The following is a 71,745-nucleotide window of genomic DNA, read 5'->3' on the forward strand; positions in this document are numbered from 1 at the left end:
CACAGACTCGGCGTGTTTTGTGGCAGTGACATTTATTTTCAATAGGTGTTCGAGCCGTGATATAACATTTTCACACATCCTCATACCTTTTTTTGTACAATCCGTGGGCATTCGCTGACGCGATCATTAATATTTAACTTGAAAACATCATCATCAAACTAACAATCGCTTTCAGCTTTTTTACTTGAAGATCACTTCTCGACGTATTTATCATTACAGTACTCCAGAGATACATTGACACCGATGGATGTAACGAACGTGGTGTTGTGGTTTTCATGTGGTGTATCCTTGGCAGTGCCTCAGTGGGCAAAACTAACAAGCCCTGTGGGACGTCAGTCTGAAGGCTCTGAAAGGGCCTCTGGCTCACGTTAGACGCGAGTGTAAACTGTTTGGAGTCTCTCACAGCTCCTCCAGTGGGAAGCCCTGTGGTTTAAACAGTCCCTTGGCCCAGCCGCCTGTTTAAATACCTTTAAACGAGCCTCTGACGTCTTTCCTCCTTCACGTCGTTGCACTTACTGACCTCTGACCTCCCTTGCGTGGACGGCAGAATTACTGAAACATTTCAAACTGAGCCCATCAAAGTCAGGTGATCCTGGCGAGACAGTTGTCGTCCGTGGCGTCCAGCATGCTGCTGCTGCTGTGGACCGACAGGAAGTACTTCTCCTTTGTCATAACGCGGCCGATGATGCTGACCAGAACCTTCCTGTACTGCTGCCGCAGGAGGCAGTAGACAAACGGGTCGCTGGAAGCCTTGGCGTAGCACATGCATTTGGTGGCGATGCCCCAGTACCGGGGGATGTGCACGGACGGAAACAGCTCCACCAACCTGAGGGCGGAGGACAAAACGCATTCAGGTTTCACATTTCTAACACAGACGGCCATCAGACTGCACCAGAAAGATCTCTGCTTTTTGCTCTTTATCAAACACATTTGAGTTCAGGGGCCGAACACAACCCAGGACAGGTAAAATAGAACCAAAAGAACGTGTAAATTTAAACTTTTCAGAGCATACATGATGAAAGTACCATTTTTTATCTCAAACCAAACAATCGCTACAGAAATTTACTACAATCTCATTATGAAGTCAGTTTTAATTTTAAACCTTCTGTTGCAAAATACAGTGAAATTTCAAAGAAAATCCCTTTAGTATTGCATTATCCGTGTTTTTACAAACTCATACTGAGAGCATGACCTTGAGGATAATAGTTTGCTAGCTTTCGTTGGATCATCTGTAATATTTCAGCTCGGGCATCAGTGTTGTGTCTGCTACTCTTTATAAATTTGTTTAAATAATAAAAAAATCAATGTTTTCTTTGAAACTTTCACAGTTTGCTTTATCATTTCCTGGGCCAGATTGGAGCCTCTTGCGGGCTGGTTTTGGCTCACAGGCCTTATGTTTGACACACCTGCTTTATGAGGTTCTTCCATATGCAATAACTCTGATACGAAGCTCATACATAAATAGATTGAGGGAAGATTTTATCTATTTTTGTGTGTTTGTGTGCAGCTTGTTAAATGCCCCATAATATATTCTCAATACAATCCTCAGTTTAAACTGTTTTTCCTGCAGTTTTTTGGCAGTGATACAAACAAGTCAAGAATCTAATGCAATCCGCTGTAACTTTTCTGCTGTTAAAAAACTGTCTTACTGGTGATTACATACAGTGTGACGACAGTGCAGTATAGAATCGATGAGTCACTCCATCTCCGAGGGGAGATTTTAAAGAGTGAGACAATGTGCCTCCTCCATGCTTTATCTCACGCCAACGAGTCGTTTTTGATTGACTTTCAAATGTCGCTTTTGAAATACACGAAGAAAAAAGCATCTGCGGCTTTTGCATTAAAAATCACTTTATGACTTTAACTCATTAGAATTACACTTACAGTGAATTCACTGTTTGTTTTACTGCAATGATGATTTCTTTATCACAAAAAGAAAAACTACAATAGTTTTTTTTAGGCAGTCATGAGGAATGAAGTTCTAAAAATGTGTACATTCACGAAATAATCATTACCATGACTATTCTTAGTTGTAGTATTATGAAAAAACGCTGGGGAAGGCATGTCCCTGCATCTGCTTCATGTTTCTGCACGTCTTCATTATGAACTTTGAAAGTCCCTGATCTGAAGGTTTCAAGAGTGACGGTAGAATTACTGCTGGAAAAAATACTTTGACTGATTGATTGACTGACTGGCTGGCTGGCTAGTTGGTTGGTTGATTTTTTTTTTTTTTGTTGTTGTTGGTTGGTTCGTTGTTTTTGATTTGGTTGGTTGGTTGGTTTTTTTGGGGGGGTTTTGTGGGATGGTTGGTTAGTTGTTTTGAACTGGTTGGTTGGTTGATTTTGGCTGGTTGGTTGGTTGGGTTGGTGGTTTTTTTTTTGCTTGGTTTGTTGGTTGTTTTTTTAGTTGCTTAGTCAGTTGGTTGGTTGGTTGGTTGGTTGGTTGGTTGGTTGGTTGGTTGGTTGGTTAATTGGTTGGTTGGCTGGCTGGCTGGTTGGTTAGCTAGTTGGTTGGCTGGTTGGTTGGTTTTGGCTGGTTGTTTAGCTGGTTGGTTGGTTAGTTGGTTGGTTGGTTGGTTTTGGCTGGTTGGTTGATACCACACTATAGAGGTATATGATATACGTAAGTTTTAAAAATGCATATTTTAATGAAAAAATTGTTAGTTTTAGCCATCACTAATTCCTTTACTTTAAGAATGCTTATTAAAAACATTATGGAAAAAGACATTCCCCCGACCCAAAAGGATTTTATGCTTCTATCTGGCCTCCTATAGAGTTAAAAAATCCCTCATCTGCAAGTATATCTTGATTCAAGACTTTAACAAAAGCCATAGTAATATAGAGTAATCTGCAGCTTTGTGTTTCATAAACTAAAAAGTGTAAAAGTGGCAGCAGGGCTGATGAGTTACCTCGTCACAACATAAGGTGAGAAGCAGAGGATGAAGGAGCCGATGAAGATACAAATCTTTTTGCTGGCGCGCTGCCTCCTCTTCTTCTGCTGGGCCAGACACCTCTCCTTCACACTGACAGACAAACAGAGGGAATTATTAATGCTCAGCTCGCATTATTCATCAATGCTGCAGATTTCAATCTTTAATATGACAATGCTTTTTGCTCTGTAGCTGTCTCTAGTCAGACTGAAAGAATTAAACGTCTCAAAACGGTGATCTTTAAAATCAGTCCACACACACGCACGTGCACACAAGATGCTGAGAGGAAACTACAAGAACTGCAAGACATTTGTGAAGTCCTAAAATTATATGGATGAAGTTATAGAACTGCATGGATCAAATAGACAGATAGACAGATAGACAGATAGATAGATAGATTCAGTTCATACCTTGGGTGAATATCAACCAGCAGAATGAGAGTCTGCACTGTGATTACATCGATCCTCTTGCAGTGAGACCTGGCCACCCTCAAAACTTTCAGGTAGGCGAAGCAGAGGACAAAGAGGCAGAGCGCGAAGCTGCTGCCGTGGAAGAGCGCGGTGAAGGCGGAGTACGCGCGCAGCTGCTGCGCCTTCCCGGCGCCCAGGTGAACCGTGCAGGACGCGTACGCGTGGCTGTAGCCTCCCCAGTCCATCATCAGCTGAGTCAGGGCAAAGGTGAGCGAGTGCAGCCAGGAGTAAGCCACGATCAGGAGCGCGTCCCTGTAGCGCATCTTGCTGGAGTAGCTCAGAGGGAAGACCACCGCGATCCACCTGTCCATGCTCAGCGCCGCCATGCTCAGCATGGCGTTAGTGGTGATGAAGGTCTCCGCGAAGCTCACGGCGTGGCAGAACGAGTCCCCGAAGGGCTTGGAGCTCCGGGCCACCCCGAGGAACGTGGCCGGCATGTTGATGACAGTGAGGAGGATGTTAGAGAAGGAGAGATTCAGCACGAAGACCCCTGGCACGTGGGAGCGCAACTCTGCGCTCTGGGTGAAACATAGCAGCACCGACAAGTTTGTCAGCAGCGACACGACAGATATGACCACAATGGACACTTCCAGGAGGAACTCCGGTATGCTCATCTCTCGAGGCTCAGTGACACCTGTGGGGAGGATGCTGAGGAGAGACCGCCGTGCTCTCTGCACTCGCCCCCCTCCAGCTGCGACCGGCGCTCATGGTGCCAGGCGGAGAGCTGTCCGGTGCTGAAAAAACCCAAAACAAACCCCGCTGTCAGCTTGACACCCAGCTGACAACTTCCTCGAGATGTCCAAGAATCGAGATTATTTGTTTGTTTGTTTTTTTTTCCAGAGGAATCCAAATTGTTTTTGATCCAAAGTGAATCTCAGTGTAAATGCTGGCTCGCGGTTACCGGGCGGTCTGTGTTTACACTCGGTCATGCGCACTCTCTCCTCATGCGCCTCCTCTCTCGCTGGCAATGCCGTGCGCCCTGCACGTGCAGTCGGTAGCTGGCTCATGTGACGCTTGAACAATATTCATGCAAGCAGGAGTTAATATGGGAGATGATGGGGATGCTGTGGTGTTTGCACACAAGTTGCTGTTTTTATCTCCAAAACAAAAAAAAGAAAGAAAGAAGAGATGAGCTTTTTAAAGATAGCCTTTAATAACTGCAAAGAGAAAATCAGCTTGAAATATTCGATTTTAGTTTAATATGTGGGTTATTTTTACATGCATTTGTCCAAGAAATACAGTCATTTTTTTAATTACTGCTTCAAAAAATAATTTGAACTGTAATCACACTGCGTGCACATGGCGTGCTCATTCCTCCCCAAAACATCAGGTGGACACACACACACACACACACACACACACACACACACACACACACACACACACACACACACACACACACAGAATTACTCATCTCCATGGCAACACCAAATCTCTGGAGGCTTCATCACTCTTTGAACTTCTTCTTTAGCAGTGATTTGTGCTGATCTCCCCTCACATCCCTGTAAGGAGTCGTTTTGTCCGTTCAGACGCTCCGCTTAGAACAATCCTGAATAAAATAAGCCACAATGTATGGAGGGAGGCAGGATGGAGGGAGGACGGAGCAGGAAAAGTGTGAGAAGAAGACTGGAACCTGAGAGGCTGAAAATGGATTTGAGGGGAGGACGGACATGTGCAGAAAAACAGATGATGGCTAATCTGCACATTGTCGCTACTGAATGTCTTACGGGCAGCTACAGTCTGTTTCAGACTCTGAACCATTTTAATGAAGCTCTTGGAAGATACTGGTGATGTATTTTTATCATAAGACAACAAAACGGCATCGTTCTATAAATATAGTGGACAAGCTGTTGGAGCAGATCTATGCACGCTTGTGTCAGATCTATACGGAGGCTTTAAAATATAAATCATGCTTTATCTCACTGATTTCAAACAAGAAATTTTTGGATCAATGTCAGATTTCCTCCATGTTTTAACATCTATTTGGATAAAAATCAGACCTATTCTTGTGAAAAAGCAGAGGTGTGAAACTCATTTTACTCCAGAGGCCATAGACAGCCCATTTCCATTGTGAGAGGACACTAAAACAGAGATATAATATCCTTTCCATGAAAACTTTACAGATTGACTTTGTTGTGGTGCAGATTATACATAATGAAAATGTCTATATTTTCACAAAACCAAACATTTGTTACAGAAAGTTGCTACAATCTCAACATAAAACCAATTCTAATGATACTTTCTGGTACAAAATGTCCAAAAAAAAAAAACCTTTCCTCTGGCTGTTGCATTGAGCATGTTTTTGCAAACTCATGCTGTTTGCACAGCTTGAAAGATACATTTTGTTATTTTCATGGCAGCATCACTGATATCTCAGCTCAGGTATCAGTGTTGTGTTGTGTTGCTATTCTTTAGAAAAATGTTCCTGGTTATTATTGGTTAGAGTGGAGCCTCTTGCCGACCAGGCGTGGCCAACTGGTATTATGTTTGACAATTTACATCAGTTTTCCAATAACTATTTATTTATTTATTTACTTATTTACTTATTTTATTTTATTTAAATTTTATTTTTATTATCTATCTATCTATCTATCTATATACATATATATATGTATACATATATATATATATATATATATATATATATATATATATATATATATATATATATATATATATATATACATATATATATATATATATATATATATAATATATATATATATATATATATATATATATATATTTTTTTTTTTTTTTTTTTTTTTTTAACATGGTTATGGGAAGTAGCATTCCTCTGACCGTCATATTTTCCCTCCTGAATCTCTCTGGCACCTTCAAAGGAAGGATACCCCACACTGAATGCCTCCCATCCAAGTAGAAATAGCAAAACAAATTGTGTGAAATGTTTTAAAATATATAATCTTAAATGCTATATTTCCTCTGAGGAGGTTTGCTCAGGGTGCAGGACACCGCTTTCGGTTGAACAGAAGCTCATTTTACTGAAGCTAACCAAAAACCAACAATCACAGCCAAGATCACAGGAGATACTGGGAATTCCAAACACGGAAAACACAGCCTGAAACAGTGGAGAGCGACCCATACAGACAAACCTACAACCAGAGCACACAGAAGACACAGGAAAAACCACATCCACCAGAAGAATACAGTCCCAGCAATCACACACCAGGAGGGGAAGTCAAGGAGCCTCAAACCAAAGACAGAGTCAGACTTCAAAATAACACAGAAAACGAAACATGAAATACCAAGCTGCATATGCCTGCCTTCAACGACTTAATGTTAGGAAGAAAAATTCACTTTTAACCTTCTTTTGAATTATGGTGATCGTGATTTGTATTGGAAACTGCAAATAAAAGTATATTATGAGACAGACAGAGCAAATCTAGTGAACGTGAGCTAATTTTTAGAAGCCGGCATGAACAAACAAGCTGCACAGTTTTAAGTCTGTTATGCAGTTAAACCACCAAAGATGCAAAATGTTATATGTCACCTTACATTCAAGAGTTTAAGGATATGATTTGCTTTAATCTCATGAATGTGCTCAGAATCTTTGCGGATTTACATGCATTTTGGAATATTGACAATCCAATGAGGTTATTCTAGTTTGTGCCGCCGATCTGAGCAGACCGCCAGACCTCAGCTTCATCTGCATGGACAGCTGGTGTAGAGTGGTGCGTTACATGGTGTGAAAGGAGTTTAAGCAGCAAGTGTGAGGTGGGAAAAGGACACAAGATGCAGAAACGGATTCAAACAAACAAAAACAACTTTGACGATAAAATAAAAAGGCTTTTCAATGAGAGGACACAAAACCAAGTCCAGCCTGTTCTAAATGCGGAGATGGAACAGCCAGTCCAGCACACTATGGCCTGGGACTTCCTCCCTGTGAGGCTTGCTGAACCTTTCTGTGTGGAGTTTGCATGTTCTCCCTGTGCGTGCAGTGAGTTTTGCATGGTGGCCCAAAGTTATTTGTGACAGAGAATATATTAACAGACTAATGTACAGTGGCTTGCAAACCTATTCATGCCCCCCTGAAATGTTCATATTTTATTAATTGCAACAAATGTAAACATATTTTATTGGGGCTTTACGTGATCAACACAACATGATGTGGGAAGAAAATGAGACTTGTAATTTCTGTACAGAGGAAAAACTGAAAAGAAGAAATCCCGTTTGCACAAGGCTGAAAGGAAAAGCTGTTAGAGAGCGCAAAGGAGCTGAGACTGGAGTGGCGGTGAAACATTCGGCAAAGCATGTGGAGGAAGACTTTAACATGATACACTTTTTAGTGTTTTATAAAAAAAGAAAGAAAAAAAAAAGCATAATTTTCCTTCCTCTTCAAGTTGTGTTGGTTTGTCATAAAATCCCAGAAGAATGCATTTGTGGCTGTAATGTGGAAAACTTCAAGCAGTAGAAACACTTTTGCAGGCCGGTGGATGTGCATTAAAGAATTGTGTATTTTTCATGTAATTGTTGGGGGGCAAATATGGTGTAAACAAGAAAAGAAAAAAAAAGGCAAACAACAGATGATATAGCAAACAATGACACACGTTGTGCGTGTTTGTGTGTGTTAATGTGCGTCTGTAGGTGAGTGGGAGTATTTTTCTTCTAACTTGCCTTCCGAAGTTTTGTTTTCTTTGAATCCTTAGAATTTTTCCTCTAGAAATTTTATCTTAATGTTCACATTTATCGAACAAAATAGCGTTTTTGTGGAAACTGAGGTGCAGCATGGAAGCAAAACCCTGATTCTCATTTGTTTTGTTTGTGTGTGTGTGTGTGTGTGTGTGTTAGTGTGTCTGTGTGTGTGTTAATTGATGCATTAAACATCCTCCCTGCTTTTCACCTCTGTGAGCACAGGAACATGAGCGTGGCGGTGTAGGGGAGCGCGTGGGCGGCGTTTCCCTCTGTATGTACACATTATATACTGTATGTGAACGTGACGACGGGCTGCACTTGCTTTTGTTCCCCAGCTCCTCAGATGTTGTTTATCCCGGCTGTCCCCAAAGGCTAATTTATATTCAATCATTATCATATTCCTCGAAGATCACATTATAGGCAGTAACGCTGGCCCCCAAAAGCATTACCCTCTCTTTATACACTTCGTATTTGTGGCTATCCTCTGTGGAGCTGCTGTCCCTGAGCATGTTAAGTTAATGGTTCAATCGCTGTGAAGGAAAAACCCCTTTTGTTGGACTAGAGAGAGAGAGAGAGGAAGAGGAAGAGGGGAAGAGAGGGAATGAGAAATCACCCCTCAGCCAGAAGGAACCCTCTTAGTGATCACGTGTTTTCTCTGGGTTCTCGGCGCCGGAGAGGCTGTTATGCAAGAGGCAGAAATGCTGATGGCAGGAGCACTTAAGAAGTCCCGTTAGCAAGCGAGGGGTCCATCCGACTCAGCCCCTGAGCCACCGCCTCGGGCTCTGTGACTCTGTAGATATATATATATATATATATATATACATATACTTTGAGTATGTGTGAGGTTACATAACACCACAGTTCCCACGGTCGGCAACACAATACGGAGCTCTCTCGTCACCTTAAGTTTGCCTTTACTTGGCTCCCTTGGAGCAGGGGGATGGTTTCAGTCTCCTTCCACCAGTCTGTGCATCCATCTGTGCCTCCGTCCCTCCATCCTCACAGCAGCGTGCAGCTCAGCCTCCTGAGGTTTGCCTCCCTGCAGGTGGGATCTGTCTGTTTAAAGCAGCTAAACGGGAGCTGATTATAACAGCTTGCACCCTGGGTGTCAGCCCGTTCGACGAGCCAAAGCTCCTGCCGACCGAGGGCAGAGAAATGCCCCTTTTTTAGGCAGCCGTGACCGCGATCTGTCTGCTCCGTTGAGTTCAGACGCGCACGAGAGAAGGCCTGAGAGCCAGGCGTTTTGCGGAGGTGTTGGGAGCACGCCGCTGCATTGTGGTGACCGTCTGCTCTGGTTGTTGACGATCAGGAGAGGAGAACAAGTGACGTGACGGGAGGAAGAGGGGAGGATGTGGAGGAATGCCACGGGTCAGTGTTTCTGGGGAGGAGGGATTCTGGGTGTGTGAATACGTCGCGGCCCTTTGAGCTGCAGAGCAAACGCTGCGGACAGAAACGCTAACTCACACGGACACTCACATGTCCAGACATACACACAGACTCACTTTCATGCCTGCTCTCTGTCACTCTCTCGCTCTCTCTCGCTCTTTGTTTGGCTCCCAGTCACGTGCTAACAGTATGGGAGCCTGTGTGCGAGTGTATGCTGATAATGGCAGAGCACAATGTTCATCATCCATGAGCGAAGCCGCTTCTGACGGTATGTAGTATGAACACACAGCCGCAAAACTGAGCTTTTTCTGTAAATGGCTTCAAAAACACAAAGAAATTACAAGGATGTTTAAGTATATTCTTTCTAAATAAGACGCAATAATCGTCTTTTTCATCATTATCAAATATACATGACCTTGTGTGTTTGCGTGCTGATTCCTTCACTCACTCGTGAACGCCGTCAGGCATGTAGGACATCAACAAAGGGTCGACGCTCCGTCTCTTCTTCGCCAGCTTCTGGATGCTTCTCAGGGCGTGTTTGAGGGTTTGCAGCTCTCCATCCTCAGTGCGATGCCTGCCGCTCTCGGCTCCTCCCCGTTTGTGTTTCCTCTCTGGTGTCTAATGTGGAGCTGTGATGGTGAATCCGCCCTGCTCTCCTTAAAGCATGTCTGATCCGTCTCTATCTCCGTCTCCATCGGACGACGGCGGCCTTCATGTTGTCTTTGATGCGTCATCTTCTGATTGATCTTCCGGCTGATTTGTTGCCCAAAGTTGTTGAGACGAGAAGTCTTATTCTGCAAATGCTGATGGGTGTGTGAGTCTATGTCTCCACATATGTACCTGCATTTGTTGTCATAACTTATTCAGGCATTTTCTATCAGAAATTGTTGGAGTGACCACAGATGAGGCAAAAACATGGAACATTTGTACAAAGTTAAACTACTGAAATTACTTTAAAAATGAGATTGTTGGATTTTTGATATTTAGAATTAAATGCATTAAATCATCCACACAATATGAACAAAGAGAATTCTTGTTAGAGAACAAACAGACGACCAGGTTTGTACCAGCAGGAAGGATTCTGGCAGGGAGATCTCCAGCCGGTTCATAAATTACAGACAATTCGCATAAATAAACTTGAGTTCGACAATCATCATCATGTGCACATGAACCGTTTTATCTGAAAATCAGCTGTTAAGAATAATAACTGATCTTAATTATGTAACTTAATGTGAGCAAATACAAAAAAAAAAAAAAGAGCTGGCATCGAATCAGAATCAGTTTTCTCTGTTTTGAGGCAATAAAAAGTCGATCAGCCTTCTCCCTCCGGTGTGTCGTCCACTGGGCTCTCAGTTTGATGGCCATTAAAATCCACACGGGAGTTCATTGTTTAATATCTGAACTCTGTTTCTCAGTCCACTCTGGAACAAATGTTTCTCTTCTTTGCAGGAAGAGAAAATACAGACTCGGTGTTTCTTTTACTAACAACTGTGGTTGTTTAATTTGACTTAATTGAATTAATATCTGCTGACGATGCAGTGAGAAGGTTCCCTGGTTCCATTGCAGTCTGGACATTTCTGTTGCACGTTCACCCTGTACATGCATTTAGGAGGTAACCAGGTCCTCTGGTCCAAAAACATGAATTTGAGATTGAGTCAGGATGGATAGATGGACGGATCTCACAGAGTGAGACATGGGAAATCCAAGAAAGTGGTCAGGAAGAAGTAATGAAACCTCAAACTATCAGAAACTGGAACAAGACTCTGCTGCTGTGGCTGAAAAGAGAGACGTACTGACAAAAACACGAGAGAAGACATTTCGACACACTTCAGAGGAGACACTAACCACTCACAGCTGACAACCATCAAGGGAGCTATGCAGAAAAAAACTGGACCCACAGATCCCTAAAACCACGTGAACATATGTTAAAAACTGTATATAAATCTCCAGATATCCAGCAAACGCCTGTAAAATGTTGATTCCCAACTTTCCCCACTGAATTCAGTGCCTGGAGCTCGAGCACAGCAGGCATTATTCTCATTATGAGATTTAGCCAACTATACAGCGACAGCACGAGGCAATTACACAGTTTCTCCCAACAGCGAGACCAGTCGCACACACATAAACACACCCACATGAAAATTAAGCAACATGTACGACGACGGTAATACTGGCGACGTGAGCGCGCACACTCACGCCCACGCAGGGGTCACAAGGAGAGAAAACGCCACTGAATTATTCAAACTCCGGAGAATCGCTTGTGTAAGAAGGAAGAGGAGACGAAGGAAAAGGCCACAGACTGAGTTTATGGAGAGAAAGAGCGCGAGGGAGAAGCAGAATGCATGAGTCAGCAGTCTGCCAGAAACATGGAGCTGAGAGACAGAGGGAAGGCTCACAGGATTTATCCATCACTGGAGCCCTGACAAAAGAATTTCAGCGTGTGTGTGTCTTACTCATGTTGTGGGGACTGACGGCTGTTTACACAGCATAATGCATCATGAGCAGAGTTGACAAAGTACTAATTCTCTTTAAGTAGACGTACAGACACATTGGTGGTGTATTTATAAAGACAATCCCTCTTTTAAGACATCTTGGTCCTTAAATTTAATGGTCCATGCTACAGTAACACTTTTTATTCTAATGTGTAAATCTATGACAATGTGTCTAATACTAAACTTCTCATAATTTAAAAAAAATGTGTTTGTTTTCATAAATTGTTTTCCACTTCATGTTTGTGCAGCACCACATCTGATTGCTGTATTTCTTGAAGAAATGATCCGAGCATACAAATAGTGAATTTACAGTATGATTAATTTCAAACTTGTGCCAAAAGCATCTGGTGAGTCATTAACAAGGGAATCTACATTTTTGCAGAGAGAGAAAAAAAAAAAAAACATTTAAAAACGCGTCATGCTCAGTGATGTGTAGGATGTGGCAGAAAGATTGTATAATCTTTTACATAAATCCGGTGAGTGACAAATGCGATCTATTTAGAGATCATTTCAGACCAGACATGGTGATTGTCTGATTATGGTCAGTTTTGCACTTCCAGACATCTGATTGGTGGAAAGTTGTTTAAGGATCCCTAAAGTGGTGTTACAGTTGGCGTTCTCCAATCCGGGGAATTGACAGTTCATTCCCCCATCCGGTCATGTTTGTGTGCGTACAGTGTGAGTATGTGCTCAAGTCTTCAGCTTGTCCCTCCAGGTTCGCCTCATGAAGGGGTTAAATATCTGAGATTGATGTAAAGCAGTGCAGCGTTCTGCTCCGAAGTCATAAAAACAATTTGAGTGTTATTTTGTGTTTTGTTTATGTGCCTTGCTGCAGCATATAAGAGGCAATTTAGTTTTGTGGAATGTCGATAAAACCATTTCAGAGCACTCGCTTCATCCCGCGGTGCCGCATCCAGGCGGGGGCTCTGAAGCTGGTCCCAGCATCCCAGACGATGGGAAAAAAGCAGAAACACACTTTGGAGGACTCCCCCAGTCCCCGACACGCTCACAGTCAGTCCAAAGGCAGGAGGGAGGGAAGTGAAATACCCACGACGAAGAACCTGAAAAGGACCGAAAAGCTTTCATCTCGAAGGAGTTCTCCATCGCTTTGCAAGAGCCGCCTGGAAAAACTGCATGTTTGCATTAGTGTTGAGTGAAGGCCAGCAGGAATTGCACCCAGACTCAGTACCAAGCTCTCAGAGTTCTCTTTCTATTAAATAAAGCATCACTCATTAAAGCTATTCATTAATTTAATGTGAGCGCAGAGATGTATAAGTGAGGGAATGATATTTTACAGGAGGATGCTTGCTGTGCTTCATGGCAGCCGCAGGTCTCCGTCATTCTCCACATCTTGTGTGGGAACTTCATCATGACGGCTGCAGGAAGATCGATTCACTCAGTTCAAGCTCTCGTCACTTAGGCAACTTTTACACAACAACGTTTCAAGTGAAAAAGCATAATTTATGTGTTTTCATTTCAGGAAAATTTCACGTTTGCACAGCAATAGCAGAAACTCTGAATACGGTGCAGCTAGCATGTTGGACCACTGTTGCTGTAAAGACACAACACACACGTCCGTAGAGAACACTATACCAGACATCAATGGAAGTAGACAATGTTCGCATTTACAGATGACAAACTGGGTGTTATGAGGGGAGACACTCCACTAGAAAACACCTAATATGGACAAAAAAAAAAAAAAACAGTCTGGAATCTGGACTTGAAAGTCATGGCACATTGAAGGTGGCCTTGTTTGTTATTGTACACGTTCACTGGCATGACCAGAACAACTATTCACCACCGTGACACGAGTTGTATGCACCACTGTTGAACACCAAACCAACACCAGAAACATAAGGAAAGTTTGCATTTTCACTTGAAAACTCTGAACGGTGGTTTCATTCATCAAAATGCACACAACTTATTCACCTCCATAACTTGCATATAAGAGGAAGTTGGAGGAAACCATGCAAGGAGAGAACATGCAAACTCCACCCTGAAGTGAACCCACTTCTACTTGATAAATCTAAGTCAAGATTAGTTTTTCTTCCAGTTTTTTCTTTTTCACATACTGACTGCATGCATTCACAGCTGCTTTTTTTTTTATTTTTTTTAACTTTGTGTTGAAATGCAGCTGCCAGTTGAAGCTGGAAAGCATCGAGCTGTGGGGTTGTGAGAGGGAAGACAAACAGGAATGTTGTGGTCTGACAAAACCCAAACAAAGAGCTGGAAAGCCTGCAGAGTTAAGATGAGCTGCAGAAAACATGAACTTCTTCACGTGTGATGCATGGGTAATGTACAGATACCGATTAAAGCTGCTCAGGACACGGATAAATCAATGCGAGACTGCTGCTGGCCTGAGGGCTTCTTGTCGGAATAAATTAATAAACATATAAAGAACTGCTTGTGGATTGTGTCGGCCTGTGGATTATTTTCAACCCTGGACGAGAGTGGATTGCCAAAGTTAAGCCAGTATGTTGGATTTCTGATATTAAAAGAGCCTTTGTCATACAGCATGGGTGCTTGGAAAACATTCAGAAAAAAAAAAAAAAAAAATCAAAGAGCTTTCCCTGCACAAAATGGAATGTCAACCATACCCCGGGCTATAAATATTAAATGAGGAGTCTTAGAGGAAAGAGCTGAGCGTCTTCTACACGGTCACCAACTGCTTTTTGAAGGTTTGGATTTAGCACCCGAGGGCTGGAGATCATGAGGAGACTCGTTTTCTTGGGAGAAATAAATCAGGACAAGGCTTGTGACAGAGAAAAAGACAGGATGTGAACATAACGGGACAGAAAAACATGTGCGTTGGACAGGAGTTAGATGGAAACATGTGTGCATGTGCTCCTGGTTGTGTGGAGGAAATCCAAGCAGAGAATTATTCAAAATTCCTAATTTGTTATTAATAAAAATCCTGGGAAATAGAGAGAGTAAATTGAAGGACGTTTGCAGTTCAAATGGATGCACCGATACGCTTTTTTAAAGGCTGAGAACCAACCTTTACCTACAGATATCAGGACTTATTAAACACCATAAAGTCTAATAGCCCACATGCAAATGATTCTTGAAGGCTATGCTTTTCCATGAACCACCTGCACGGCCTCAGTGAGTACCACACCCCGTACCTGGTCCTGGTATCAGAATTGGTGCATCCCTGAAAAAAAAAAAAAACCCTTCATTGCATTTTCAACTAAAGGAAAACAGATTGGAAAAGCATTAAACTGAAAAATAAAATTGCACAATTCAACAAAACTGCTTAAATTAGATGCATTAATTCCTCTCTGGGTTTCTCTAAAAGATTGCAGGCATGACTGAGTGTCACTGCATCGGGCTGATGTCTGAAAATCAACAGGTTTTTTTTTTCTTTTTGTGACTTCATTTGCAGGAGCACATCTTGTTCTTTTTCTTTCGGATTTTGAAGCCATGAATCAAGAGAACTGACTGGAAGGAATTCATGATTCACCAGATGTTCAGCAGAACTATTTAATCTGTTTTTAATGATTGATTTGGACATGAAATAAGCAAACAAAGACCTTGCTTTAAATCCAGAGAGTTCAGAGACAGTGTCACGGGGACTACTTGAGAGTCTGTGGAGTATTTTCATACAAAAAAAAGAAAGAAAGAAAGAAAGAAAGACAGCAAAAACTCTGTGAAAACGGATCATACTTTGCCAGGAATTCCTGGAATTCGAGGCCTAATTCGATCTTCAAAAGCTGCGTGGCTTTTGGAGAACCTGAAGCACTCTGAAGTATCTAAAGAAACACAATCACTGACTATATGTTGCATGAATGCAGCTCCTTCATCACATTTGGGCGAGAAAGTGCAGATTTCAGGCAAATATTTCCCAACAAAACAACACATGGATCCACTCAGCTCTTTCCAGGACTAATTGTCCAGTTGTGGAGCCTGGCTGTGTGAGAAATGTGGCCTTTCGCTGTGTTGCAGTATGTGCTGCGGCTGCGTGTGTGAGCGTGTGTGGGAGGCAGGTCGAAAAACTTCCAGATTTTCTCTCCAAAAGTCTGCGAGCTTTGTCTCTTTTCTTCTCTGCTTACAGTAAGTGGCTCACAGTAGCCGGGATCAGCGAGGCAGTGAGTCATGCGTTGAGAGGAGGTTTCCAGACAGATGGAAGTAGTTAGAGCTGCAGTAATGCCAGTTTGGCAGAATTTCTTTTTCCTTTTTTTTAATGAAGTCCAAGCTGTCTCTCTCTCTCTCTCTCTCTCTTTCTCGCGCTCTGCAGCCGTATCAAATACTCCACTTTACTCCATACCATTAAAGTTCATCAAGCTTTAATGTAAAGCTGTGAGGATTCAGTTAAATACACACTCCGGTGTGAACTGTGCTGCACTTTTAGTTGCGTTTTATCAACATTATGTGACTCACATCCTTGAAATGACAGAAAATAATAATGGTTTTATTTTCAGAGACATTTGTAATGACACTGTACTGCGTTACACAGGATGACGCCGATTAGCATCCATTAGGCGCCTCTGACGGCGCTCGGAATGTCACGGTTGCAAGGTCACCGGTGACTCACAGTTTGACATTATATGGAGCACGGTGATCGCCTCCTTCCACAGATGCCTGCTGGGCTTTATCTCTCCCATGCCTCACGCAGAGCGTCGGCAGCGCTGTCGCGTGGCATCCTGAGCTGAAGGTCCATCATTCCTGGCGGCGGCCCCTCCCACATGTCTGAGGTCAATGGGACTTTCACCCCCGGATGCTGCTGTGCTGTTGCGTTTGTACAAAGGGTTTTGAAAGATGTGGCGCAGCGTCGCCGCTGTTTTGACACCTGAAAAATCTGCCATCAGCACGTTTGCCATCAGAACATCTGCACAGCTGCACTGTGTATTTCTAACACACACAAAAAGAAAAGTTCTGAATATATATATAATTTTGTGTAATTGAAGAAATTAGTTCTGCACACAGGTGGAGCAGCAGGAGGTCAAGGGTCATGCTCAGGGAGCCTTAATGTTAATGCAAAACCAGAGGTGGAGACGTTCCGCTGTTCCAGTTAGGTTTACTGTTTCACTTAACCCCTGTTTAAGATGTTTTACTGCAGCATTAGCATTAATCTGTATTTACATTTACCTCAGTGAAATGACACAGAATAAGAGCTACATTTAATGTCAGACGTATTTCATTTTTGAGGCACAACTAAGAAAATAAACAGATTTAAGCTTGATCGTGTTGGTTCATGTCAGATTATCCTATTATGTACTGTGACTGATGGCTTCTCACAGAAGGTTATCACAGAAGCTATCAAACAAAACTGGACAGCCCAAGTTACCCTGAATTAAAAACACAACAAATTTAGAGGGAGTAGCCCAACAGAACGCTGAGGCACAGTGAGCAGGAAAGTTTTATATATATATATATATATATATATATATATATATATATATATATATATATATATATATATATATATATATATATATATATATATATATTTTTTTTTTACAAATCAACAGACCCAATTGAAAACACATAGCACAATAACTGAGGTCAGATTTGATTTTCTTTCACTCAAACCAGACCGAAAAAACAAAATCGCTCCAGTTATGAAGCCAAAGTATTTTGGTTTTTGACTTTTACTCAAACAGACAAACCACATGTACAATACCAACAAGTCTCTGGAAAATGAAAGAAGAAAAATCATAATAAAAGCAGCTCTGAGCTAGTTTCCAGACCGGAGTGTCAAAAAAGAAAAAAAAAAATGGCAAAGCTGGAAGAAAAGTTCAAATACTGCAAGGCTTTTAAAGATGAAGGGAAATCTAACTAAGAATGACGGGGATTCTGAACACTTCAAAATCCCTAATCCATTTGATTTCAGGGTAAATACATAATGCTCCAAAGATATTATGAAACAAAAATAGATTGATTTTAAACCAGAGACTAATCCACTGACAGGTTCCAGTCACACAGAAACCTGAGTGAGGAAAGCTCGATCCCAGATGAGCTCCTACAGTTAATAAAATACTCTTTCATTTCATATCTCCAGAGACAGACTGGCGTGCAGCCAGAGTTTATCTGCTGGGAAGGAGAGGGGGAAAGAAAGCACGTGCAGTTTGAGATATCAGACTGCGCCTTTTGCTTCACCTTCAGTATAAATCAGTCAGAAACCACATCTATAATTAGAGTAGCTCAGCTGCTATACTGCTTTTGTGCTGCTGCACTTTCCTAATCTGAGCAATTGCCACGTCAGGGGCAAATTTCTATGTCTAACACGCCATCTAGTGGTTTTTCTGGGAATTAAAAACATATTCATCAGACTATTTGGCCTCCAGATCAGGTTTAACAAGCTGAAACCTTGTAGAATTAGTTTGAGAAACCACAATAATCTCAAAGACTTTTTTTTTTCTTTTTTTACTTCACGGATGTAAACCTGCAGGATTCTCAGTCCTGGTCCTCTAATCCTGGTCCTCCAGGTCTGGTGTCCTGCATGTCTCAGGTCTCTCTCAGTTGCAACAAGCCTGATTGCAAAGAGGGCTCGAGATTTTAAAAAAGCATGATTAAGATATTACATCAGATTGAAGCAGGGAGAAAACTAAAACATGCAGGATCCCTTGAAGACCAGACTAAAGCAACACGGAACAGAAGAGCAATTATAGTCAGAAATACCAAATAATTTAGATCTAGAGTACTCAAAAAAACTGAGGACTGAAATTCTTATAAGTAAAATTCTATGGCAATAAAATAAACATTTTAAAAATAGTAAAAGTCTCAAATAAAAAACATCAATAAAATTTCAATAAAGTGCAAATAAAAACATTGCTTTATAACCTGTTCATCAATGTGACAATTTAGAAGTTGTCTTTTTTGCTCAGCAACAACAACACCAAAAAGCCCTCTAAAATTCGCAACAAACTCCTCAAAACTGTATTAAATGAACATTACAAACAGTCACAACAGTCATTTTCTTCACTCGTGGTCTTAATGAGATACATGGCTCTACCTCCCAGACACGATCAGGTCCGGTCTGGAATGGGTCAAAAATACAAGAGGAGGATTTAATATTCTTTTCTTTACCTTTCATCCACTGGCTGATGCATGTAGTTCTTCAATTGTCCACCAGATGAAGCCCCAGTAAAAAGTTTTACTGGTCCTCCACAGTGCTCTAGACAAAGTGTGAAAGCATTTAGGGATTATTACAAATGAAGAGGCTGTGGGTTCAAAATAAAGTTCGAGAAAGTCTCATGCACGTATAGGAAGAACATGCAGTCCCTCCCCAAACACAACCAGGACTCCAACTTGATATTAAATGAAATCATTAACTGGTACACCCCAGCACCAAGGTCCTTTACTCTTAAAATCTGCAGTTTTAGACCTGAGAAACATCTTGGTCGTGCTTGCCTTCTCCGAGCCCCGGCTGGTACTTGAACCCTGGATCTTCTTGCTGTGAGGCAAGGGGGATAATCACTGCGCCACCGTGCAGCCCCTTCCTTTAAATACATTATATAGTCATAAAAAGATGCTTAAATCCCTGTATTATGTCTTGATGATGATTTACAGATCAACGTTCCTAAAACAAAGGAAGTCTGTCTTGACTGTAGACGTGCCACTCAGGTTCCACATCACAGTGTCGTTCACAATCAGGGAGTTGAACTGGTGAGCAGTTGCAAATATCTGGGCACTATAATAGATAACTCGCTCAAATTTTGATGTGAACTGTGACATGCTCTGTAAAAAGGGTCAGCAGCGCCTATTTTGTCTGAGGAAGCTCGCCAAATTCCAGGTAGACAGAAGCCTGATGAAAATGTTTTACTGTGCCTTTATCGAGTCTGTTCTTTCCTTCTGTATCCTGTGTTGGTACGGTAACCTTACTGTCAAGGATAAAAACTCCTTAGGGAAAATTGTGCGCGTTGCCTCCAAAGTAGCCGGGGTGAAGTTCAGTAGCCTGGAGGAAATTTATAACACTCAGCTGCTTAAGAAAGCCAAGAACATTCGCAGAGACGAAACCCACCCTCTGCATCAGGAGTATCAGCTCCTTCCCTCTGGCCTCCGCTTCACCGTCCCTCTAGCTACTAAAAACAGATATAAATTCTCCTTTGTGCCTCTCTCCAGCCGCGCTTTAAACACCAAGGAGAAGAGGAAGTAATAGCATGTTTACCGATTTCTGTGTGCTTTTACTATGAAACTACTGTATATTTGCTGACAGTCGTCTGTCATTTTTTACTTACCGGTCTGGAATGTTTCTCACAGCTTGGTTTCATGGGTCCACCTTGCTGATCTGTTACTTATTTGTACTGGAGCTAACTATGCACCCAGGTCTGTTATGCTTTTATGTTGTCTTATATATTTATGTTATGTACGAATGTGAAGGTACTGCAAACTGAATCGCCCTGCAAGGGACAAATGAATAAACTGAAATCTGAACCTGAAATCTGCCCAGAAAGCATTTGACCAGACTGAATGGCCTTTACAGAGTGGGTCAAAATAATTAATTCCAATCCAGTATCTTGTATTCTTACAAATTCAGACGAGTCTCAACCCTCTGACCTGCAACGTGGCGTGAGACGAGGTGACCCTCTCTACCCTCTTCTGGTTGATATTGCTTCAGAGCCACTGAGGTCTTCCAGGGAGCCATGGTGTAAAATCTGATCATCTCGAAACTCTTTTGAATTTGTGTGCCAGTGATTTCATCTGCATTCTTAAAATCTCTGCCATTTGAATTGGTTGCTACTCATCTCACTTGTGGCTCAATATGCATAGAAATCCTAAACTTCATTTTAAATGTAACTTTTTGGAAATTATGAATAAATTAAATATTATGAAATGAAAATCACTTCCACTCTCAATGATTGTTCACATCAACATTGTAAATATGATGCTTTTATACCTATTTCTTATTTCCTTTTATACCTATACCTATTTTTATACCTATTTCAAAACCTCCCCATTTATTTGCTTTTTTTTTGTTTTTCCAACAAATGGACTAAATGAATTGTGTTTCATTTGAGCAGACAGACCTCATATGAAAAAGCACAGACCAGGGTGGCCTCAGCCTTTCCTGTATTTAAACACGACTACTGGGCTGCTAAAGTTCATGCCTCTTGGCGATGGCGCTCCCCAGTGACGAATTAGCTGAGGCTTCTCCACTTTGGTTAAAATGTGAGCCATGTGAGTTTAAAGATCCTCCCTCCAAGCTTTACTCTTTTTTGGCACACAGTACTCATATAAACCCCTCATTGTGTAACTTCATTATCATCAACTCTTTGAAAATCCTGAATTGAATTTTAATAAAAGGTCTTGGACTGCCTAATGTTTCAATTCACTCCAATAACACACACTTGTTCAAACCAGCATCACTGGACAGAGTGTTTCTGGACTGGAGAGAGATCTTTACATAGACTCCCCAGCACCCCAAAACCCTGAAAAAGGATAAGCGGCTCAGAGAGTGAATGAATATGATCCTTTTCAGGTTTTGTAAATAAAATTGATGACTTTTAATCTTGCTTTGCTTATTTTTGATAATTTCTTAACACTTCACTGATCAGTCACTGCACATCAATGATATCCGACCACATTTTTTGATAATCACCGTTCTTGAAGGCAACACACTGTTTACAGTTTGAAGAAGGTTGGAAATCCTGCAGTGTTTATGGAATAAATATGAAAGTGAATTTTATCTGAGAGGCAGAAAATTACAGCTCATTCAGGCTTCAATGTAAATGGACTACCCTTACATATTGGATCAAGACAGACGCTTTTTAAGAAGGTTCAATAAGAGCAACCTGAAAGTCCTGTGGTATAAAGCTTGTTTTGAGAGCTTGATCTGGTTATGAAGTACTGACCTGGGGGAAATGTCTTAAAGTCTAGTCAGGATTGGATCCATCAGACATTAAAAGGAAGCCACAGTTGAGAACTCAGGTTTTCCAGTTACCACAGCTCTTTTTTAGGACACCATGTAGTCTAGAACAATTGCCTACACTGAGCTATAAATGTCACCACTGGTCAAATTGGGTGAGAGCCCATAGGAAGTTAGACTCCAGTTTTTTTGTGACCTCCTGAATTTACTCAAACCCAACAAATCATCACTTCAACACCAGTTTCATGAAAGGAGACAATCTCAAACATGTACAAGATGCATTCCTGCAAAACTGCAGCAGCAATTTCTGATTAAGCAATTCCAGTAACAAATACCATCACTCATCTTTACATGGACCAAATATGTCATGTAAAAACAAACTGGACTGCGCACAACGCTTACAAATGTGAGAATAAACCCATAAGAACAAGTGAGTTTGCATTAAAACAGCTTTATTGAACAGAGCATCACAGTGACTGACGGTACAGTTAGTATGATGGAGCTTCAGTTGTTGTGGGCAGATATGGCTTCTTATCAAAGTAATACTGGATGATTGGTTTGTGGACAATGTCAGGATAGTCAATTACTGGGACCGGGTGAACTGCTGGGGGAAGGAGGGGCTTAGAGGGATACTGAGGGTAGAAAGGAATTCCAGGAAAACCAGGATATGGGAGGGGGTATGAGGGGGTCGTATATGAGGGAGGGTATGAGGGGATTAGATACCATGGAGGGTAAGAGGGGGGGTATGAGGGGGTCGGCTGCGAGGGAGGGTATGAGGGGGTCGGCTGCGAGGGAGGGTATGAGGGGGTCGGCTGCGAGGGGATTGGATAGAGATAACCATTGAAAGGAACTGGCAAAACAGGAAGGCTGGGATTTGGCACTACCACTGGGTTGTAGTAGGGGTAATACGATTGTGCTTTATGAGTGTGGGGATGCATGTGGGCATAAGGATCGCTGGTCCGTCGGAGACGACGAGAGCTCACGGAACCAGAATCCAGAGGCTGTTGCTCTGGCACTGCGACAGTCGGTCCAGATGTCGAGTCAGGGCTCCTCAAATCCGGGCAGCTCAGTTCAACAAGAGTTTCCCGCCAGACCAATGGTAACACGTAATGTTGATCCTGAAAAACAAAAACTCAAAATGCATCATGCCAAAAACTACACTGCAGATTTGTTTGAAGTTACGGCCATCACAAAAGCAAACATCCACCCCACCTATCTAATCAACTTAATATGGATACACATACCTTCTGAGTCACACCACAGCCATCAAAAGGGACGACTAAAACCAGGTCCAGTGCATCCTGCTGAATCGAGTATCCACAAGTTCCAGGAAGCTGGTTCAGAGGTAGAGGTTGAGCATCACCTTGAAGGAGAAGAGAGAAACCAATAACTCATTGTTGAGTCAAATATTTTAAGATTACAGGTACAATCAGTTCATCATACCCAAGTCGACTTGTAACTCAGCTGCAGCAGGCCCAGAGGCTTTCAGTGTCATCTTGGTTTCTTCACAAATCAATGAGGCGTTCAAACCCGTCCATGCTGCTTCAGCCACATCAGTCTCCAGCTGCGACGCCTGCTGCAATGTTTCTTCAAGAAAGAGGATCACAGTCACATTAATATCATAGGTAAAGAGCAAGCAAGAGTAACCAGTAGATTCTTACCAGCGTCTTCAAATTGGTAGACATCATTAAATGACTTAACAAGCTCCTTTCCATTAAACAGAATGCTTCCCAGCACCGCAGCTTCACCAGCCGCCTCATCTGCTTCAGTTGTGCGGCTCAACTCACGCAGACTAAAACAAGTTGAAGTGAAAGCAAACGAGCACAAAAACAATAAAACTGCTGCACTGTGAGCTGTGGAACCTCTCCCTCCATGCGACGCCTCCATAACTGAACAGTACATCCAAACCAACACAGTGCTGTGAAGCACAACTGGCTCACAGCCTTTTAAGGCTGCACACCAGCTTGGTAGCAGGTCATCAACCACTCAGCTAATGGCTCACACCTGTGTGACGACAGGTCACCACAGGAGGACTCATTAGGAGGGTTCACTGTCTGATTATTGAGCTCAGCACTAGTTGTGTGATGTTCAATGAACGAGTCATTCATTTGAACGGCTCGTTTAAGTGAACGAGAACCAGTTCACAGCTCACTGAGAGCCATTCCTATGTGTAAATTATCCTTCCTTCACGTGTCTCCTGAGTGCCTTATGAATCTGAGCTGCCTGTCACTGCTGCCTTCATGTGAACGACTGATGACATCTCTGAATTTCAGTTTTCCACGGCACGCTCCAGTGACCTGAATGCAGCAAGGAGGAGGGGTTTCTACAATCTGAGTGGAGCTCGTGTTTTGGAATAACTGGTTTCCCTGTTAATTGGTGACTGGGTTTCTCTCACATCCTTGTTGCTGATCAATGTTAAAAACCAGACAAAAAGCCATGTCAGCCCTTTTATGAGCCTGATTTCAACATCTGCTGCTTCTAGCAGCAGCAGGAAATGCTGGAAATCAGTCACCAGTTAACAAGGAAATCAGTTAAACTGAAACACCATATTGAACACTTTGGCAGAGGTTTTAGAGTAGAGTGTTACTTTATTGATCCCAAACTGGGAAATTCAGAGTTACAGCAGCCTCAGAAAAAAACAAAAAACTAAAATTTTATATATATATATATATATATATGCACACACATATTTATATATATGTATATATGTAATTTACACAGGAAAAAAAATCTATACAATAATAAGACTACACACACACACACACACAAACACACACACAGACAGCATAAAATGCTCAAAAGACATATAGCAGTATTTTGAAGCTCCTCTCTGGGGTTGACGTGTAAGGTAAACCACAATGTAATGTGTAAAACATCTCTTTTAAATCCAGGTCATCAAATTAAACCGCCAGATATACATAACCAACAGTAACAGTGGGAAATGTCTGAAAATAACGGACTGACTCCACACTAATGAGGTTGGTGTCTCTAATAAAGATCACGTGTCGTTTCGTCAAAGAGCCAGTCTTTTGAACGGCTCTTTGAAATGAACAGCTCCTCACGGGCCGCCTCCCTTCAAAGAGTCAGAAATCCCGGCTCTATTCATCCCTCAGTATGTATGGACATGTGAAACCTCACATGAACACCACTTTGGATGTCTTGCAAAAACCATCTACTAAACAGTTATATCCTAAATTGTTTGTGCTGCAGCCTTTTAGGGTCAGTGAATTCACAGTTTGGATACACTCACAGCGTTGTCTGACTAAAATGTACAGTTTTAGAGTTTTAGAGCAAAAATCTCAAAACTTTGAACTCAGCTTTTTTCTGGGAAGATTTACATATGAATCACTTCTGTATTGTTCCAGATATAAGACAAAGTGTCATTTTCAAGAAAATTGGTCTATAAAGTTGAGGCTTTATCATTTTTGGAGTCTCTTGAAAAGTTAACTGTAGCACTGTTTGTGTTCAGTGGAGACCCAATACAATTAATTCCATCACACTCAATGACCAAAAGGCCATCAGGCCAGGGCAATTAGAGTCTTCAGACTGAAGCTAACTCAATGAGTGTTCAATCTGAGGATGCCGAAAGACTCAAATTTCCAAGATATTCTGAACACTTGTCTTAGTGCCATGTCTCACATTAAAGGTCTTGACATTCTAAGTGACTGAGGAGAACCAGAAGTCTTTTCACACTACCAGTCTAGACAGCTTTGCAACAGAACTGACAAGCCCTTTGTACATCATGTTTTAGGAGCGCCATCACTCAGTAGCAGGTGAAGACTCGTGTCCATCAATGACACTGGTGTGGGTATCACCAAAAGCCAAACCCATTGATGAGAAACTTGATGCTCATTACAACACACTACATTTATTGACGAAGGAGTAACACTGAACGTACGTTAAATTAAAGACAAGACTATAAGGTGGGGGGAATGAAGAAAACACATCCTGCCTTGAACACTCTTGAATATGGACGTCTTGATTGGGCATACATGAAAAATTTCAACACTAAGAATTTGTATTCAAGCACCAAATATCTATTGGTAGCCTTTCAAGAGTTGTCACAAAGGCCTCCTAAGAACTTGGACTAACAACTCCATTACATTGTGTGTAATAGAACCCCATTAAAGATGTACAGCAAGCCAGAATTCCCATTAAACGGCTTTATTGAACACAGCATCATTGACCGATGGTACAGTTAGTATGATGGCGGTGGAGTTGTTACAGGTAGATATGGTTTCTTTCCAAAGTAATACTGGATGACTGGGTTGTGAACAATGTCAGGATAGTCAATTACTGGGACCGGGTGAACTGCTGGGGGAAAGAGGGGTTTAGAGGGATACTGAAGGTAGGAATTCCAGGAAAACCAAGATGCGGGAGGGGGGTATGAGGGAGTCGGATACGAGGGAGGGTATGAGGGGATCGGATATGACGGAGGGTATGAGGGGATCGGATATGACGGGATCGGATAGAGATAACCATTGAAAGGAACTGGCTGAGGCAAAACAGGAAGGCCGGGATTTGGCACTACCACTGGGTTGTAGTAGGAGGAATACGATTGAGCTTTATGAGTGTGGGGATGCATGTGGGCATAAGGATCGCTGGTCCGTCGGAGACGAGAGCTCACGGAGCCAGAATCCAGAGGCTGTTGCTCTGGCACTGCGACAGTCGGACCAGATGTCGAGTCAGGGCTCCTCAAATCTGGGCAGCTCAGATCAACAGGAGTTTCCTGCCAGACCAATGGTAACACGTAATGTTGATCCTGAAAAAGACAAAATCCATCATGCCAAGAACTTTACACTACACATTACATTCAAATAGCTAACCTACACATCCACCATACCCATCTTGTCAAATTATGGATACACATACCTTCTGAGTCACACCACAGCCATCAAAAGGGACGACTAAAACCAGGTCCAGTGCATCCTGCTGAATCGAGTATCCACAAGTTTCAGGAAGCTGGTTCAGAGGTAGAGGTTGAGCATCACCTGGAAGGAGAAGAGAGAAACCAGTAACTCATTGTTGAGTGAACTATTTTAAGATTACAGGTACAATCAGTTCATCATACCCAAGTCGACTTGTAACTCAGCTGCAGCAGGCCCAGAGGCTTTCAGTGTCATCTTGGTTTCTTCACAAATCAATGAGGCGTTCAAACCCGTCCATGCTGCTTCAGCCACGTCAGTCTCCAGCTGCGACGCCTGCTGCAATGTTTCTTCAAGAAAGAGGATCACAGTCACATTAATATCATAGGTAAAGAGCAAGCAAGAGTAACCAGTAGATTCTTACCAGCGTCTTCAAATTGGTAGACATCACTAAATGACTTAACAAGCTCCTTTCCATTAAACAGAACGCTTCCCAGCACCGCAGCTTCACCAGCCGTCTCATCTGCTTCAGTTGTGCGGCTCAACTCACGCAGACTAAAACAAGTTGAAGTGAAAGCAAACGAGCACAGGAACAATAAAACTGCCACACTGTGAGCTGTGGAACCTCTCCCTCCATGAGATGCCTCCATAACTGAACAGTACATCCAAACCAACACAGTGCTGTGCAACACAACTGGCTCACAGCCTTTTAAGGCTGCACACCAGCTTGGTAGCAGGTCATCAACCACTCAGCTAATGGCTCACACCTGTGTGACTTCAGGTCACCACAGGAGGACTCATTAGGAGGGTTCACTGTCTGATTATTGACCTCAGCACACAGTATGTATGTAACAGTGTGAAATGCTAAAAACATTCTTTTGAGGCACAGAAAGTCTAAATTTAATCTTTTCTCTGACCTTCCGACAAAAAATAAACATGTATTCATCCTGTATGCATTTTTCTGGAGGAGTAGCATCCAGCTGTAAGTGTAATCTTATGATCACTCCCACAGCTAAAACTAAGTCCTGTGAAAGTCTCGCTGTGGACCTCATGCACGCCAACTAGGAAATACAGAAGCCAGTCTGATTCATTGGAGTGTGTCCTTCCAATAAGCAACACTATGAGGTGACTCTCTGTTAACTTCCACTGTTATGCAGATGACACACGTCTATTTTTATATGAAAGCAGATGATGTTGATGAACTTGTCAAATTAAAAGTTTGTCTTCAAGACCTAAAATATGGGATGCTGTACTGCTTGTTTGGCTACCTTGCGAAATCAAAAATGATTGGTTATGGAACCAGGAAGTAGTGGTGGGATAGCCCCGCGCATCAAAGACTGTATAAAAAAAGTCTTTACCAAAACATTTTGATGGAGAAGACAAAATTGTTTAAAGGGAATGTTCCCTCCATACTGGGTGACAAATGGAAACACTTGCTCACTGGAGGTTCCTAGGTTCTCTAAAAGTAGAATAGGAGGCAGAGCTTTCGGTTGTCAGGTTCCTCTCATGTGAAACCAGCTCCCAATGTCAGTTTGGACGCTGACACAGTCTCTACTTATTTAGTCTTTTTTATTTAGTAAAGCTAACAGAAAGAATTGGTTCAAGTTCTGGACCATTTTGTAGCTAAGCTGCTATTGATTTGAACTGCTGGCAGATCTTTACTGGACCGAGGTTCTTTCCTCTTACACTTCGCATGCAGTGATTTTTCACTATGATTTGTTACTGACATTCTGTCATTAACATTATATGAATCCAACTTGGGAATTCAATAACCCAAAAACCTATGTAATAAACCGTGTAACATTTTATATCAATAAAAACAAATAATACTATTTGCATGTCTTGCTAAAACCATAAAATAAAGTGGTGTTTATACAGTCCGTCAAGGAAGTTTTCACAGCAATTAATTCAACCAATCTCCATGGATTCTTAGTGATCTTGCCATTTTGCCATATTGGTTGAATTTGCAATTTATTGTTGCGTTCGCAATATTGCAACTTAATGGAAGGACTGACCTGAGGGGTCATACTCTCAATACTCAGGCAGTGAACCCTCCTAATGAGTCCTCCTGTGGTGACCTGTAGTCACACAGGTGTGAGCCATTAGCTGAGTGGTTGATGACCTGCTACCAAGCTGGTGTGCAGCCTTAAAAGGCTGTGAGCCAGTTGTGCTTCACAGTACTGTGTGAGTTCGGATGTACTGTTCAGTTATGGAGGCGTTGCATGGAGGGAGAGGTTTCACAGCTCACAGTGCAGCAGTTTTATTGTTTTTGTGCTCATTTGCCTTCACTTCAACTTGTTTTAGTCTGCGTGAGTTGAGCCGCACAACTGAAGCAGATGAGACGGCTGGTGAAGCTGCGGCGCTGGGAAGCATTCTGTTTAATGGAAAGGAGCTTGTTAAGTCATTTAGTGATGTCTACCAATTTGAAGACGCTGGTAAGAATCTACTGGTTACTCTTGCTTGCTCTTTAGCTATGATTTTATGTGACTGTGCTCCTATTTGTTGAAGAAACATTGCAGCAGGCGTCGCAGCTGGAGATTGACGTGGCTGAAGCAGCATGGATGGGTTTGAACGCCTCATTGATTTGTGAAGAAACCAAGATGACACTGAAAGCCTCTGGGCCTGCTGCAGCTGAGTTACAAGTCGACTTGGGTATGATGAACTGATTGTACCTGTAATCTTAAAATATTTCACTCAACAATGAGTTACTGGTTTCTCTCTTCTCCTTCCAGGTGATGCTCAACCTCTACCTCTGAACCAGCTTCCTGAAACTTGTGGATACTCGATTCAGCAGGATGCACTGGACCTGGTTTTAGTCGTCCCTTTTGATGGCTGTGGTGTGACTCAGAAGGTATGTGTATCCATAATTTGACAAGATGGGTAGGGTGGTGTGTAGGTTAGCTATTTGAATGTAATAATGTGTAGTGTAAAGCTCTTGGCATAATGGATTTTGTCTTTTTCAGGATCAACATTACATGTTACCATTGGTCTGGCGGGAAACTCCTGTTGAGCTGAGCTGCCCAGATTTGAGGAGCCCTGACTCGACATCTGGTCCGACTGTCGCAGTGCCAGAGCAACAGCCTCTGGATTCTGGCTCCGTGAGCTCTCGTCGTCTCCGACGGACCAGCGATCCTTATGCCCACATGCATCCCCACACTCATAAAGCACAATCATATTACCCCTACTACAACCCAGTGGTAGTGCCAAATCCCAGCCTTCCTGTTTTGCCTCAGCCAGTTCCTTTGAACAGTTATCTCTATCTGAACCCCACGTACCCTCCCTCGCAGCTGACCCCCTCATACCCTCCCTCGCAACCGACCCCCTCATACCCCCCCTCTTACACCCCCTCATACCCTCCCTCGCAGCCAACCCCCTCATACCCCCCCTCTTACACTCCATGGTATCTAATCCCCTCATACCCTCCCTCATATCCGACCCCCTCATACCCCCTCCCATATCCTGGTTTTCCTGGAATTCCTTTCTACCCTCAGTATCCCTCTAAGCCCCTCCTTCCCCCAGCAGTTCACCCGGTCCCAGTAATTGACTATCCTGACATTGTCCACAAACCAATCATCCAGTATTACTTTGATAAGAAGCCATATCTGCCCACAACAACTGAAGCTCCATCGTACTAACTGTACCATCAGTCACTGTGATGCTCTGTTCAATAAAGTGGTTTTAATGCAAGCTTTCCTGACTCATGGTTCTCTTTATTCATGGCTGTTAAGCAGTTTGTTCCAACACAGTTCTGAACACTTTGACAAGGTGACTTTTTTTGCATGGTCTGGTCAAAGCTGCTGCTGAAAATTTGAGTTCAGAAAATGCTTTGATTTCTGTTACTGAAAGTATATGGATGATGCTGAGCTTTCTGTGGAAATTACTGAAAATGGGCAACTTCCTTGCAGTCAGGCAGTGTGTAATTTGATTAAGCTGTGTTCAACACTGAGATGTTGATGTCGTCTGCTGTCGGTGTGATTTCACCAGCAGGCTGGAGCTGCCTCTTGAGGTTTACTTAAGTAGCATTTATAGCTGTTACGCTGATGAATGAATTGGAACCTTTGCCTCGATGCATGCCCTTTGTTCCCCAGCATTTGCTGATATTGCGTTGGTTAAATGTCACTTTCATGAGTTTTCATTAAGACCATTTGCTTTTCAATGGAGATTTAACAACCTTTTGTTGCAACTACGAGTGACTTCCATTTGTCATGTTTACACTAAGATCATCCTGTGGGGATGGCAGGGGGTTGGACAGTCTGCTGGTGCAACTGTCACTTCAATGAAACATTTTACAGAAATTCATTTAATTTCATAAAGTCATGGGAAGATAGTCGAGCTTTTTGTGCTTGTAGGGACAAACTGGCTCAGTGACATGTTTCACCCAGACTTGTTTAAATTTGACTCCTGTAATGTAGTTGCACTTTGGATACAATGTTCTTTTCCCTGGTTGTGGTTCCATGGTTCCTCTTCTGTTTCTGTTCTCTGGTTTGTTTTTGTTACAGTCATTGGTACGGCCAACAGCAACATGTTCAGTTTAAATAAGCAGGTCATCTGTCTGGGTGAGGCTAAAAACTGTCCACACAGGTACAAGTGAGGTTACAGGCAAACTCTGCATTTGTTGGACACTTTCCTGTTTAATTTTGTTTTCAAGGAAATGTCCCAGACCTCAGTTTTACCAATGGCATTCTGCTGCATTTCATTTTTCAAAAAAACAACCGTAACATTTCTGCACAGGATTTTCTGTTGAAGCCAGAATGTGTGACCTCAGGGTTCAGATAACACTGTGCATGAACATTTCCATTACCAAAACAGGAGAGGATAAAAGTGACTCCTCCAGTGTGTGTGTGTGCAAATGTGTTTACTACTTGTGTGAGGACCTAAATCTTTATACCCCCACATTCTGTGGACAGAAAATTAAAGTCTGTTTATGGTGAAGTTTTGAGGCTGGACTGAACTCAGAGTTGAGTTTAACTGGCTCCTGAGGACTCGGATGTACGTCAGTGCAATGTCCCCAGAATGACTGAAAACACTCTGCGTGTGTGTTTTATGTGTCTGAGTATTGGCTTGAGTTTGTTTAATCTTGGAGAAAATCTCTCCAGGAGAAAGAGAAAGGAATGAGGAGACATAAACAGAGGAGTGGAAGCTGCCTTCTGGTCACCAGCTGCTAAATGGAAGAGACAGATAAAAACACACTCCATCTTTCTTTGGAAACGTTTATTATGAGGCTCTGTGAAAATACAGTGACAGGTTTTACACTTATTCTTACTTCAAACGACTGAAATTAACCAAAAAAATATCTATGATATTTTCATACGTACATTAAATTTACTGAAAAGACTTTATTTACATGACAACTTTTCAAAAAACTCAAAATTACTTAGTTCTCCATTGGCCTGCAGCAGTCATACCTTTTACACTCAGAATAAGCTATCAAGAACTGCTATCAGTTTAATCATTTCTGTTTACGTTTAGGCTTCATTCTATTCCAACAATGTGCTTTAATGAAATAAATATTGGCTTTAAACCACTTTTTATTTTTAAATTAATTTGAAAAAAGGAAAAAAATGCAGGAAAATGGATACTACGTACATGCTGGGAGATATATACATTGCATGTTATATTTTATTTTTTGAAATCTACAAAACTAAAATCACATTTGTTAGAAACTGAATAACATTGTATCCAACAGTTAGGATTAAATCCAAAATACTGATATCTGTTTCATAATTTAGCCAAAGTATTTCTGATTTTTACACAAAGACAAAACACAATAACAACAACATGTTATTCTAAACAGAGCAGCAAACACAAAAACACAGACGATTCAAAGTAAACAGACTGGCACAGTTTTCTGGCAGAAATGTGCAGCGTTCTCAATTTAATCAGTAAACTATTCCACCTGCAGCTTATTGATGATTTATTGTCCCAGAGTGGTCAGTCAGTGCTGCAGAAGCTGAGGATGGATGTTGAACAGCAGGTCTTCGTTGCCTCTGCGGATCTGGATCAGAAGCGGCCTGTCGCTCTTCAGCACCTGGTGCACGTCTGCGGTGGTCCCGACCAGCCGTCCGTTCAGTTTCGTGATGATGTCTCCCTCCTTAATCCCTCCGCTGACACCGAAGAGGAGAAAAACTCAGGATTTTTCCACAATATGTAAAATATCAAGCAAAGCGGAAATGTGACTCATTTTTAGGATCTTTTACGTTGTCTTACATTTGCTTTTTTAATACAGTTTCTAAATTTTAACGTGTGGAATGCCCTCATGCTTAAACAAAGCCGTCGTGCCTCGTGTGAAGTGGATACAGAAGACAGACGGACGAGGTTTGACTGATTCCAGTCGCAGTGATGGTTCAAGTTCCAGTCAGTGTGCAGGAAATGAACATGAAGTCATTGAGTAACGGAGGCACGGCTCTGTGTGTGTGTGTGTGTGTGTGTGTGTGTGTGTGTGTGTGTGTGTGTGTGTGTGTGTGCATACTGAGGCATTTCTCTCGTGTGTGTGAGCATACCTTTCAGCTGGCGTGTCGGGTATGACCTGCTGCACCAGAACTCCGCTGCTGACGTCGGGGAAATCTGGTTTGTGGTGCTTTAACTCTGCAACAAGACTGCAACACAATAACACACACACACACACACACACACACACACACACACACACACACACACACACACACACACACACACACACACACACACACACAAAATAATGCAAAATCCAACATAGGTGATACTCATCATCACATCACATCACAGACTCCTTCTCATTCAAGCCTTTTACATCAGGGAAGTGATCATAACTGATCGTTTATGCTTCAGTTTCTTATAAACTCACGCCTTTGTGATTGTGCTCATCCAGAAGCCCAGAAAGTATCTCCTCACGTCTGACGCCTCTGAAACAAACACAAACGCGTGATGGAACCTTCCGTCTCAGTTCAGTCACAAACCTTCAGCAGACAGAGTTTCACCTGCGTCCGCCTGAGGCTCGTCTGTCACTTTTCTCTGCTTCTCCTTCTCTGTAAAAACAGTAAAGCATCAAATTATCACATTAAAGACTTCTCAGTCAGCATTTCGACGTTAGGATTATTAGAGGAACTCACCTTTGCTGTGTTTGATCTGAGACTCTGAGAGGAAGCGGCTGATCCGGTCCGATGGGATGGCGAAGGAGATCCCTGCCGTCACTTTGAGAGTATTGATCCCGATCACCTCCCCGTCCTGTGGAAACAAACACATCTCCAGATACACGCCACGCCAGATGATGTGTAGCTCAACATAAAAACACAGGGTGGGTTCCTGGAATAATTAAAACTGAGTGAATTTTTGTCCTTTTTTTTCTTCTCGTTTTAAATAATAATGCTTTAGCCACCGAAGAAGTTCCCATAATCAATACAATCAATAAAATCACTCACCAAGTTAACCAGAGGTCCTCCAGAGTTACCGTACTTCTCACAGGCATGAAACAAAAATAATCACAACGTTGATTCAGCATCCAGACATTAGAAAAACATTGATGGAATTATTGTGTATTTATGGATATGTATTTAATTTACGAAATCAGAAATAAATTTGAGTTCACAGACACACCGTTATAACCCATTTAAAGAACTACCGATAGTTTCAAATGTGTAAAGTTTTACTTTTATGTAAGAACGTTATAGTTTGAAGGCTTTTAGTTTGTTAGATGAACTTAAAATAAGATGTGTGCAAAAAAATACTTCAGATTCAAATATAAAGCTTTTTACAAAGAAAAAGTTTTTGTGGTTAAGTAACTTCAATCACTGAATTCATTCACTCGTAAGATTTTTAGTATGTACTCCTACTAAAGTATAATATACATATTGTAAACAGACAGTTCTTCTCTTTAATCTGTATTTTAGAATGCATTAAGTTCTTTCTTCTTATCTGAAGCTGTTTACCAATGTTTCATTTTTTTAAATATAAATTCTTGTGTCATGTTTTGATATGAGTCGATATATTTTTCATGTAAACTGAATCAAATGCCTCAATAGTGCAATTTAATGTGGTTACAAAGTAACAACTTTAAGTCATACAAGAGTAGTTTCTCTCTGATTACTTTTGTTGCATCTCAATTATTTGCATTAAAGAATAAAACATGAATTTTATGTTTACATTGATCTGCCCCTTTAACTCAATGTGTGTGTGTGTGTGTGTGTGCGTGCGCAGTCACGTTAATGATGGCGTCGGTCTGGATGTAGTCCATGTCCGAGTCCTTGATGCCCAGCTCTTTGCCGTCTCTCTGCGCCGTGCTGACGATGCCGGTGGTGACGGTGTTCTGCAGGGCGAACGGGCTGCCGATGGCCACCACGAACTCTCCGGGCCTCAGCTCGGCCGAGCGGCCCAGAGACAGAACGTGAAGCTTCTTCTGCTCCCAAAGCGTGAAAACACACAAATAGCAGTGAGGGAGAGGAGGCGGCGACACGGCAGACAGATACAATGTTTTTGGCAAGCCTGCCGTTTCAGACACTGGATCAATCTCATCAAGCAAATGAGCTTCCAAAATACTATTACCATGATGTGAACATGCTCTCTGCTTCACGCACGGCAAATTCAAAGTGACAGAATTCTAAACATGAACATAATCAACAGTAAGATCATTTTTAATAAATTCACAAAAAATCCTGCAATACACTAATTCAAATAATTTATAGGATGATATTCATTGGTCACAAGGCAGAAGCACAAAAAGCAGAAGCTTCAGCAGGCAGTCTACAGACTTTTATGATTGTTTTGTTTTCTAGATTATTTAAAGTGTGTTTATTCTGACACGGAAACACCAATGGGGCATTCTCCTCGATCAGTACTATTTCTAATGTAGATCCTTCAGCAGAGCTTTGCCACTGCTGTTTTTCTCTTTAGACCCACTGGTCTGATAGTAGGAAGCAATGTGATGCACTGTTCACATGGGATTTCAATCAGATTGGAGAAAATCAAATCAGAAAGAACAGTTTTCATGACACAATTTTAATCATTTAGCTTGATTCTTGCAGTTCATGAATGTCATGGTCCACGTTCAGTGTTCTTGTGTTATTCTGAGGTTTGGGCTTTTCTTCTGTGTTTTGTTTGCTGTTTTGTCTTTGTTTCAACGTCCCCTGTGCTCCAGATTTTTCTCCGTGTTTGGATTTTTAGACATTTGGGGATATTTGTCTTGATGTCAAGGATTTTTTTGCTGCTTGCTCCGCCTCACCTTTCCACAGTTTCATGCTCAGGGCCTTTTTTTTCTTTTCTATGGGCCTTTTTGATGAGATGACTTCATCGGAGGGGACATATTGGAATTCAATTTGCCAAAATAACACTGTTCTGTATGTCATCTTCTAACTAGAATATCTTCAGAAAGTGAATAAATGAAAGTTAAGAAGAGTAGAGCTGCTGTTAAGAGCAGCATCCAGTCAAAATTTGTTCAGTAGTTTGATAAAGTGAGAACAGAAGGACGGAAGGCTGAAGATTAAAGCTTACAAAACCGTCCAAATATTTGAGGTATGAGTGTGAGAATACACACATCAGCGCGGCGCCTGTGAGTCACAGAGCTCGTGTTTATGAAAGACGTCTGACAGGAAGCTGTCAAACCCCGTCAGGATGCGGCCGTCTCACCTGGGGGTTGATCTTCACGGTGGCGATGTCTGCCTTGCTGTCAACGTCTCTGACCGCCGCCTCGTACGCGTCTCCGTCGTGGAGCTGGACGCGCAGCTGAGGCCTCCCGCTCGCCGACTCGGCCGTGGTCACCACGTGAGCGTTGGTCACTATCACACCAGAGGGGGTCACCACGAATCCAGAACCACTGGAGAGACGCATGTGACGACCCAGGAGAGGGTGTCTGCACAGAAACAAAGACAATGTCGCTCTTATCATTACTCAGATGTCTAATAAACTCTCTTCACTGTAGATTTTCTCACAGCTGTGTGTGTTTGTCCTGGTAAGTGCTTCCGCACACACACCTCACAAACAGCTCGATGTGGACCACGGCTGGGGCGATCTTCTCCACCACGTCGGCGATGAAGTTGAACTTATAGCGAGGGCTGCTGGGATTATGGACCAGAGATCGCCCTGCACAAAGATCCCACATTTACACACCACATCCTCCACTGAAGCTGCATTAAATCACAGCTTTGATGATAACGGACTCCTTGAATACATCACAAAGTGTTTGACTCCATTTGATTAAAGATGAATTAATTCAGCAGTGATCAAGTTGAATACCAACACTTCCTGTTCTTCCAGAATTAGTTTTAAAAGGAATGAATAAGATTTGATACAGACTTTAAACTGTTCTATTTGAAATTTTTTGGAATATCTAAAACTGATTTCAAAATTACGGCACAAGTTGAGTCTGGATCTTTATCCGTCACGGTCCTGGAAGTTTTGGTTTTCTTCATCTTTCCCGATGCAATAGAATTTTATGTTTTACCTCAAGATTTAATTCAGGGGATGAAATTGTTTACAATAAACATCCAACTGCTGGCATATAGTCCAATAACTTTTCATATGCAGATGACACACGATTGTACAGCAAAGGAAATGTTTAACAAGTCGACCCTCTTTAAATATATTACTGTCATTTTATTGATGTGAACTAAAACTGTGATATATGGAAGCATACCCAAAAAAATCTTAGTGTGTGTGAGTGTGTGTGTGCGTGCCTGCACTGGACCCATCTCCCAAAAGGGTTCAAGATGTCTAAAAAACCCTTTTCTATAATTTTGCTTGTACTTTAATTACAGAAGTTTTAATTCAGTAGAGTCAATAAGTTGAATCAGTTTTTATTTTTTTCGTTTTCAGACATTTGATAAAACAAAGAATATTTTTGCCATAAAGAATATTATAAAGTTTGATAACAAAGAAAATAGTGCTTTTATCTTGTTTCCTGTAGAAAAAAATAATTTTCTTTAGACCAACAGCTTCCATTAAGTTCATTGTAATATTCAAACATCCCATCTTAACTGCATCATGAATCAAGCAAAATGACTCAGTCCTCTGTAGTTTTACAGCCAGCCTTTGTCTTACTGTGACTCTCCAGTAAACCTCGGGCTCCTACCTGCTCCCTGGGGCGCACAGGATCCTTTGTGCGCCTGGATAACTGCTTCTCTCCCCTTGTTCACAGCCTTTCGACTGGCTGCTCTCATCTTACACACATTGCTGTAGGTTTTCCCGTCGCTTCCGCACACTCGGTGCTGCGTCTTGCACCGGCAGGCCCCCGCGGAGCCGCGCCCCCGCCGTCCGGCCTGGAGCCGGAGCGGCCACCGGCACTCCAGGCCGTCCCCGCACGGCAGGTCGTTCTTCCGGCCGCAGGGGTCTCCGTCTCGGGGCGAGCACACCAGGCAGCAGTTGCATCTGTCCAGGACGTATCCCCCGAGGCAGCTGGGGCTCGGACACAAGCTCACATCGCACCGGGACGCGCACTTCTCCGCGCGCACCGGCTGCGTAAAGACAAAAACTACTGCGAGTAAAACCCTCTGCATCGTGGTAAATATTGACAAGCTTCAAAGTGGGTTAGTGGGGTTTTCTCCTCTCTTTTCATGAGGTCAAATTAAAGTCTGATGCAGGAAGCCTGCAGCATCTTGGTTTTTGCTTTGAAACGTGAGTTCAGCCTCCAGCAGGGGTGAAAAAATGGCTCATGTCTATATGAAGTCTGTTTAGATTGAACTCATACAGGAGTCATCTGTGTCTGCATATTTTGACAGTCTGGTCACTGTGCAGTACTCACCTCTGACAAACACTCAAGTCCCATTCAATGAAGCCCAGCAGGAGAAGAAACTTACACCATCTAGTGGGGATAATTACGCACAACAACCAGTTCTGGAGAAGGCACTTCAGAGAAAACCTTTGCCATTTCAGTAGGATATATTACAATTCTTGTGATCAACGCAACACCAATTGACATATTTATGAAACCAGCATTCCTGGTGATAAAAATTCTGTTCTCACAGCATAAAGATGACTGCAAGAAGATCTAAAAAAAATTATTAAATTATTAAAATATTCAATATGTTTTGTCTCTCATTTCAGAAAGTGAAATCCATATATTATATAGGCTCATGGTATACAGAAAGATGACAGCCTTTATTTCTTTGCATTTTGATGATGATGGCTTACAGATAGTGAAAAACCAGAATGCATTGTCTCAGAAAATTGGAGTATTGTGAAATTGTTCAGTTTTGGAAAGTCAATAGGTGGCAAATGGTGTTACCCCCCTGATCAGCTGATTAACTCAAAACACCTCCAGAGGTTTCCTGAGCCTTTAAATGTTCTTAGTCTGGGCCAGGAGGCTGCACAGTCACAGGAAAGACTGCTGACTTGACAGATGCCAGAAGACAGTCATTGACATCCTCCACAAGAAGGGGAAGCCGCAGGAGGTCATTGCTAGGAAAGCTGGTTGGTCACATAGTGCTGTATCCAAACATATTGATAGAAAGTCGATTGGAAGGAAAAATAGTGATAGGAAAAGGTGAACCAGCAAAAGAAATGACCGTGGCCTTGAGAGGATTGTCAACAAACTTCATACAAGAATTTGTTGGAGCTTCACAAAGAGCATACTGAGGCTGGAGTGCATCAAGAGCTGCTGCACAGGGACCAGTCCTCGACCTGGGATAGAAATGTGGCTTCTCTAGTGTCAAGCAGCTCCTTAACAAGAGACAGCATCAGAACCTACCTGGGCTGTGGACAAAAGAACTGGACTGGTGCTCAGTCGTCTAAAGCAAAGTCCTTTTTTCGATGAAAGTAAATTTTGCATATTATTTGGATGTAGAGGTCCCAGAGTCTGGAGGAAGAGCAGAGAGCTGTAGCGGAGCCAGAGTGGGGGCAAGGGGGGGTCGCCCCAGGGCCCACAAGGTCATAGGGCCTGTTTCATGTGATGTGTTCACATTTACTCGTAAATGAATTATTATAATAAAATGTGCAGTGTGTGCGAGAAGGTATAGGCATATGAGTGTGGGCTCCAATTTGTCAATTCTTACATTACGACTGTCCATGAATGCATCAGAGCTGTAAGCCAGCGCTGATTGGCTGTGCGGCATGAACCAGTTTTTTCTTTTGCTCTTGATCTGAACTCTTTGGAGGGAAGTTAAACAGTATGCTAAATACTATGCTAGCTGCTAGCGATACTACCCAAAACCTAACATCGGAGCCACTGGTGAGTCAGTGAAACCTTCAAAAATATTATCTTTATCAGAATGCTGTGGCCTTAAACACCTGACTATTTGAATGTGCCTTGTGTTGCTCTCAACTATAAGAGACCGCTGAGTCTATTTTATTTTTGTTAATATTCATGAATTCCAAAAATATAGCTGTGTCTATGTCTATCTGAATAGATCGTGCAATTTTAGACCAGCTGTGTTCATTTTACATTTAAGCTGTATCAAAGAAGATACAGATTTAGCCAGTGAGTTTTTATCTGAGTTTTCAGCACCATGGACAGCGGACGCTCTGAGATTGACACCTGTCAGGCTGCATATGTATGTGTGTGTGTGTGTGTGTGTGTGTGTGTGTGTGTGTGTGTGTGTGTGTGTGTGCGTGCATATGTGTATTTGTTCTTCAGAACAAGTTTGTGAACTGGTTTGTGACTTTATTCTGCTTTCTGAGGCATATAGGTTTGCTTGGCTCAATAAAAGTGAGCATTAGTGTGTTGTTTGATGGTAGCATGAGGGATTGTTTGAATGGTAAAATTACTATTATAAGGGCCCGTCGAAAATGCTCCCTCTGTACTGAGACCCAGGCTCTGCCTCTGGCAGAGAGGCTCAGAATCCAAATTGTTCGAACTCCAGTGTGAAGTTTCTGCAGTCTGGTATGATATGGGCTGTTGCTCCACTGTGTTTCCTGAAGTCCTCAGTCAGCACAGCCCGACTGAGCGCATAGAAATTTCAGAAGCCTTACATTTCTGTTTTAAATACCCTTTTTTATTGTTTTTATGTAATATTCAAATTTTCTGAGACACTGATATTTGGGGTTTCATTATTTGTAAACCATTATCATGAAAAATTAAAAAGAAATTAATTTTTAATACATTTTTCTTCATGCTCAGGATTATAGCAGAGATAAACCTATAATAAACAACAAAACCCTGAATTACACACCATATTGCAGCCCTTTAATACAATCTATCACTGTTTTCTATTTAGTTTCTCCTGAGAGGTTTCTATTGAATCAGAGGGGATTATTGTTGTCTTGGTAACATCCACAAGGAAATTCACATTAACATACAAAAAACAATCTCTGAAAAAACTTAACTCGCTCATACATGTGAAGTTGGGATGTCTGTTCTACATTTAGAGAAACTCATTCACACATCTTTGCTTTAGGATTTCTGTGCCAACTTGTTTTGAGTTTCTTTGATGGCAAAGCTAAGAAATATTTTTTTAGGTGGATTTTACTCAAATTTCCAAAAGTTTGAAGAAAATTACATGAAAGTATTATATAATTATATATCAAGAAAACATGTTTGTGGGGATTTTGCAAATCTTTAGATGGTCATTTTAAGCTTTGTCAATTAAGATTTGGGTTGAAGATGGAATCTTCAACCCAAATAGAGTTTTGTAATATTAGGGTTCAGTAGAGAAAACAGAGGGAATCTGATATAAAGTAGTTGTGTGATTACTCATGCTTTCAGATGACCTCAACCAGAGGAAATTACAGCATCCAGAGTTTGTGTCAATCTGAACCCATTGAACTCAGGTTCCGGGCGCATGTCTCCACAGGGGGGCGGTGTTGAGCTCTGAATCCACTGGCTTCACAATCACACTGCACTATTGCATCATTTCAGCTTCTCGGGGCTGAGCTCCTCAGCAGATGCGTGCCGTCTCACGGTGACCATGTGAGAAAGTGCCAGTGTGTGTCTGTGCATGTGTTTTCATGTGCACATGGATTATGGGCAGGTTTTTATTTTTTTTAATGAGGGCAGGTGATTGATGCACGTTTTCAACATCTGCTCATCAGAGGCTCCACTGGGAACTGATTTTCTCCAATTACAATATTTATAAAACAAACATAAGCAAATAAGTAAGGAGGGCTTATTTTTACTGTCTGAAAAATGTCACATACATGTATTTATGTAATATTTGTGCTGGCTTTGTATTACTTTCAATTTAAATCATGTACCTCACCCAATCTTTTATCGATTGCTGCGTGAACCATTGATTTTAACTGTGTGCATGAACAGTATATATGCACGCATGTATTACTATTAAACTTTGTGCAGAAAGAAAGACAAAACAAATACGTGAATGTGCCAAATTTTATTTTTTTTTATCTCTTAAATATACAATTTTTCTCGTACAATCACTGAGTTGGATTAAAAATTTCAAGATGCATACATAAGATAAGAAAACACAACGGCGTCGAGCAAAGTTAAACATTGTCCTCAATCAAGTTTTTTTTTTTTGTTTTTTTTTTATTCTTTCACATTGTGTAATATAAAGGGAAGTCACCGTCCCTCATGCCATGAGGTTCAAGAGCAATTAAATACAAACGACAAATACATTCATCGTGACGAGAAGTCTCTTTCCGACAGCAGTCTGTCGTAAATGAAATGTTTCGGAGTGAGAATCTGTGTAAAAACCGTAAACAGATTTACATTCAAGCAACGCTTTAAATTCCTGTTCCTCCTCTTCCAGATTCAAGTTTCGGTGGATCTCCCTCGAAGCAGATTTTGGCAGTACGCAGTTGAAGACACTGTTGTTGGATACACGTGGTTTGACCCAGTTGGATGGAAAAGAAGAAAAAAAAAAAAACACTTCCTGCAGTGAAAGTGCACATCTACATTTCAATAAGTAATCCTGCAAGGCAAAGCAAATATTTTTTGACTTCATCCCAGCTGAGGGATAATCTCATCCGAGAGCGAGAGAGAAACACTTTGTGTAGAGATTTCCACACCCTTCTGGTATCTGTGGCTCCTCTTTGGCCATGACTGCACTGACAGACCTCACAACCAGACCTGTGTGTGGAAAAAGAAGAAGAAAAAAAATCTGCTTCCTAACAATAAACAAAGCTCACCTCTGTGGAAAAGCCGATTATCCAATCGAGTCACCGTGGTGAGCACAAACCGCCGCGAGGTCTCAGTCAGAGACGGTGCTATGCTAATCTCTCCGGCTCCCACGCTTCCCCGCGCTCGCCACAAAAACCTCCGATCATCCGCAACGCCACAGAAACGGCTTCATCCACGTCGCCCTCTTTATTCCTTCCCCTGCGAGGGACAAAACGTCGACAGCTCCTCCTGATAATCTCATCTTCTCCCTCACTGCGGGGCTGAAGCCGAGCTTCCTACGCTCTCCGCCGAGCCTCCGTCGGCTACCAGGAGGAGAAAAAGGGCCGCTTGCAGTGGAAGGTCTGCGTGAAGGCGTTCCCCAGCGTGACCACGCGGCCCTGCCCGCCCGAGCGGCTGCGCTCCACCACCACCCGCGGCATCTGCACCAGCTGGATGGGGCTCTTCCCGTCCTTCAGCGCCTGGGTCAGGTTCAACACCTGAGGACGAGCAGGGAGCCAGGTCAGATTTAAAAACCCCACAAACATATTGAACATAAGAAAAAGAACAAGGGAAGTGCCGATATCACTTCTTTTAAAGAACAAGTATAAGCACCAACTTCTATACACAAGATCCTGACATTTTGAATAACGCCACAACTTTACGCTTCACTTACTTTACATCTTATTGATTACATTGACCCAGTGTTGATAAGATTCCAACCAAACAAAAACATTTAAAACTGTCTAATCTCATATAAAACCATGTTTTCCTTCTAAAATAAAGATTTAGAAGGTCAAACATCATAAGGAGCTTAACTGGGATGTTTAAGCAAAAATTTCAGAACTTTTCACTTTATATTTTGTCGTTCTGCAGGTTGACTTTTGTATCCTGTTGTGTTTTTTTAGGTTTATGTGACAAGTTCACTATTATTATGTGATCATCAAACTCGACTTTTCCTTGACAGACTAAAACTGATTTTTCATCAGTTTCTTCAAAAAACTCCAAGAAAAAATGTTGAGCATACCACAGAAAAGGAAAGTGAGAAAACTGGTTCGCAAGCAAGACAATGAGAGAAGAACTGGAAGGGCGGAGGGCAGCCGCACTCTCATAAAACTCGCTCAAGCAATGGAAAGAGCTCAATCACAATTACATAACCGCCGAGTGCCACTGCAAAATAAACCGATCCGTGTTTGTATGTGGCGCTGTTTTTAAAGTTACACGTTGAAGCTGCTATTCTTTCGCAGAAAAAGCCGTAACAACACGATGAATTCACGAGACAGAAAAACAGGTGAGACCAGAAGACAAACACTGGAGAGGCGAGGCTGTGAAAACAGAGGAAGCTGATGGAGCGTGAGGTGAACGAACACGTGGACAGGACTGAACAGAGACACACACACACACACACTTCATCAGGCAGTGAACTGGACGGCAACACTCACCTGTCCTCTCATAACTGACATCTGTCTCTCAAACATTGTTTTGTCGAAGCCTTTATCTGTCTGGAGGCACAAAAAAAACTGAAGTTAGCCGTAAAAACTCAAAGAGCGGCTGCTTCTGTTTGTAGAGCTGCAACAAGCCAAACAGAGCAGAGCTGTTTGCACTCCCACATGCACGCACAAGTGTGTGTGTGTATGTGTGTGTGTGTGTTTTCTATGTGCGTCGTGACATCTGAGTGTACTTACACCAAGTTTATGCGACAACTTTTCGCATCGTTTTGCATTTTAGCAGAAAGTCTGGCATTTAGGGAAAAGGGAAAGCCGTGAGGAGCACCTTGAACATCTCGTAGAGGTCCTCGCAGAGGTCCTGGACGAAGTTCATGTCCGAGAGGCGGGACAGCACCAGGTCTCTGGTCTCCTGGGAGAAGGCCACCTTGGCCTGAGGGAGCCAGGCCCAGTGGAACGGGTCTGACGGAGGAGAAAGGTTCGTTTGCTCAGACAGAACATTTGATCAGGAATGAACTGCCTCTTAAATTCAGCAATACTAAACTGAAATCATAGACCTGTTCTGAAGGCAATTAATCTCAGAATCTGCAACTATATTTGAGTCTCAAAACAAAAAGAAAGTAAATATTAAGTTGCTCTTATTGATGTGAATAACAGGATGCAGATTAAAAGCTAAAAAGGAAAATGAGATGTTGTGAAGGCGTAACCCGGGTAACCGGAGAGCTGAACTCACAGGCTCTCCATTCGTCCGGGTGTTTGAAGGGGAAGGCCAGGCCGTTGTCGATGGCTGCGATCTTGATGCAGGAGTCGGGGCAGCTCTCTGGCCACTCTGCATCCTGCGGCGGCATTAAGGAGCTGAATTACTAATGACTGCCCATCATTGATCATCATTCTAAACACCGATCGATCACACGGACGTGATCCGTCGACGCTCCGCAAACAATGATTTATGGTCATAGCTGAGCTGCTCTCGCCCGTCAGGCCACCAGAGTACCGGCGTGTTCCACAGCTGCAAACTCAAACTATTGTCTGGCTGCGCGTGTCCTGCGTACGAACGAGCAACGGAGCATGGAGTGTGTGTTTGTGGAGGTGTGTACGAGACACAGACGAGCAAAAACAATCAGATTAAAAATAACCAGCTGCGACCCGTGACGCAGTTAATAACGGATGTTCACATCCACAGTGCAGCAGGATGATTTTGTTTTGACAACGGAGTGATCACGCCTTAGATATATAAAGATTTAACTACATGCGGCCACACCTTTTCTCCACCTCCTCCTCCTCCTCCATCTCCTGGCTTCTCGTACTTGATCAACCAGTTGTCGTTCCCTCGGTCTGCAAAGGAAGGCAAAGGCAAATAAGAAAAAAAGGTCCGGCCATTTTCACCCGCGCTGCTGGGACCTGAAGCGACCCCGTCTGAATGCAGATGAGAGACGGTGCGCGGCCTCGACCGGGGGTCTGCAACCTGCGGCTCCGCAAGCATTCAGAGCATGGAATGGAAATAAACTCTCTCTCTACAGATTTGTTTTATCTGCATTCTGTCCAATCTCCGGCTGAAGAAGGCAAAATAGCTAAAGCAGAAAGAAGAGCTGGAATTCCCACAAAGAGATAAAAATGGAGACAAATGATTAAAAAAAAAAATGCAAAAATTGTCCAACTAAAAGATTAAAATGGCTTCAGGTTGTTTCACCTGGAAAAGAAAAAAAGAATAAAAACGGCAAACATTAATAAACAAGGAAAAAAATGAAGAAAAAATGGCACGTATCGCTAAAACTGCTCTATTAGAAATGCACAGCTACTATAAATAAAGCGGCTAATCTACAAAAAAAAAAAAAAAAATCTCTAAAAATGGCCATAAAAGTGAAAAACATCATATTATATGTCTAAAGTGAAGACACTTCATGAATGCAACCTGCAAATGTTTTCTCAAAAATACTAAATAAATCACATCAGCAGGTTTCCATACAGGAACAGACCAGATCGTCACTGATCACCAGACCGATCTCATTACTCTAGAAATCTGGTCTTTTTCTGCAGGTAAACGTGCTCATTAGCAGGTCTGTGAGGCCTCTGGTGGGTTGCCGTGGAATCTGGCACCGAGACGTGCGCGGCACGGCGCGACGCCGCTGACGACGGATCACCTGTGTTTCGGATCACGTAGTCCAGCACCACCAGCCGCTCGAACTGCGACTGCAGCTGCTTCCTGATGTTCTCCGGCAGCGGCTCGGCTTCAAAGCGCCGCAGCCAGTAGTCGGCTTCGCGGTAGCCCTCCACAAACAGCTGGAAGGAGCCCACCTGGAAGAGGACACATCGGTCCCGTGACAAACTGTGTGTTTGCTTAAAGACTAGAATTACGACGTGATTACAGCTCTCAAAGCAAGGCGTGAACATACACTCGGGCCTCTGATAGAGACGGGGCCATAAAAACACTTCCACCGACTCTGACCTATTTATCTGAAGCAAAGCGTCTTCCAGGAAAACACACAAAAAAACGCCTGGCACCATTCTTTTCACTGCCGTCCACCGAGGCTGCAGCTATTCTGAGAGAACGCCACACGCATGTCCTGGTGATGAAACAGCAGCTGCTCTGTGTGTGTGTGTGTGTGTGTGTGTGTGTGTGTGTGTTGTAGGATAGTAAAATCACAATGCATGTTGTTTGAACAGGTCTATAAACACTTTATTGTTCTTTTTAAATTCAGTTTTACTGACAGAGAATGGAGCTTTTTATATTACTATAAAGGAGAAAAACCTTAACGTTCTACATATAAAAGCATCAGTTAGAGAAAAAAATGTCTTTTTACCAGGAAGAAAAAGAGAGACAGGAAAGGAAAGGATGGCATTTCTAACAGAAACAGAGAGAAGAAGGATCAAAGCTTTTCCTTTTTATGAAAAGCTAAAACGTCATAGCTCAGGGTGATATAAAACATTTAAAGTAATTTTTTTATTGTTTTATATTGTCTTGTTATCTTCAATCATCCAACTTTTTGAATTAATGCTTGCAATTTATCACGTTGGCACGACCAATAAAATAATAATTTTAGCTATTTTAAATGGAAGAAAGACAACAAAGTTAGATTTTTGGCTAATTTAAATGTATTAAAGACAATTAAGTAATAAGTTCCCAATTGTATAACAGGATAACTGAGCTATTATTGTACAAAGCAAAATGTTTCATATAGTAACTGCAGTCAATAATACATAGCAAGACTGGATTTCTTCCAGCAAAACCTTTTTTCCAGGCACAGTTATAATATTAATTTATTAAAGATCCCCTCTGCAGCCCTCTCGCTCAGCCATGATTGATTGGTGGAATCATTGGCTCGATTATATTCAAAATGACCACAATCATAATATTACTATCAGTTATTGGACCATTATTAAATTTTTGGTTGGTACAGGTGTTAATAAAATTAACGATCAATTCAACAAAACGCCTCTGACATTTCCACTTCCTGTGACTAATATTAAGAAATGAATGGAGTTATTAGTGGCTCTGCAGAGCTGAATTTGACTACGACCCAGCTGATTGATCATTAACTGAGGTAACTTCACAGTATCGACCCGGAGGTGAGCCGCTGTCCAAAACATGGCGAGTCAGAAATTCAACTTATTTAACTTTCTAAATAAATTCACCCCATGAAAACATACGCATTTCCCTTTTCCTTTTTACTTTAATCTTTGTTCACTTCTGCTCGTGCGTTCATCTGATCGTGTTGCTGCACTGAGCTGCACGTCAGGAGCTTCGCATTCAACTTCGTGATTGATGGACTGATATGAGAAATCAGTGAAGCGTAAAGATCTCCGTTACCTTGGGGGGCAGGCCCACTCTGTGGAAACGTCGGCCCACTTTGGGGACTTTCTCTAAGGCGTACTTCTTCCCCCTGGACTTTGCTCTGTCGATGGCGTTGTAGTGGAACGTCTCGCTGGCCAAGAACACCACCTGAGGAACGAATGTTCAGAAGAGCTGTGTGAGCAGTCACATCCACATCCGCATTCAGTTGAGAGAACGACAAATTATATAATCAAGCCTGCACACAAACACGCAGCGCCCATGCAAATGAGAGCCACACCTTGGTTTTGGGAACCACTCCAAGGCCGAGCTTGGTGTCGACCAGGGAGGCGGCGGCCTCCGACAGGTAGCCCTGGTTCGGTAGCAAGCAGCCTCGGCCGAAACAACACGGGCAGCACAGCTGAGGAGGAGAGAAAGGATTCAGAGTGTCGACATACTGAAAAAAAGTGTGCTGAAAAGCTTCCGTGACGGTTTACAGACTGATACCTTGTGAAAGTATTTGGTCCACTTCGGGTTCAGGTGACCGTACGGCTCCTCTGACTTTGGTTTGAAAACTCCAATAATTTTCTGCAGCAGGGTAAAACATGTCAGACGACAAGGACTGGAGTGTTGATGTTTCAGATAAACACAGGAAACGCGTTGTCGCAGTGAGGGATCGATATTCCCTCCCGGCTGCTGCTTGTTGTTGTGATCATGCTGGGTGGCTGTCAGTCATCATCAGACCATCTTTCACTGCATTGTTTAGTCAATCTCCACTTCCTGTTCGTCCCACACTATCACTTCATCGCTGAGGCTGACTGACTCATCTCGGGACGCACAAACATCCACAAAACCACGTTTTTATTTACCCAGAAACCTGAACTAATGCTGTGTAAATGTTCTAATCAGAGTTAAACGTTTTCCCGGTTTTCTCCTCTTCAGGCTTGAGACTGTTGGGTTTTCTTCAGCTCACCCCTTTCGTGTCTTTGACGAAGTAGCTCCCGCTGGATCCCTGGGAGATCCTCTCTGGAAAGACGCCGCTCTCGATGGCGTGCTCCGCCCTTTGGATGATGTCTGCGAACTCGGGGTCTTCGGGGAAATGGTTGAAGTCCCCACTGTTGGTACCTGGCGGGAAAACATGATTCATGATGACATGATGTGGATTTTGTTCAGACTGTTTGATATACAGGACACTGGCCTGATGTTTTACCTGCTCTTTATTAATTAGATTTAAAAATGTCAAAGAAAACTATAAAATATTTTCCACAACAGTAACCGGACCACAGAAAATACCAAGACTGCTACAGATGGCTGAAGGATAAATTTCCTCCACATTCTGCTCATTATTGATACAATTCTTATTAAAAACATGGTTCTAATCAGCTTCTCTTCCTCTACGTCAATCACGTTCTTGTATTTTTCACACAACCTTCGCTTGACTTTAAAAACCGTTTGTCTGAACGGTGCTATGAACGCCTTACAGGGCAGCTGCACTGTTAGTTAAGCATTCAAGAGGTGATAATGTTATCAAGGATTGCCGCAGAGATATGATTTGATATGCCTGTGCCTTTCTCCTCTTGGACCAATCATGTAATCTTGTATTGATCACATCTGCAGCCCCTGCAAACAGGGTTTCAGACGTGGAGTGGTTGCTGACTTTAGTTTTCCTTAAATGTAATATTCTGATTTCTGTCTAGTTTCATCATGTTGAAATAATGAAGTGAAACGATGTAAGACTTCATCCGACTGTCCAAATATGGTGAAACGCATGAACACATTGCAGTTCGGTCTTTTGCAATATCATGGTGGAATTGTGCAGCACTACTTCAGGACACGGTACCTCTAAATTTAAAGTCAATGAAACTTTCAATATTCAGACTGTGGCATCAAACCCAAACAAAGAAAAAAAAACAAACCAACTCCCTTTAAATCCAAAGACTCATTTGCTGTGAATTAATCACTCAAATTAGACATTTTTCTATTTCCTTGCAGATGAAACGTATTCCTCTGAGAGTGACTGATCTCTGGTGGATATGATGAGCTAATTACTCCTTTGATGAAGGTTCGGTCACGTGACGTGTTGGAGCGTCTTCTCCAGAGCCGTCACCTGACGGAGACGCTCCAGACGCTCTATCGGTCAGGGAGGGATGGAGGGATGGAGGGATGGAGGGAGAGATGAGACGCAGAGCGGCCGGACAAAAGGCAACGGCAACACAATTAACGCAGCATTTGTCACAGAGAGATAAGGAGAAACAAAGATATCGCTGAAGCTAATTGACTTGAAGGAGCAAACAGAGAAGCAAATTAAAAAGAGGACAGAGGGAATGAGTATAAAGAGAAGCAGATACCACAAAAGAGGGATGAATTAATGCCCGTCGGTTGTATCCCAGTCATGTAGCCAACCTAGACGTGACCATCTAATAAAACTTCTCTAGATTATCTCCTGAGGCTACAAGTCAAACAGCGAGGCCCTGTTTACATGACAACCATGGACTGGAAGCTGCTTTTCCAACTTCGGAAAACTTTCAAGTTCACGAAATGATGGCAGTAACTGGAAATGTCAAACTCTGCAGCTGAAAGCTACACTGTTTTTAGCGTAAACAGACTTCGATTTAAAAACATGCAACTTTTCTACAACAAAATCACAAAAAGATGCATTTTCATTTGAAACATTGTCGTGTAAATGAAAAAAAAAAAAGCGTGTCAGCAGCAAACTTAAAAAAAATCCTGCATGTGCAGTGTTGCAGTTTTGAAAAAAAAAAAAGAAAAGAAAAAAACAAATTTTCAATATTTACCCATGAACCAAGGGCACTGTGCTGGATTTTGAAGCAGTCTTGAAAAAGAGCCATTTCATTTGCTCCCAGCTCTGTTGCCATGTAAACAAACAAAGCCGTCTTCCTGAAAATGTTGTCTTACAAACAAGGACTGAGTTTCACTGGGAGCTAAAGCCTTTCATCTGCCACAGGGTGAAATTCAGTAAACAGATGACCTGGTTCAAAACAACCACCTCAACTCATACACATCTGGATTAAAGATTCTCAACTTCAGTGGTAACTATAAGAAATAACTCCAATTCCTTCTGGTATCAATGTGTGCGTCTACTGTCCACACTGAGATCCAATCACTTCATCCAGTTTACAGGATGTCAGACTCTGAGTTTTGGAAACAAAAGTAAAAACAGCAAAAAACAAGTGTGTTTTTTCATCTATTTCCTTAATTATTATGTGCATAATTACCAGCATGCCACTGAGTCTCCACTCCTGCAAAGCTCTGATAAAGAGCTGGAACAAACTGAGAAGTCTTCTTAAGTTAAGGATTTTTTTTTTTTTTTTTTTTTGTGATTGCTGGTAGGAATGAGTTAAAATGTCGGTCTCTGGGGTTTTGTGAAGAAATTTATATCAAGTTTGTATATCAACAGAATCAAACAGGACAGAATAACTCATTTTCAAAAAAAAATGTACAACATTCTCACTTCAGCAGTACAAAACACAGATATTTCCTCTTAGAAGCTACGATAAACAGTTGATTTGGTGTGAAACCTGCACAAGAACTGAAAATCCTTTGTTTATAACGCAGATCATGATGATGTAAAGGAAACTCCTTTTCTCATATTCCCAGACGGAGCGGATACAGATACTGCCTTTATGAGTACGACATTTCACACAAGTGTCTGGAACGTGTGGATTAAATCTATTCTGTTTCAGTAATGTAATATAGGTCCCCATTATCCAGTTGTTTATCTTTAATGTCAGTCTTTAAGGACATTTGACTCCATTCACAGTCCAGCAATTAATAATTTTACTAATTTGTTATGGGTTCTCCACCACATTTAGGCCCTGTTTTCATCAATGCATTAAAATGCGTATCGAGTGATCCGAATCCAAGTGTCGAGCCCTAAAGACAAGTGAGAACAGGGACCAATACGTATTCATGCGTGTTCATTCAGACCACTTCCCGAGGTGGTCTGAAACGCAATCGATTGCATATGTTCGGTAGTGAGAACAATATGCATCTTTAACATGCTCGTGACAGTGGAGTAGCAGGAAAACACGTCATACGCCGTGACAGCTGGTGGTAATTTTCCTTAGGTGGGCCACTTCATCATTCTTCAGTTTCAGCCAATAATCTGAATGTTAACTTACAGTGTGTTTATAAACAAGAATGAAATTCTCTCCAGGTGGCTGCCATGAAAAGGCGCTGGTTAGTTTGTTTTTACAGCATTTATTTACATTGTTAATCAGAGATTGGTGGAATCAACAGCTCCAAGCCGTTTATCTGCTCTTTCATTGCAAATTATCTATAGAAAATAAAGCACATACATTGTTAGTTCAACATGATTTAGTATTAGAGTTTATTTAGTGTTTTTGGTTTGTTTCTGAGCTTCCTTCGCTCACCGCTTCAGGCCGGGAAGAGACGAAAAGGGATTATTACGGTCGTACGCCTGGAATTGCCACATCTGCTCAGTGCTCAGATCACCCGAGATAAATCTCAGTGCCAGGTGAAAACAGGGCCTTCGACAGCAGGTGTAAAACAATTTCATTTTCATGTTGGTCCTCTTTTGATCGGAGAGCTTTCACTTCATAACTAGACTCTATGAACTTTATTTTAAGCTATATTCAAATCAAGAGCTTGAGTTACATGAGAAAGAGTTACTTTGAGATTATGACTGTGTGTAAATGGATCTCCGTTACATAAACGGAATTGAAAACGAGCCAATGGAACTCTAAAGTAAACATAAAAAATGTCAACACAGACCAAGCGATAAGCTATGGCGACATTCTGCAGTTGCAATATCACTTAATCTCTTCCAGTGAATTGGACTGTTATTTCACTGCAGTGCACTTGAGATAAACTGGTATCATTGTGCATAAGTGCAGGCCACAGCAGTGACTCTTCCAAGTCCCTCTTTCCATTAGTCTCAACGTGTAAAAAGAAGCTGTAGGAGTAAATACACATGGAGTATTTCCTCTTCCCCAAACGCCCCTCCCATCGCACGCTGCGCCGGACTACAGAGTGCTTGTGTGTCTGCGCGCCCGGTGGCCTTATGCATATTTAATATCAGTCTCTCAGACGTCCGGTCAGTTAATGGGACCTGCAGAGCTCTTTCACAGCGGGAATGTGGCTCGCTCCAAGCTCCAGAGACGCGCAGACCTGCAGTGCGCAGTGTGTGACATGTCACAACACTGGGCACTTAAGAAGGGCACAGCTAAGATGAATGAACCGTAAACTGGATAGTAAGGTCTTTGCATGCATATTAGGGTCAATAAAATATCAAGTTTCAGGCTATAAAAATTGTTTTAAATGTGCTTAGATCTATTAAAATGAAGCAGCTGTAAATCATAAATAACCTTGATCATTGCCTTGAGCCTGAGGTTGATCAGACTGATGCCAGTGACTTCCATATGTGTTTTAATTGTTTTTCCAGCAAGAGTGCACTGAAACATTTACCTGAAATAACATCTATTGGCGCCTGGGTTGGCATTTTTAATCACACAAAGTGCCAGCTCTTCAGCTTGTCCAAGTACGTGTTTGGGGAGCACTTTCCTAAATTCAGGCCTGAGCACTATCATTCTAAAAGGCCAGAGAAAATGGGACGCGAACGCCGGTGAATCCAGGTTAGGTGTTTCTACCGGCGGCCTGGATTTTCCAGCTCTAACAGAACACGGTTGAACAACAAGACGAACTGGAATAAATAACCACGTTAACAAATGCTGAAAAATGATGTTGCAGAGGGAATAAAGGTGGGCGGTGTGAGTGGGAGTGCTGTTGAATCCAGTTAGCTGTGAAGTCAGACTGTGCTGCTTCCATGGCGACTAGATCACCTTTCCTTTGTTTTCCTCCACACCGGCCACTTTCTCTCCAAAAGTCAAATACAAACGTATCGGTGGAAAGACACGGGAGAGACAACAGAAGAGCAAAACAATACGGCATTGCTGGAGGAGCATCGAGTTCACAAAAAACACGTGAACCTACAGAAAGTATCATGGCAGGAATACAGGAAGCTTTAAATACACAATTACTGGATGTCTCGATCAAGAAAAAGTGTTTTGATCTAGTGTCAGCGTGGAGTTTTTGTTAATCTGGATTATCCGGTTTCTTTCCACTTTTTCAAAGGCACGGTCGCCGAGTTAATGTGTAACAATCTGACTGCAGGTGTGGAGCTTTGTCTCTTTGCTTTAGCACTAAGATAGATGGTGATGGTGACCAGTCCAGGGACAATCATGCCTTTATTTACCTCCCGCCATCCTGAAAACCAACTGTATTAAGTTCTACTAGTTCTACTAGTTTTACTAGTCGGAAAAGCAAGAGCAATATATCATGACAATGATAATACTTTAAACTTTCATTCCTGTTTGGCTGCATTGATTGGGTCAAAGTACCAGCTGATCTCACACATGAGTGATATAATGAGCTGTCTGAAAAGAGTACAAACTCTAAATCTATGCAGGCACAACCATTCGAAGTGTCCACATTACAAATTAGGGACTTTTTCACACATTTTACAGTAACCACATCGTCTCCTCAACCAGACTCTTTTCTTTGCTTTGTTTGGAGTCTCGCCACCCTCACTGTCCACATCCAATAGAAATGTCATCGCTTTTACCGCCCTACGAGCAAAGAGACTCACTTTATTTTTGGAAATCCAAAGTCATCTAAACATGAGACCACCACTGAATTCTGGAAATGTGGAATCCATTTTAAACGCTGGTTGAAACACTGAATCCCCTGCTGATTTCTCACTGATGATTGTTTGGAATATTAATGCTGTGTGGGTCAAAGAGTGGCGGCAATGACAGCAGATTTATACAATGAAGATCTAATGTCTGGCTGTGAGCTTTATTTATTCATTTGATAATTTTTATTTCACGTAACTATACTGAGCTTCAGGTTTTTCATGTTTTCCCCTTTTTTAGATTTAATATGGCTAATATGCTTGTTATTATTTAATTATACTATTAATATTTTTGTTTTATCTGCTGAACTCATTTATTTATTCACTTATGAATACTATATTCATATTTATATTCGTCCAGTTTTTAATTATTAGTATTGTTAAATAATTAATGTGAATGTTGTAGCTCTAGATTACTTCTTTTTTGATTTACAAAAAAAATTAAGTTTGAAGGGTCTTCTTGGTCTTCTTTTTTGGTCAGTTTGCTACTCAAGTTCATTGTAATCATCTTGGTCAGTTACCTTCTCTTTTTTTTAATTTGTGAGAATGTTTAGATTAAAAAGTAAAATAAACCAAGTTCAAAAAAAAAAAAAAAAAAAAAAAAAAACAAAGGAGGGGCTTTCCTGCTGCTTTGAAGCAACAAGTTAATGCCCTGGTCATGAGAAATAATGACCCCGGCGATCCAAACTCCCAGCCAGGCAGCACCTTCACAGGGACTCGGGTAGATTTCTGCAGTAACCAGCCCCTCAGACGTCAAAAGACGTACAGGTGCCCTGACCTGCCTGCCTATTTCTCAGTACCTGTGACGGTAAGCTCCCGGAAGCCCTGATCCGAAATAATTACCTGGGGAGGCCAGGTTGTCCTTATCCGAGGAGGAGCTGTGCCGGTTCCGCCGGCTGCGCTTCTCTCGGGATCCCCGGGGAGACGCCGAGCTTCCCGCTAAGCACGGCAGCAGCAGCGCCTCTTCCCCGGAGCCGTCCGTCTCCAGCTCGGTCAGGACGCTCTCACAAGAGCCCGAGATACGAACGGCGAGTCCGGGGCTTATCCCCAAGCCTGTCCGGTTCCTGTCGAACAGCGCCATGGGAGGGTCCGCGGAGGGGAGGCTGGGCTCCGGGACGGGTCCCGGTGTCGCCGCGGTGTCCGGTGCGGGCTCGGAGCTGCTCTCCGTCGGGTCGCATTCTGACATCATCGTCGCTCACTTTTCAGTACATACAGTTCATTAAATATCAATGACGTCCCTGCCAGGTGTTAGCCTTCCATTGTAAAGCTTATCCTTGATATTCCGGAGTTTAAACCCTCAAATATGATATGATACATATATTTTAAAGCCCCCGATCTTGACGATGTGTCCACATAATCCTCACCGCTTCCTGCTTCTCCTCAGGCGCATGCGCAAAACAACACAACGCGGCGAGATTATGGTGCGTTCAAGGACACTCGGAGAACTGCGATCTATTCTTTTAAAACTTTCTAACGACGAACTTCAGGGTAATATTGTTATTATTATTTCAAATATTTAAAGCATTTACACATTTATACAGTATTATGTACATTTCGATAACAGATGCAGGTCCACCTTTAAATTCAATATATATTTTCTGTTCTTTAAAAATTGTAACACTAAAGTCTTTATTCTGAGAATAAAGTTGCACTTTTTGGGGAAGCTGCGATGTGTCGATTGATGGCGCAGATAATGGTATTTTAATTAGGGTTAGGGTCATGGTCAGCGTTTAGTGTTATAAAAAATATTGAGACATAGAACTGTCTTCATTTACATATAATCTATGACTGAGCAAGAATAAACCTGTGTCAGAGCCAGACTGTTCTCTTCCTTTTAATCCAGTTCAGGAGCTCTACAGCCAATCCCAGGTGACTCCCAGGGCAGAGAGAGCAACTAGAAGATCGCCTCACACACTGAAACTCACACTTTGGAGCAACTGCAGAGTCACCAATTAACCTAAAATGCATTTTTGGAAGTGTTTATGAAAACATGTGCTTGTTGTAAAACAGAAAGGCCCCAAACCCAGAATCCACTAGGGGAATGCGACCCTCTCGTTCAGAGTCCCTGGAGTGAACTCCAACACATGGCGGCTGAGCTGTGGGGCTATAAGCAAACCCACGCCGGCCCGCCGCCTCTCACCATGGGCAACGCCAGAGAAGCGTAGAGTCCAGCCCTTCTCGAGAGGTTGGCTTCCCGAGCCCTGGCTGTGTGTGGAGGTGAGCCCAACTATATCTAGACGGTACCTCTCAACCTCCCTCACAAGCCCCCCCCCCCCCCCCCCCCCCCCCCCCCCCCAACAAGGTGACATTCCATGTCCCTAGAGCCAGTCTCTGTGTCTGAGGATCGGGTCGCTGGGCACCCTGCCGTCAGCTGCCACCCAATCCACATTGCACCCGGCCCCTACGGTTCCCTCGCCGGGTGGTGGGTCCACCGGAGGGCTTTTTTTTTTAACCATTCCCCTCTTGAAAAACATCTTTTTACTTTTTCTCACAAATCATTACTTGGATACTAAAACAGGTTCATTGCCAAATATAGTTTAATTGCACAAATGTGCATATTTACAGTCATTACATTTACAAATATACAGGTTCTCCAGAAATACAACAGCTTTCTCTTGGATTCAGGAATCTTTTAGATCTCTGCTGTCTTTCACTTTGCTGCCACGGTTAAGGGAAGCATGACGCTGGTCAGCGTGAGCTGCTGCCAGCTTGGTTTCTCCAGGAGCTGGACTGAGCTGCACTGCTCGCCTGTAATTTAATGAAGAGTAAATGAAGTCAAATTTAGCAAAAACAGAGCTCAAAGTTGTCTTACAATTCAAAATGAATGAATTCTGAAAAATTAGCCTTGGTATTAGTTACTATTGTCAGGTTCTCCAGAAACAGAGTTTTTTGACTGCTGTGATATATTCTGTTCTACCTGGGTCTTTCTCTTCTGACTGTCAAAGCCTTTTGGGACCTTCCCTTTGTCTTTTCCAGGTGAGGTTTAGGGTGGCTAGAATTGCTTGTGGATGGTGGAGCTGCTGCCAGCCTGGCTGCTCCAAGACGTGGACTGAGCTGCACTGTGATTCCTGTAATGTTATGAAGAGAAAATTACATGAAATGTTGCAAAATCAGAGCTCAAAGTGATCCAACAATTTAAAATGAATTTATTCTGAAAAAAATAACGTTGGTATTAGTTACGATTGGTAGGTTCTGTGGAAGTAACAAGTTTTTTTGTCTGCTGTCATATGTTCTGTCACACCTGGGTCGTTTCTCTTTCCTGCCCTGACCGTCAAAGCCTTCCGGTGTCTTCCTCTTTCCAGGCGAGGTTAAGGTGGGATGTAATCCCCGGTGGACGGTGGAGCTGTTGCCAGCCTGGCAGCTCCAGGACGTGGACCGAGCTGCACTGTGGTTTCTGCAATTTGATGAAGAGTAAATGAAGAAAAATGTTACAAAAACAGAGCTCAAAGTGATCCGACAATTTAAAATGAATGAACTCTGAAAAATGAACATTGACATTAGTTGTCTCTCTCCAGAAGCAGTTTTCTGATTGCTGCCATATGTTCTGTCCTACCTGGGTCTTTTCGGTTCCCTCTCCAGATCGTCAGAGCCTTCCGGTCTCTTCCTCTTTCCAGGCGAGGTGAAGGTGGGATGTAATCCCCTGTGGACTGTGGAGCTGCTGCCAGCCCGGCTGCTCCGGGACGTGAACTGAGCTGCTTTGTTGTCACCTTTTTTCATGGTCTGATTGCAGACCTCCATTCTCTCCAGGCAGGACCTGGCACTGAAAGAGACACAAATCCTTCTATTAGCCACATTCATCTTCCATGCAATATGAAAATTAATATTCACATCATTTTTTTCAAGGTAGTAAAAACGCTCACTGCTTTAAAGTGACAGAATTGACTTACTAGGAACTGGGAACTTGCAGTGAAAAGTGGCTCATGCTGACGAACTGATGTTCCATCACCTGACACGGAGTCCACCGCTGCTTAGCATCCAGCTGAAGCATTCCTTGGAGCATCTCCGCGAACATGCCAACATCATTGAACATGTCAGAGGCTCCCAGGTCGTCGATGGAGTTGTCAAAGTAAATGGGTTTGAGCTGGAATATGAAGCAAAAAACAATTAAGGTCAGGTTGTCAGGTAATATCTTCAGTGACACGTCACTGCCTGCTGCAGCGATAAGTTCACCTTCAAGGTTTTTATTGTGATACAAAAAGGACCCTTACCCACAGGAAGCTGTCCAGGGAGGTTAGCACTATCCACCTTTTGTCCTGAAAAAGATGTGCTTGATCCTGGAAGTACTCCGTGAGGTTCTGAACAGACAGCAAGACAAGAAAAAAGTGATTAATGTGATGTAAGAAATAACTGGAGAGGATATCGCACACCATATGAGTCATGGCGATGGAAATGTGACATACCTTCAGCCTCCAGGAGCTTTTGCCTGAGCTGCAATCCTTCACAAAATAATGATGGGTTTTGAGTCCCCTGTCCAGCATTGAGTCCGGTGGCTGTCCCTGTGTCGCCACGATGTATCTCAGCTGGAAATACAGCATAGCATTGCATGTCTCCCTTTTCTTCACAAGGTTAAAGACACCATGAAGATTGTGCTTAAAAACATAAACGGTCAAAATTACCATTTCGTACGGACTCTGGCCGGGGTAAAGAAACGCTCCCATGTAGAGAAAAGCAGCAATGCACCCCAGGGACCACACATCCACAGCAGGGGTGTAAGGGAGTGCCAGCATGACCTCAGGAGCCCTGATGGAAATCAGACAAACAAGAACAGATTAGCTCTTCGCACTGTCTCTCAACACGAATTCCACATGTTTGACAGACAGTCCATCCAAGTGACTCAATATCAGAATCACAGCTTCAACGACTCTATGAACACATCTCACAGAGATGCTGAAGGTTCACGTTCGTACAGATGTGATTAGTTCACCACTAACAGAGCAGCACCTCACCTGTATTGAAGTGTCTGAATACATGTGCCCGGCCTGGCAACTGATAGTGGGTGTGCCAGTCCAAAGTCTATGACTTTGATTCTGTAGGGCTGCAGTCTCTGGTCCACCAGCATCAGGTTTTCAGGCTTGAGGTCAGCATGGATGATACTCAGACTCTTGAGATGATGAAGTGCTGTAGCGACCTGTGAAGAGACGGTATCATGAGACATTATTGTTGACAATATCCCATTAGCATTCTGTTTCACCCAGCTTATTAAAGTGAAGAAGAATTAATCTGAGCATACCTGCTGGATGATCGGTCTGATGACCTCCAGACTGAGAGGTTGGAACCTTCTTTCAGCCATAAAGTCAAAGAGACTTTTGTTCAAGCACTCGAACACCAGACAAGTATGGGCTCTGTCTTCGAACGCCTGGTGCCACCGAACCAAGTTGCACTTGTCAGGGTCAAGTGCTCGCAGCTTTTCCAGCATACGAATCTGAGGGCACAGGATTAATGCACATTAACTCCAACATACGATTCTTATTTCCAGCAGCAACTTTGAATTGAATCAGTTAATCAAACTCTGGAATGTCTTACTTCTAGTTCAGCTGTCTTGAAATACTGTCTCGGTATCATTTTGATAGCGGCAGGTGTTGAATCGAGGATCCTCTGGCATTTTATGACTTTCCCAGAGACTCCCTGCCCGAGAAAGGACTCCACGGAGTAGATGTCAGTGCCTGAGGAAAGGTAGTCTCCACAGGTCAACTGAGGGACCTTCTGAGGTGGGGTGGACGATGCTGGTGCAGCCATTATTCAAGAAGTCAGAGACTGGTGGATGTTGAAACCTGAGAACACTGAAGGAGGAGGTGTGAGAAATACATTCAAGCTAACGACATCTTAAACACTGACTTTTATAAATTATCTTGAACTAAAGTGAAACCTTCACTAACTAACTAAGATTTCACTTGTAGTTATCATAAAAGAAAGAAAATCCCGACTCCTATGAGCTATCTTGAGACACAGTATACTGATAACTCTGGAGTCATTTCCCACTGCGTTCCCATCATGTACCTGCACTTCCTGAGGTGGTTTCTCTGAGATGTCTGGAGTATTCGCTGTGAGAAACGCATGCAAGGAGGAACGATGTCTGCGAGCAAACAGTAAGTGATTTAAATTTTTCAGATCCAGCAGGAGATACAGAAGCGAATCGTGATGTCATGAGTCATTTTCCATGATGTTACGAGTCCGTTTCCATGACAACTCTGTGGGCAGGGTGGAATCACGACTCCTTAACGTTGATTCACAGAACCGCTCAAAAGTTATGATTCAATTTCAAGACTCATATTCACCAAATTGATTAAACCTGACCATAATCTTAAATCTTCAACAATGATCCAGTCTGTGTCCAAATGATCCATTAAATTATCAAATTTTTCTCACAATCCATGCATGAAAAGTTCAAGACTATCAAATAGTTGACATATTTGGTATTCTTAGATTAGAACAACGATGGCTCATTTGCACTGATGTCTTCTCAGACTTGGAAAAACACTGAATTATCAGGAATGAATCTGGTCCCCATGAGGAGTGACGGCGCGACTCTCTGATCTCGAACTATGGTTGATTTTATTACACCCTCTAATACAGGGCTTCTCAACCCTGGTCCTCCAGGTCCGGTGTGTCTGAGAAGCAAACATGTATTTTTCCTGTAGAAACCGTGTCTGTTCCCAGACCATTTTATTTACTAGCAGGACAATCACTCTGAATTTAAATTAGATATCATTATGCAACTAATCGATCATGGTTGATTTTGTGCTGCTGCACTGAATTCCTTTAACTGACATGCGATTTGGGTTATCGTTCTACAAGCATCGTAAATGTTGAGGTAATTTTTTTTCCTGATCATTTCCTAATAACCTGTTTTCATAATATTGTGAAGGCCTTCAACTTCAACAGCAGGTGTTCCCTGTCCAGAGCCGAGCTACACCTGTCGTCAGAGGCTCAGCTGCATGTAATCGCCCTCTCCTCCAGTCCAGCGGTGGACTCTGGCAGGAGCTGCTTGTGGCTGGAGCCTCAGCCGTCTGGTTCTGGGTTTTCTGTTGTGTTCTACAGTGCACGTTTCAGGCAGTAAACCACCCGTTGGTTACCACACCATCGCAGGGTCCTTGTAACAATACAGAAATTATGGTTTCAGATTAGGATTAACTGCATAGCTTGAAAGTCCTTTCACAAGTGATCCATCTTATGAAACATAAATAGCATGGTAAACTTATTTTGATTTTCATAAATAGGACACTTGGTGTGGTCAGGATGCTGAAAAAATCTGGTATAATTCCCTAACAATTTAGATTTATTGAAAGTGTGCCTCATCTGAATCACTTATGCAACTTAAAGAGTTTCACTTTGAAATCAAAAATCGTCACTCTCAGACGACTGACCCGTCTGGAATGTCTGCTATTGTGTTTGATTTTCTTATTTCATTTTTTTGTGCTGGATATTTCAACAAAATTTCCATTGATCTCATGCCATCTGTTGGTCTTTTACCAGATGTCCTCATGTTAAAAATACCAATCCTTCTGCTTTAAACTGTTTAATTACACCCTCTCCTGAGCGCATTTCGATTGATATTTTGAAAAGAGCTGCTCTCTTATTGCAATGCTTTTCCACTTCCCTTTTTTATCATCACCCACAGTGAGTGCTGGGAAATTATGCAAGATGAGCGCAACACAGTTGTTCTGTCAATACATGGGTCTTATTTACCTTACATATCTGTATCTGTCTTGAAAAAAAAAATCTTTCTTTGTTCCTACATGTTTATTAGAATCTGGTGACCCAGAAACAGTGGACACACACAGAGCATACAAGCGTTGCACAAATAGGCGCAGAAGGACAGACTTGAACTACTGAATTGAACTTTATTTATACAACAAACAGCAGATCTTCACATTCCCAAGGAAAAGCATGTTCTTTTCCCTTGTCTTCACACTTCTTAAGACACAAGAACCCCACTTTCAAAATAAGTTTGCAGAAAAACAATAACTGAAAATAAAAATCTGTGTATTTAGCAAACCATGGAACAGCATGAATGAGGGATTCCATATCAAATACAAATTTTCAAATATTAAACAGGTTCAGAAAAAGAATGAATGTATCAGAGTGTATGTGCATATTTAAATGTATGCTTTTATTTTGTTAATCAAGCTGGCTTGATAGTGATTAAAAAATGAAAACTTATTTTATATGAAACATCTAAAGGAGGGCCAAGATAGTTAGGTGATAACGTGAATGTACCTTTGAATACCAGCTCAACATAAACAGAACAACAGAAAATCATACCAACCACCAGTGAAATTGAAATAAAAACCCACTCATTAATATAATACATCCCCCAGTTCAAAATACACTCTTAAAATGACAAAAAAATACACTTCATTGCTCAATTAATTCAGTGCAGCTGGTCAGGTGGCCATTTTCCCACCCGATGCCCCTATAAGGCTGAGTCTGTGGGAGTGCCTCTGCTCGGCCTCTCTCTGAGGGCAGTGGGGAAACAACATGGCGTCTGATGAGTGTGTGTTGTCTGTAGTGAATGAATGAGAGCCAATGCCTCGGAGTAGGGGTGCCAAGTGTGCACCCTCAACTGAACGAGGAAGTAGTAAAATGTTTGGTGTGTGTGTGTGTATACGTGTGCACTGTCCACAGTCGCAGTTGAGTTTCTGTGTTTGGCTGGGTCCAGCACTATGGGGACCGTTGCCGGCCTCACACTCTCAGAAGAAAAGCAGCTGACCCAGTTTTATTGATGTCCCATTTGAATTGAAAAGTTTTTGACACTTTGGGCAGGCTTGATTTTTGGAGCCAGGTGCCAGGTTCATCTTTTATACTGTCTATGAGTAACATACGAGAAGCTCTGAGTTCTGTTCGGTTGGCAAAGTATAAGGGAGAATACACAAAAACAGTGACAAAAAGAAGAAGAGATTGAATAACATGCAGAGTGTGTGGTTTGAGGATGGATTTGGGCTTTTTTTGAATGTGTTTGGTTGGTTTTGTGTCTCAGACTGATCAACCTTGTTGCTGCCTTCTCTCCATAGCTCACTTAAAGTGTTATTAATTCAAATGATTCCAGGTTGATTTGGCAACAGTTTAAAGAAATCACAAGTCAATTTCAATGTGAAGAGCAATCTACTTAAGTACAGAGGTAAAGTATCCGTACTTCATGACTTCACACTTCAGTAAATCCAACAGAATATTCTGATTTCTTCTTCACTTCAGCGTGAAGAGAGTTCAGATCCCCGGGGTGGTCAGCAGTGTGTGTGGAGCTGTTTGCCGGCTGAGAGCCTTTGACCTCTGCGTACACAGTGTCCTCCTGCTTGCTTCTGATCTCAGACTTGGAGGACGGTTCAGGTTTCTGCTTGGAGAAGTGGATCTCTCCATCGTGGATGTTTTCTCCCTCTTCCTGAGGTTTTTCTGCAGGCTCTTTAGCACCCAGCTGTTCACCTGTCTGACTCTGTAAAAACAGAAAAGATGATGAAGAAAGTCAGATTTCAACAAGTACCAGACATTGAATAAATTTTCAGCTTAAAAGATTTAGATGAGTTGAAGAAGAGATTTGCAATAAGCTTCAGGTCACAAACTGTTCAGTGAATTTATTCAAACACATTTTGAACACTTGTTGTTTTTCACTGAGTTGCACGAGAGCAGATCTGAAAATTTTCTCATCTGACCCACTTGCACAGTTGAATTTGTGTTCTTTTTTCCACTCCAACACATGAAGATGCTGTAAAACAAGTCAAATAATAATGTTCAAGATCAAAATTTGAGTCCTACAATGATGGTAACATTAATTTCTAGTCTGAAAATTAAAGCTGATGTGTTTGTTCAGTGTGGAGAATCTGTTTATTCTAGCTCTGTCTATATTATTGTCATATCTTTGTTTCAGAATTTTTTCAAATATTTTAAAGAAGATGATTAATCCCTTCTCTTAAATTTGTTTTAGAGTTCATCTTGAATGTTGTTCCAGTAGGCTGTTCACCAATAGATCAACTCTTTTGATTAAACCTACACTAAGGAACTTTCAGTTTTCGTTGATTTTAGCGGCGCCAGTGGACAAAAGCGGTAGTGTTTTGCCTGAAGGAATACTACAGTTCCCATGAGGACTAGCGCGTGACCTTGTAAAATGCTGCTCCCGGTGGCATGCTGTCGGACTGAACTCGCCTACATTTGTTTCCAGTGGCTGTGTGAAGGATGGATAGCGACGAGGTAATGAATCTAAATGAATCTAATGGTGGCTAAACAATGTTATATCATGATGTGACGCATGCCGTAAAGCAGTCCGCACATCTGGAGTTTTTTAGTGTGCAGGGTTCCTACCACCCTCCTCACAGCTGCTCAGTCCAAGTGAAAGCAATACTGACGCCCTCAGGCCGTGACAGAGGGGTCATTCAACTAGTTGTAAGTCGATGTATCATCACAAAAGATATTAAAATGTTTTATTTAGGTTGAAAAGTTCCTTAGTGTCAGTTTAAAGATACTCACTAAATACCGAGCAGCAGGCAGATGAACACAATGATCCCAATAACTACTCCAATCATGGTGTTCACATCAGAGAAAGATCTGACAGAAAAAGTAAAATATGGTGTCAATATCAGTGAAGTAGGTACAGTTTGTTTTAACTTTATTTTTTTAGAATAGATTTATGACACCATCTCAACAAAGACCATATTTTTAGCCAATTCTCATATAATAGAATTTTTGTAACAAAGCAACTGGCTCTCATTACCTGCAACAATCACAAGAATCTGTTCTGAAGTCTGATTTCCCAGATGATTTGCAGTCGCACAGTAATAAACTCCTCCTTCCATCACATTAAAGCTGTGAAAGTCTCCTTCAGACACTCTGACTGCTCCATGATCACTGATCTTGAACCAGGTGTAGCTGACAGCACGTCTGGCTCTGCTGGAGCAGGTCAGGTTCACGGAGCTCCCTGCAGACACCAAACCTGATGGACTGATGGAGACTGACGAGTTTTTGGGAGCATCTGAGGGAGAAAAGGTAACTCTTATTCACTTGATTGATCAGAAACTTCTGAACTGTGATGTGCTGACAGGATCACTTACAAGAAACATGTTTCCCTCCATCAACAGGGTACACAGCAGAGCAGCTGAGCTTGAATCCATCATGTTGGTCTGACAGAGTGATGGTCTGCTGGATCTTAGTGGTTAAAGTTCCATCAGTGTTTTCCTGTGTTTGGCTGTGAGCGTCTTGTTGGAGGCTCCAGGTGAGTTGAGGAGGGAGGTGTGGACAGGGAGTGGGAGCTGAGCAGGTTATAGTGACAGACTCCTTCTCCTTCAGGTCATTTTGATCACCTGAGACTTCTAATGTGGGCTTCGGAGGAGAATCTGCAGTTTCACAAAAAACACATTCTATTTCATCCCTCCTAACCACCAGACCACCATTGTTCCCCTCGCAGATGCACAGTTCGAGTTTGTATACCAACAACGTCACTTGTGACCCCTGGAAGACCCTAGAACGCAATTACGGCCCATGTATTTTATACCAAGACATTCAGAAGTTATGCATCTGTTTCAGTCCACCCCTCAATAACTGATTTATGGCTATAAAACTGTCTTATATGCAGCATTGCCAGCTGTTGCATCACAGATACACAAACTGGGTAGCCAAAATAAATGACTTTACTGAAGAAATATTCCCACAGTGCACAAGTCTCCGTCTACAGTAGGTGCAGCTGAGTCATACATAAAAAGCACCAATAATAACTTCATAAAATTGCAATATTTTTCAGGAAAAAAGCACCCCAAGGTGTCAAACCCCAGGTCCAGCGGCTCCGTATTCCTCTTGCTGTTGCGCCAGAGATGCCATGTGCTTGGTAGAGGGAGGCGCCGGGCGGCAGTTCCCTCTCCATGACATAGCTTCAGCCAAGCTTTCTGGCCTTGTGGTCCTGCGTCTGCTATGTAGGGTGCGACCACACCCCTTCCCTGGGCTTATTGCACATAAGAGGTGGCATATTGGGCATAATGGAAGGTTCTCTCCGTTGCGCTAGCTGTGGTGCCCTCCTCCAGGATGAGGATGGTCGGGCCTCCATGGTGTCAGAACCATGGTCCTCATCAGCAGATTGGCGCTTGCTGATTGAGGCAGTACTCAGTGCAGGTTGTTATGTGTGCAGCCTTAGAACGTCTGCAGCTGGGGGCGTCGCAACCATCGCAGTCACCCCCTGTGAGGGCCTTCCACCATGTCCCTGACTAACTCCTCATTTTTTCACCCTATTCGGGGTTGCAGTCCCTAGCAATCTCCGCAAGGGCCGTCCCTGTCCTTTGCACCCCTACCTGCTTACCATTGAGGTGACACCAAGCTATGGACAGCGCCCCTCGTGGCTGAAAGGGCAGAAACTGATGCACCTGGGCCTACCACTATTACTCTACCGAAAAAGGTGGTTGGACGGATTCTGCTTGGATGCCAAGTCGCCAGAAGCTCAGGCTGCTGCTGCAGCATCTCCTGGCCCTGGCCTATGAAATGAAAGGAGTTCCTGTCGAGGGCATCCTATTGGGTGTGGCCCCAGCTTGCCAAGAGACTGTCATCATGGAGGCCAGTCTCTCAAGGTGGGATGCTGTCTGGCAACACAGGGTAGTTTGTGGACAGTGGTCTGTGCAGGACAACGCAGATCATATCGGATCACCTGGCCCTTAAATGCTTCTTGGCTATATTTGAAAGGAAGGCATGTACTCGTACAACCAGACTACAGCTCGACTGTCTTTCACATCAACTGCCAGGGTGGCACCAGGCCAATTTGGTTGTTGCAGGCCGCCCAGTGACATCTCAATGACGCTGCGATCTGTCTGTCCAGCCTGCGGGTCCTGTATCTGCAGGGTCCTGAACTTGTGAGTGGATTCCCACTCCCATCGGAATCCTCCACCAGGAGAGTGGTGTCTCCACCTCGAGGCGGTGCACACAATTTGGGGTTACATCAAAGGACCTGACCTGCTGTCCACTTGGGTTCCCTTGAGGAGAGCCACCAGCCTCTGGGCCAGGACATGCTTGTGCACCCTTGGCCAGAGGGCCTCCAATACACATTTACGCCACTTCCTCTGATCTGACACACCCCAGAAAATTTGTCAGAAGGCCCACATGCTGTTGCTGGTGACCCCTTTTTCTGGCCATGGTTTCCTGTGCTGTGCAGACTCTCTCGCAGCGAACCCTACCGGCTCTGCTTGAACTGTTGGCTGCTGGAAGGTCTGATTTGCTGCACAGTAGCTGTACGGAGCCTGTCAGACCGATCATCCTGAACACCAGAGTTCCATTTACTCGACTGCTGTACGACAGTTGGTGAAAGTTATTAAGTGGCGCAGCATCCGCAGGGAGGACCTCGTGCTTTGCCCGGGCCCCACGGTCTTGGATTCTTGCAGGCTCCTCTAGAGGGAAGTTTTCCTCCATTTACCCCGAGGGTGTATGTGGCAGCAATATCAGACCGGCATGATAGAGTTGTAATGCCACAGTTGGGAGCTACGACATGGCGTCGGCCTCCTCAAGGGGCCTCTGAGGCTTCACCCAAAAAGAGCCCCACAGGCACCAGCATGGCAATTAGTGCTGGATGACTTGTGTCAGCCTCCCTGTGAGCCCTTGGCAACAGTGAAGCTACAGTGGGTGTCACGCAAAACCACATTTTTGCTGGCCATTACCTTGGCAAAACACGTGGGTGATGTACACACTTTGTCTGTCAGCCCATTATGCCTGGGGTGGCACCTGGATGTTAGGGGTACCACTCTACGACTAAATGCTGTCCTTTCCCAAAGGTGCTGTCAGGTCTGCAGTCTATGCAGCCTATGAGGCTGGCACGATTTGGCTCTCCATCTAGTGTCGCTCGAGACTGGGCGGAACTCTTGTTCGCAGTAAGAGCCCTGGGATGCTATACCGACACCAGCGTGGGCATTCGTATCTTCAAACAGCTTTGGTCTGTTATGGAGGCTCTGACAGACACTCTGCTTTCTCCAAGCAGCACTTATCCCACTGGATTGTGGATACATTTCACCATTGTTATTAGGTGGTGAACCACCCTCTACCATCGGGTGTGTGCTGCCACTTCAACAGAGTGGTGCCCACACCTTGGGCCACTTTGAGGGGAGTACCCTGGATGACATATGTGCCTGTCAGTTAGGATACATTATTCATTGCGATCATCCAGGGGTCACAAGTGACAACGGTGGTATACATACTTGAACTGCGCATGCACGAACGGGAACAGTGCTTTCAGAACTGCTGTCTGGCAGTCATTCGGGTTTCATGGAACTGTAGTTACACTCATGACTTTCGTTTGATATCAACAAACCCTGTTGAGTGTCCCTGCACTGATGTCACTTCCTACAGGGGTGTAGTTCATAGATATGAATAATCAATAAATGCCCCTGTCTTGTTCCTGTGTGTATGTGAGCATGTCAGTCAAACAGAGCAGAAGTGTGTGCTGTTTATTCCTCCTCAGTGTAATTTTGTCAGCTCTACATACCTATCGCAATGCCTATGCCAACAAATCCAATAAGACTAAAATAGTTTTGGAAGAAAGATGGCAGCTGTTCAAACCACCAATGTTAAAACATTCCCATAACTTGCTGAATTTCAGACAACTTTAAAAGTACTTCGCAACTTTAAGAACTGATAACACTGTTATTACTGCAGGGGACCTTATTGCTTGTTAAGTGCACTTCACTATTATCATTAGACACATTTAGAAAGTGAGTAAAACCCAAAGTGCAGTAATCTAAAATGAACTTTTCTTTTTTATTCATCTCAAGACCCTAAGAAATTTTTACCCAACATGAAAGGTCCTTTTCTACAAGATTTGTTAATCTGTTAAATAATAAAACATTTTTACCTTTAACCCTGATCTCAAGAGGATCATTTTTTTAACAAAAACGATATACTGATTTTAATTCAAAGAGGTGGAGGAGTTTAAGTATCTTGGGGTCTTGTTCACGAGTGGGGGAAGGATGGAGGTGAGACTGACAGGCGGATCGGTGCAGCGTCTGGAGTGATGTAGTTGTTGTATTGGCCCGTTGTGGTGAAGAAGGAGCTGAGCCGAAAGGCGAAGCTCTCGATTTACCGGTCAATCTATGTTCCCACCCTCATCTATGGTCATGAGCTTTGGGTCACAACCGAAAGGACAAGATCCTGGATACAAGCGGCTGAAATGATCTTCCTCCGTAGAGTGGCTGGGCGCTCCCTTATGCTACGTTCACACCGGACGCGTCGCAAGCGTCGTGAGCGGCGCTTTTCTATGCAAAGTCTATGGTGGACGAGCGTCGTGGAGCGGCGGGCGGCGGGGCGGCGCATCAGGAGCGTCATGAGCGTCGCTTTTCCAGCGTTTCGAGCGTCGACGCCCACGACGCTCGTCCCCGGCGTCAAGAGCGTCGTGAGCGTCGCTTTTTGAGAGTTGGGAAAACTGAACTTTCGACGCGCTGCCGCTGAGCGTCAACCAATCAGAGACGATCTCTCCGGTGCTACGTCACTACGAGTGATCCGAGCACCGATGCGGGCCAGCCAGTGTTGCTAACTTGACGACTTTCTCGCTAAATCTGGCGACTTTCCAAAGCCTCTTGGTTTTTTTGTCAAAAGCAACTAGCGACAAATCTAGCAACCTTCTCTGGTGCTCTGGAGACGTGACAGGACGTCTCGCTGCTGTCGTCAATGAGCAGCGGGTGCTGCGTGAGCCCCTCCCCCGTCCCAAAGCGCTCACAAGCGGTCAGTCTCAGCAGCGCTCCCCGCTGCAGTCAGAGCAGAGAGGAGCAGAGCAGCCAATAGCGACTTTTCCGACGACGACGCGGTCTAGCTTTATTTAACAAATAAAGCCAAGCCGCTCTCCTGATGCGATCCGCCATAGCTGGAAACAGAAATCAGCCTCCTGCGCGCCAATTAACTGACGTGCATCAAGAGCGTCGCGAGCGTCGCGAGCTTTGTGACCACCCGGTGTCAAGCGTCGTGTTTAAAGCGTCACAAGCGTCAGCTTCGAGGCGTCCCAAGCGTCGACGACGCCCGGGACGCGTCCGGTGTGAATGCACCATTAGAGATAGGGTGAGGAGTTCAGTCACCAGGGAGGAGCTCGGAGTAGAGCCGCTACTCCTCCACATTCAGAGGAGCAGCTGAGGTGGCTCGGGCACCTCTTTAGGATGGAACCTCCTGGACGCCTCCTGAGGGACGAGTTCCGTTCATGTCCCACCAGGAGGAGACCCTGGGGAAGACCTAGGACACGCTGGAGAGACTATGTCTCTGGGCTGGACTGGGAACGCCTTGGGACCCTCTAGGAAGAGCTGGAGGAAGTGTCTGGGGACAGGAAGTCTGGCATCTCTGCTCAGACTGCTGCCCCCGCGACCTGGCCCCAGATGAGCACTGGAAGATGGATGGATGGATGGATGGATGGATGGATGGATGGATGGATGGATGGATAATTCAAAGAGCTCTCTTTTAATTCACAATGAACTATTTTTTAAACATATTTTTAACCTGAGTTACACAACACACACTCGAGAGCCCCCTCTCTATCGCTCTACATCAGGGGTGTCAAACTCGTGCCGAGTGGCTGCAGGTTTTCATTCCAACCAAGCAGGACCACACCAGACTCCACTCATTCCATCAAGTTAGCTCAGTCCTACCCTGAAGACCTGATCTTCGTCTGTTCTTTTAAATAAGGTCATGGACGCTCGAATGGCTGGTCCTCCAATTGTGCCACAGCGATCTTTTCTCCGTCACGGTCCTCTCCGCTGTCCATTTTGTATACTTCTTCTGGCTTCATCCTGCAGACGCTCTAATTGTGACTGACTGGCGGGAAGGCCGCCGTATCATGCGCGTCTTTCAAAATTTTAGCAGTACCCGGAAACCAGTTTTCATCACAACCAAAAATAAATAAATAATATATATTTAAAGAAGTAACAAGCTTTTTTTGGGAAAATGTAAGGAGTAGAAAGTACTGATACTCGTATTCAAAATGTAGGGAGTAAAAGTAAAAAGTTGTCAGAAAAACAAATACTTCTAAAAGTAAAAAGTACCTGAAAATTTTACTTAAGTACAGTAACTAAGTATTTGTACTTCGTTACTTGCCATCACTGGGAATCAGTCGGACTCCTTAAAGAAACTTTACTTCAAAGTCACAGTGCGCTACCTCATCCTCTTCTCAGTGCTTATAACTCAGATGGAAGTAGGCACAAAGGAGAACGTTTAAGTGCTTTTTTTGTGATCTGGGTGCTGCAAGACGAAAGCGGAAGGTGATGAAGACGAGTAGCATCCAGAAGAAAAGAATGAGCTTTATTTTTAATTAATGTGTTAAGAAGATCATCCAGTCCGTTGAAACTCAGCCCAGCTGCTGTAGAGGCTTCTTCCAC

At 42.9% G+C, this 71,745-nt stretch overlaps 3 protein-coding genes across 3 annotated transcripts; all 3 read right to left on the reverse strand.

Annotated features, from left to right (window-relative positions):
- Positions 1-582: 582 nt before the first annotated feature.
- Positions 583-4,150, reverse strand: LOC115390962 (G-protein coupled receptor 26-like). The gene is made up of 3 exons (XM_030095025.1): positions 3,340-4,150; positions 2,909-3,022; positions 583-826 (listed from the first exon to the last, which is right to left on the reverse strand). The coding sequence occupies exons 1-3, from the start codon at positions 4,011-4,013 to the stop codon at positions 583-585; spliced, it is 1,032 nt and encodes a 343-aa protein (XP_029950885.1). The 5' UTR covers positions 4,014-4,150.
- Positions 4,151-32,405: 28,255 nt separating this feature from the next.
- LOC115390954 (serine protease HTRA3-like) lies at positions 32,406-38,065 on the reverse strand. The gene is made up of 10 exons (XM_030095014.1): positions 37,642-38,065; positions 36,545-36,653; positions 36,201-36,423; positions 34,780-34,974; positions 34,001-34,033; positions 33,692-33,806; positions 33,560-33,607; positions 33,427-33,484; positions 33,104-33,199; positions 32,406-32,707 (listed from the first exon to the last, which is right to left on the reverse strand). The coding sequence occupies exons 1-10, from the start codon at positions 38,063-38,065 to the stop codon at positions 32,539-32,541; spliced, it is 1,470 nt and encodes a 489-aa protein (XP_029950874.1). The 3' UTR covers positions 32,406-32,538.
- A 3,843-nt stretch (positions 38,066-41,908) lies between these two features.
- Positions 41,909-55,634, reverse strand: LOC115390951 (phosphatidylinositol 4-kinase type 2-beta-like). The gene is made up of 11 exons (XM_030095012.1): positions 55,289-55,634; positions 48,746-48,897; positions 48,280-48,360; positions 48,074-48,193; positions 47,812-47,943; positions 46,145-46,298; positions 45,265-45,338; positions 44,737-44,839; positions 44,332-44,465; positions 44,001-44,060; positions 41,909-43,058 (listed from the first exon to the last, which is right to left on the reverse strand). The coding sequence occupies exons 1-11, from the start codon at positions 55,632-55,634 to the stop codon at positions 42,885-42,887; spliced, it is 1,530 nt and encodes a 509-aa protein (XP_029950872.1). The 3' UTR covers positions 41,909-42,884.
- Positions 55,635-71,745: the final 16,111 nt, after the last annotated feature.

Source organism: Salarias fasciatus, chromosome 6 (genome assembly GCF_902148845.1).
Source record: "Salarias fasciatus chromosome 6, fSalaFa1.1, whole genome shotgun sequence".
In the NCBI taxonomy this organism is placed as follows: Eukaryota; Metazoa; Chordata; class Actinopteri; order Blenniiformes; family Blenniidae; genus Salarias; species Salarias fasciatus.

Excerpts from the sequence above, each read along its gene's own strand:
- LOC115390962 (XM_030095025.1), bottom strand. The coding sequence starts at position 4,013 with ATGAGCATACCGGAGTTCCTCCTGGAAGTGTCCATTGTGGTCATATCT. Across the intron at positions 3,023-3,339 it reads CTGGTTGATATTCACCCAAG|TGTGAAGGAGAGGTGTCTGG; the intron begins GTATGAACTGAA and ends TTTGTCTGTCAG. Across the intron at positions 827-2,908 it reads TCACCTTATGTTGTGACGAG|GTTGGTGGAGCTGTTTCCGT; the intron begins GTAACTCATCAG and ends CTCCGCCCTCAG.
- LOC115390954 (XM_030095014.1), bottom strand. The coding sequence starts at position 38,065 with ATGCAGAGGGTTTTACTCGCAGTAGTTTTTGTCTTTACGCAGCCGGTG. Across the intron at positions 34,975-36,200 it reads CCGTGAAGATCAACCCCCAG|AAGAAGCTTCACGTTCTGTC; the intron begins GTGAGACGGCCG and ends CTTTGGGAGCAG. Across the intron at positions 34,034-34,779 it reads AGACCGACGCCATCATTAAC|TACGGTAACTCTGGAGGACC; the intron begins GTGACTGCGCAC and ends GCCTGTGAGAAG.
- LOC115390951 (XM_030095012.1), bottom strand. The coding sequence starts at position 55,634 with ATGATGTCAGAATGCGACCCGACGGAGAGCAGCTCCGAGCCCGCACCG. Across the intron at positions 48,898-55,288 it reads GGACAACCTGGCCTCCCCAG|GTACCAACAGTGGGGACTTC; the intron begins GTAATTATTTCG and ends TTTTCCCGCCAG. Across the intron at positions 44,466-44,736 it reads CCCGGACGAATGGAGAGCCT|ACCCGTTCCACTGGGCCTGG; the intron begins GTGAGTTCAGCT and ends CTCCTCCGTCAG.